The sequence below is a fragment of the Falco biarmicus genome, chromosome 4 (genome assembly GCF_023638135.1).
Source record: "Falco biarmicus isolate bFalBia1 chromosome 4, bFalBia1.pri, whole genome shotgun sequence".
Lineage (NCBI taxonomy): Eukaryota > Metazoa > Chordata > Aves > Falconiformes > Falconidae > Falco > Falco biarmicus.
The window spans coordinates 56,289,197-56,351,699 of record NC_079291.1 but is presented as its reverse complement, the minus strand read 5'-3'; the positions used below and the strand labels follow the sequence as shown (position 1 = coordinate 56,351,699).

Sequence of the window (62,503 nt, the reverse complement as noted above, 5' to 3'; positions counted from 1 at the left end):
GGCCGCTCTGGAGGGCTCCGCGAAGGGCTGAGGCGTTCCCGTAAGGCTGGTGCTGCGCGCCAGCGCTGAGACGCCCCAGCTCGAAGGCTGTGAGGTGCTGGAGGCAGTGCTTCTGAGGGCCTGGGGGCTTTACATACGCCCTTTAGGGTGTCCAAGTTCACCACCGTTATTTTATGAGCCTGTGGTGGGGGACGTGCTGGAAAGCAACCCTGCCTTGACCCGGTCTGAGGACCCACTGAGCAGGTGGCAACGGCTCTGCTGCCTTCCCCAGGGAACGTTGTATTATTCTGTCTAATGAAAAAGGATTCCTGAAAATGATCGTACGATGGCCTAAAATGTAATACTGTTTCCCAGAGATGCTTCCCTCTGCAACTCCGAAATATCTCTTTGGCACTTTTAACAGCGAACGCAAAAAGTGTTTGGCTGCAACAGTGACCGTGTTGTGGCCGAGGACCTGTGTGAAGCGGTGAACAGTGCTGTCATCTTGGCACACCTACACTGGTTACTTCATTAGGGTAGAAGGTGCTAATGGTTAATTAGTGGGGGAAAAATACTGAGAGAGAAAAAAAGAAGTGTAAATGGATAAGAAAAAAAGACATTTATGTATTCACATTGTTGTTCCAATGCTGGCTGCAACCATGAGACATAACGGCAAGTTGGGCTAATTTAAACTTTGCTGATTTTGATCCAGATCATGTTTTCTAGCACTGCTGAATGCACAATGTCCTCATCAGAATTGCAAGTCAAGGGTATGATTCTGAAATGAGATACACCTTCACCAAAGCCCTTCCTTAACTGCTCTATTTCTACTATTTTATCTTGCTACAGCAGTGGGAAGCTATGATTTAAGGCATCTCCTAAGACAAATGTGAAATGTGTTTCTTCTTAAATAAATGTCATTTATTTTTAAAAAGAAAATTAAGGCCTTTTTGTTCATGGTTTAGTTGTGTACTGCCTTCAGGCTAATGGTAATTGTCAAAGTCCTTCAGATACTGTCATGCATAACGTTTATTGGTTCCTGGACTGGAGAAGAATGAGGCAGCATGAAGTTTTCTCCATACGTAAATACTGAGCAAAGTGCCTCACTACATTTCAGTGTGCATTAGTCCAATAAAAAGTTGACAACTTATTTTCATAACACAATAATTTTCATGCATACTTTAAAGTCTTTTCTTGTTTTCTCTTAAATATATTGTAATTACTATATTACTTCAATGTTATTCTTTGATAAAATGACATAATTTCATTCGTAAACCCTAATCATCATTTCATTATCCATAATCACCAATGGATTAATCATTTAGTAAAATTAATATTGTGTCTTCCAGGGAAGTCATCATCTTTTGTACATTACATTTGATATAAAATTTAATTTGTTTATGGACAGAGAACCTTTGATTTGTACATTATTATGCAATTTTAAAATTGCTTTTCCTCTTTTTTTTTCTGTGCATCAAAGCCCTTTTTGTGGATAGTTGCTTTTATTCATATAATACTGGGTCTCTTCAACCTTTCATATCAACAATTCATTACTTTAAGGAGCAAAAAAGCACAGTGATCATTTTGTATCACAGAATCATTGTGGTTGGAAGGGATCTCTGGAGATCGCCTAGTCCAACAAAGACGGTATTTACTGAAGGTTGCTAAAAGTATGGGTATTATAATAGCGATGATTTTCTGGTTTCTGTGTGTATGTATATCAAGCCTAAGCTACAGCCAATATTATTCAAAAAATATTGTAGGTAAGATCTTCTTTGTCACGCATAAACCTTTCAGCCTTTCATCAGGTGTCATTTTAGGGAAATGGTAAGATGATCCAGTTTATAATGTTAGCTGTTTGATTTTGGTTTTGGAAGAGAAGGAACATGATGTCTGTATGAGCCTAGAGGCTATTTTTCAATTGCCATGAAAATCTGATCATCTTTGGCTAAATTGTGAATTTCTGAGAATACTAGCATGAGTGAACAGCTGTTGAGCCAAAAAGGAAGTGGTGGAGAACCGATCAGGTCTCAGGAGTGAAGCCAGGATGTTGAGAGGAGAGAAGTAAGGATGGAAATGCCCAGAATGTAAGCGTTGGGTGAATAATTATTGTAATAAGAGCATAAAGATATTTCCTGTATAATAGTAGGTTCAAGAACACTATAGAATTTCCCAGCTTCCTGTCTGCTCCTCCATTCCATGTTTGTGAGGTTTGATAGTCACACCATTCAAAGAAAATGTTAAAAGGATTTAGAAATACACTCTAAGAATGATTTAGAGTCTGAGAAGTGTGAATTCCAATGTAAATTTCAGATGGATTTTGTCTACAGTAGATGAAAGAAAGCATGATAGCAGTTTTCAAATAACTAAGAAGAAATGTGGAACAAATTCACTTTCATGCCTGTGATGAGTGAAACAAGAAGTAACAGGCTGAGATTGCAGTTCAAGAAATTCAGATGAAACAGAAGAAAAACCTTTTTTTAGCAGTGAGAATAGTGAAGCACTAGGATTCACTGCATATGAAGGTTTTGGATTGAATGTAGTAGCAATATTTTGCATGCTCTTAGCATCTTACCTTTGAGAAATATAAAGTGCTTCAAAAGTACTAATACTGTTTTTCAGAATACTAAGAAGAAACAGATGGAATAACTTGAACTTCAGGCACTGAGCTAATTTTCAGACTTACTCAGTGTACATTAGGTCATTAGGCCGAAAGCTACTTTGTGTAACAATGCGTTTAATGTGTACTTACCATAAAAGCTATTTCCTGTTATTCTGTAAAGCCAATTAGCTATTTACCCAAGACCAAATTTCATGTCCGTGTAATTTCTTATTGTGCAGCATAAAAAAGGCAAATGGCAATCATATGAATTATTATCTTGATAAATACATCATGTACTTGACACTGTTAGATTCTTTTTTAAGGGAGATTGGGGTACACCTTTAGTTAATCTTGGAGATACTTATTAGCCAGAGCTCCTCATTTTTTCTGTGACAGTCTTATGCCTTTAGATGCTTTGTATAATAAAATAGTTTCTCTCTGTGTTGGTTTTGGTTTTATTGTATATGTAATATTTAGTTATTCTGCATTCCGAGTGTAACACACAAGATGTATTTCCCCACTATTTTTCTTTTTGCTGGCTGTCCCATGTTACCGATGTTCTGGGGGTATGATATTTTAGAAGATATTCCTGGAATCTCATCTAGGTCTTGAAATTAAGGAGAATCCTGAAGCTTCTGGCTAGCAGCTAAATTAATTCAACCCATGAAGGATGCATTTGGGTTTGCATCATAATAAACGTGTATGCATTATTTAGAGGTAGCTCTTGATGTGATATGTCAGAGGTTATAGTGTTTCCCAAATTGTGGGGATGCCACTCCTTGTATGCCACTTTAGGTTACAAGTAGGAGGCAGAATCACAAATTCTCTGAAGTTGAAGCTGTAGTAAACAGAAATCTCTGCAAATAATTTTCCTTGCAAGTGTATCTGATGCAAATGCTTGAATTACCAAGGAGTATGAAATTTTATTGCTGAGCAATGAACTGCCTCCATTACATAAACTTGTAAGAAATATCATTTATGAGCTGTAAGCATCAGGGTTAATAATTGGTTTACTTCTCCAATTGCATGTTACCAAGAAATATTGTTCTATGAAAATCTGCTACCAGTTCTCAAACCGTGTATGTATGTATATAGAGCTTGGTGGGAATTAGAAAAGAAAGGTCTGATGTAACCAAACACATGATTTTGAGTATTTGAGAAGGCCACAAGTGTTAACAAATTGTTTCAGTAATTAATTGTCCATCCTGTTAAATTTGTGTGCCACTTTTTATTCCACATTTGATTTGTTTCAGCTTCAGCTTTTGTTTGTTGAAGGGCCATCCACTAATAAAGCTCTCATTCATCTGTAAGTCCTTATGATGTGATCAAGTCAGGTCTCCTTATCTGAATGACTGACTGCGATGGAAACCATTGCTGAATTTGCTGTTTTATCCGGTACCACATTTTTCAAAGATATTTACCTGAAAGACATAAGCAAGACGGTTTTGATTAGCTTGGCTTCCTTTTGAACTCACAAACTTATTTCCCCAAAAGACTCAAGATTTATACACAGAACAGAAAGTATACTTTGGGTTTTGTTGTATTTGGCACCAGTGCCTCAACAAATGCCAGGGCTCATCGAGGGACTGTACTTGTGCACTTATATCTGAGGGTTCCGTGCTGCTGTCCCGTGGCTGTCCCACAGAAGGCTGGCTGAAGGGCCTTTGCACCAAAAGCAGAACAGTTTTCCCAGGCACTGATCAGTGATGAATCTGTTTCAAGCAGAGGCAAAGGTACCATGTGGTTTGTGCTCTGATCATTTGTATGTAGCACTGTTGCTCCAGGGCGATGTGCACATCTGAGGGCTTAAGAGAAAATCAGATTCTTAATGTAGAAGAACTGGGATTTTGTATTGAGAAATTTGGTCTGTCATGCTATCACTTATGCAGGCTTACCAAATTTCAGAAAGTTGCATTAATGAGGAGAAACTGTTTATTTTTAACTCAGAAGTTACTTGGAAAACTTATTTCACGTTATGTGCTAGGGAGGCAAAAATAACAGCTGATTTCTGTTAATACCAGCTTTGTGCCGTGCTTATGATTTGTGTTTATTTTTATTATGCCGAAAAGAGATATCCTCTATTCCTATGGTGTTGCTATCTTTAAGGAAACTAAAAATATATCATACCTGTGCTCCATCTGACATGTTTTCCATTTCCTGCTTTCCAGAGATGGAGATTTTGCCTTCAGGTGACTATTTTGATGTCTCTGTTCATACCTATTTGCTGTTATGTGCACAGTTGAATTTTCTGTGTTTTGTGGGGTTTTCTGTGTGAATTGGTGGTTTACGTTTCCTGGTTCTAATGGAGGATCATCGGCATCACTATTTGTTTCAGAATCCCTTCTAGTCAGTGTCAGCTATTGGGCAGTGAACCACAACCAGAAGATGCAGTAAGCTCCGTAATTAAGTGTCGTAATTTGTCTGTGTGAGAGTTTTAACCTAAGTTCAAACAGTCAAAAGGTACTTTATATCAAATTCAATAGAATTCTTCATCAGTGGATGACATGATCTAGTTATGTATTGTATGATTTTGTTTTGCAGGATCTGTTTCTTGAAAAGATGAAATATTGTTCTCAGGCTTGAGTAATTTCCAATTATGATGGTTGAAGTTACTCGATGTTTTTAGTCTGAAAGTAACGTGATGTTGATATTTCCATTGAGTTTTTGATAAAGGTGTGTTTTCTCTCTAAAACACCTTTAAACTCAAACTTTCTGTGCATAATACATAGAGTGTGTGAATAATACATAGAGAGGCTAGACAAATTTCAGAATTAGATTTACAGATACGTAGTTGCTGATAGTGACTTATTTATTTGAAATTTAAGTTCCATTCCCTCTTGTATCCATGTAGTATCTTATGTCCATCTTGTAATTTTAGCCAATTATAAGCATAGTATCTTAAAGATACAGATTATTTTAAAGGGGGATGTAGTGAGAAGGATTAGGTTTCCAGTGATCTGAATTTCAGACTTCTCACATATAGTAGGGATTCCCTGGTCAGTGAGCTATTGAGGGAAGGTCCCAATCACGTAGCGAAATCATGCTGATTTTGTTAGAAACTTAGATAGTCTCATTCCTATAAATGGGAGAAATAGAAAGAGAAACCTTTTATGAACCCTTCTCCCTCTAAGATGGGAGCACAAATTGTGTCTGTTACCCCACTGGATATAGGAGACAGAGATTTCTAAGATTATACCACAGAATATTTCTCAGTAGATAGAAGCTAGCAGATGAGGCAGCTGGATAGAATTTGAGGATCATGCAATGTGCATGAACTGTCAAATACCTTGGTGTCTCTAATGACCATATTTATCTGATCAGTAATTTAAAGCAGCATCTAGTGTTTAGAGTTACGAAACAGTCACAAGATATGTTCAATTATGCAAAAATCTGGTTTTTCAGCTCCTGACATCTGCACACTCTTAGTCATTAGACTAATGGTGATGTACTTATGCTACCAAGAAAAATATTTTTCCTGTGCTCTGGCAATAAAAAGGAAAAAGAAGAGTGCTGTAGTTTGCAGTTAATGGAAGAGACAGATCCAGGTCAAGAAAATGGTGACTAAATTAACAGAGTTGGTCGTTTCTATAATGAACATTATCTTTTTGTTGTTAAATTTCAGCGCTTTTTTTTTTTTGCCTTTTTTTTTTCTTTTTCTTCATTATACTGAGGAATAACAAATGGAACTGGGAAGAAAAAAGTGTTCTTAGTATGAAGATAGTTTTCTGTCCCCCTACCCCTTGCTTTAAGAAACAGCCTTCCTAATAGAAGAAAGTAAATTTTACGTAGTAACACAAGAAAAGTGACTTATGTAAATGTTTTGCTCTTAATTGCAAGTCCTAAGGTTTTCTTTTAACAGCTATGGATAAAAATGTTTTCCATGCCTTCCTCTTTTCTGATTGTAGATACTACAGTGTGCAAAAAGGGCAGGAGGAGTGCAACTCTTCACTTCTTTGAGTGAACTCTTCACTTCTTTCTCCTCCATTTTTCACAGGGACAGATTGATGAAGAAGATACAGCAGAAAAAATAAGTCCAGGTAAGGATCTTTTTTGTATTTAGTGATACTACCTGGTACAGCATTATAAATGTGGCTACTTTTGACCACAGCAGATATAATGCCATTACAGAATGATGCTTTACTGGTCTTTAAAATTCTGGTCTCTTAATTGAACTTGTCTTGAGAACATACTATTGCTTTCTGGAAAATTAACTTACACTGGAACTTAAAATGGCTTATTGCTGCTTGCATTACAGAACACTTAGCAATTTATTTTTTTAAAACCATCTTTAGTTGTTTCCTTTGTTGATGATACCTATCAAGCAAAGTGTTTGATCACAATTGTTTTTCTGTTTGCATGCATTAGGGCTGCCTGGCTTTTAAGGACAGCATAGTTCTTTCAGTAGAATTCTTCCAGCAAAACCCATAGTAACTCTCTTATCGTCAGGAAAGATGGTAGAAAGGATTTAGAATCTACCCTATAAAGAGTAAAAAAATTTTTAGACAGTAATAGGTTCTGGTAACTGTAAGAGAAATAACTGTACATAGCGATAGGGTTTACCATTAATGTGTATGTGTTACTATCCAATACCTGTTGCTAGCAAGCTTTATACATAATTTTTATTTAAATAAATACAACCGATTTCAGATGTGAGGATAAATGTTGTGGTTTTATTTTTCTCAAACAAGGTTTGTGTGTTTTAATGGAAGTTACAGCATAATGTGATATTGAATGTATTTTGGACTCTGATCTTTTATATAAGATTATATTTGATTTTGAGATTTTCTCTTTATAAGGTGTAATGAACATACATCATAGCCTGGGAATAATAAAAAATAGAAATTAAGGAATGAAAACCAGTAATATATAACTCTAATTTCTAACCAAAAGCTTTTAATGAAGGGAAGATGTTGTGCCAATATTTAATATATGACAGAAAGTTCATCTGTTTAAAATCTCAAAAATGAAATGTGAAACAGTTTTTTTGTGAAAGCTTTTGCTTTCATATGTTTTTACATATATGTTTCTGATTGAAGAAAAGAAACCCTCTTTGCTTTTAATAAATGTAATTATAATTGCAGCAGAAATAAAATAATTGATTAATATTTAGGTGATTATTCTTCAAAAGTATCACCCATGTACTTTTTCCTTTTTTACAGTGTTCCAAATGAGATCAGAAAATTTAATTTCTTGCTGGCAGAAGAGCAACAATGCTCCTCCCTCCAGCCCTCCCCCAGACATCCCAATACAAAAGAAAACTTTCTGCATGGGAGGTAGCTGGGATGTTCTTTTGAGCAGAATGGTGAAAGTGACAAAATGAAGACTTTCTGTCTCTGAAAATACAAACTTAAGAAATCACTGTGAAGGTTTTTTATTTTGAAGGGGATGTTGTAAGTATTTTGGTTTTCCTAAATATTTGTATACAATGAGAAATCTCAATTGCTAATTTTCTTAATTTAAATCTGTCTATGTTTGTTCAAAATATTTAGGGATATATGTATACAAGTGCATGCATGTATATATAGATATAAAAAAACGTGCACACATTTTTAAGTCTTAGATATGGTACTATTTTAGGTACAGGCAGCATGTACATAAGAAAATGTGTATTTAACGTAGAACTACTATATTGCTGTAAACATGTAGTTCTTCCTATAGTTTACATGTGGCAGTATAACATTTTAATAAACGTTAATACAGTTCTCATATAAATTACTGACTACTTTCTGTCTTGTTTTGTTATACTGGCTTATGCACAGTAGTCCTCAAATTGGCTTTAGTACTATCTAATCGGAGTTATACTATGTCTTGACATAAGTGGAACTTCTTTACCTGCACAAATCTAAATGCTTTTCACACAAAAATGCTGGTGAGTGGGTTTTTTCAGGGTGTTTAAGTAAGGCACTGTCTAGCCTGTTACATACATTTCTGATTTTGTAGGTAATCAGTGAATAAATTTCATTATATTATATTGTTATTGTGAATAACTTTGTATATTACATCTGTTAAATAAACCAAAACAAAATAAAACACTGCCATCACACACACTGGTAGGTACTTGTCAAAAAAAGGTTTTGTTGGGGCAGGGGCGTGAGTGGGAAGCAGAGAGTGGGGGACAAAGTGCTAGATTGAAGAAATGTCCATGTACTTTAGAAAGAGCAGTAGTCCAATACAATATCCATGCTTGATTTTACCTAAGTACTAAAATCTGTTAAATCTGTTACTAATTATTGGTAGTTAAAGAGAAGAAAATGGTTATCAGACAGTGGAAGTATTTTCTCTTTATTGAAACTGAGCAGGCGATAGCAGTAGCCTTTTGCAAGGTATTGTACAACATAGGAAAAAGAGAATTCCTAGCCTGTTTCATAAGGTAATTGCTGTGAGCTGCTTTCTCAGTTTTTCTTATTCCAGATGAACAGTAGTTCATCTTGTAGAAAAATACCTGAGCTACATGTAAATAGTGTTTTGATTTCTTTTTTAATTACTTTTTTTTGTGGGATGTAAGTTATTATTTTTAATAATGGGCATTCATTACAGTATACATGTCTAGTGCATCCATGGTGATGATGAGCTTGTAGATGCTTATAATATTTGAAATTTTCAGATCACTGTTTCCTGTTGTATATGGTGAACTGACTGAATGTAAAGTTTGAAATCTGAAATAGCTCATGCAGACTATTGGTTTTCCTGACATCCAGTTCTGCTCTTGTGGGTCATATAGGAAGGTGACTCCAGAGTATTAGAGGTCTCTGTTTAACAGCAAGGAAATGGTAAAGGCAGCGATGGAATGATTCAGTGCAAGACTGATAGCTATATTTAGGTGTCTAAATTCAGTGCTTTGTCTGTGATCTAGGTGTTTAAACTCCCATTACAGTCAGTGGAGGTTTAGTTAATGTTGTTACTGGAGTTTTAGATGATTTTAAAACAGCTGTCTGCTTTTGGTCATTTGAATATCTCTACGGCCTTGATTGACTATACATACCACTAGATATCTGTTGACTGTAATGGGAGTTATGATGTCTTGTTCACATGCAGGACCTCAATGAAGATGTCTTTATCTACAGGCTGTGTCCATCCATAATATGTTTGTGTTTCTGTATGTCTGGCCTATGTGCTAATATATATTTGTATATTTTTAAGGTACTAATAAGGCTACTGATTTTGTTGATAAAGCTGAAAAGGCCATCTTGTTCCATGAACCACAAGTGAATGTGCTAAGTGTAGTTAAGTATTCCATTACGAACTACTTGGAAATATCTGGTTCTGGCTGTTTTGTTATTATCATTGTCTGAACTTTGTATAAGATTTGTTAAAATTTGATTTTGCAAATGCCCACTTAAAATGAGTTTTGGCAAATACATAGATTGGTCAAAACAAGCTATTTGGAAATACTGTGGATCGGTACTGAAAAAGCAACAGGACTCTGACTAGAGCATAGATTTTAACAATTCCAGTCCTGTGGTGGTGAATCTCATGGTATGTATTGCTACGTGTCTTATTCTTTTTATTTATTTATGTATTAATTTTAAGATACTTCTTGACCTATGTTAAGCAGATAGTTATTTGATTTTCAGCTTTCAGACAAAATCCTACCACAGGGACTTGTTTTTATTCTTTATTCCCATGTGAAAGAATCTACTAAACACATACTAAAGCCAAACTAAACAGATAGTTTATCCTTTAATTTTTCAGATCCAGGTGCTCACAGGAAATATTCAGTGGGTAGGTATTGACAAGGGAACAGATAGAAATAATTTGAGACTCAGAACTGGTTATAATACATTCTAGAACTAGATTGATGCACAGATAAGGACATTTTTCTACATACGTTCCTACTAGTTTTCCTATCTTATAGTTGGGAAACTTTTCCTTCAAAAAATGCCTCTTGCTGACTTTGATAGTCTTTTCCTGAGCGTATTAATTTAAATTCCTCTCTTAAGCACCATTGAATATTTTACGGTCAATAGTTTGATTGCTGTTACTTTGCTGCAAATAAAAAGAACTCTACATGCTTTTAGGGAGCTGAAAGGAGTTCTGAAATTCAGATAAATGGAACCAAATTAAAGAGTTGCATATAGGCCTTGAATTTGTATTTGGTTTTCATTCTAAAACTCTAAATCTGTTAGTTATTATCTCTAGTGATTAGTCGTTACCACAGTGAGCATTTTGTAACTTGTGTCAGTGAAACATTGTGTTAATAGACTCATTTTTTGGCAGTACTTTGCTGTTCTAGGAAAATTGTCCTAAAGGACAGCTTCCATCTTAAGAAATTTTTTTAGATAATTGTACTATTAGTAGTGCCCATGTGTCCATTTCATGTAATGACTTGTCATCCTATTCTAATACTTTGCAGATCATTTGTTCAGTGCGTTTCATCAGTATATCTGGAATTCCTTGGGTTTTGACAGAAAAAAATTCTGTGTCATTTTCACAGTACGCCAAGTCAGCCTTAAGCCAGTTAGACTAACCTAAACCCATGGCTAGCTATATATACTGAATGCAGTTCATCGCAAGATGAGAAAAATAAGAAATTTCAACTTTCATTTTTAAAAAAAGATGAATTTGAGGACATATTTTTTATCCCTGATCCTATAGAGAGTGGTCCTTTAGTAACTGAAGGTCCCACCAGTACTTTTGTATGTTACTGATGGACTGTTCTCTACTATAGGACCAGAGATACCAAAACTTGTCATAGGGTTTGCAATGCTTAATTTAATTTAAATGGAAATTTCTTACATATCCTGTGCTGGAAATTAACAGATCTGGACTCTGCCTTTGTATTTACCTTCAGCAGTGTGATTTAGGTAGTATATTGTTCCAATTTTCCCACACTAACTTGTATACACACCCAAGTTTGTTCTCCCAGGTTCTAGAAAAAAGCCCATTCAGTAGTACTTTAGCTTACCTCTGAGATTTGTTCTGTAGCTGCCCTCCCAGAATCATTTTCTAGGGAGACCTTTCTATCCAATCCAAAGACTGAAATTATTTCTAAGGGTAATACTTTACCTCAATGTCTTGACTGAAAAATCCAGCTACTTCAGCAGCATATGATGAGGAGGCTGTTTACTGAGTTTCAGGAATTTGGAGTAGTCACTCTGTTTTCAAAATTTTATAGTCATCTGTATCACAAGGATTTCAGTCTGATTTTTTCACATCTTCTTAGCTTCCTTTTTCTAACTTCAGTCACCATTTGTAAATACATGGCGGTTGATGAAAGGCCAAAAAGTCTGTTGTTCCATGTGAGCACAAGTACATTGTGGTACCGGTCTTCTGAAGAAATCCTCTCATGTTGTCCATGAATGTTTGTCCAATTATGACTTTTAGTCACTGCTGCTGAAGGGAATTTGTAGGGTTTTTTTGCTCTTCATCACTACTTTTGACAGATCAGCCTTCAAAATTCAGCTTCCAAATCCTTGACACTAAAACGTTTGTATTTACTAAAACCATGTTCTTTGCTTCATTTATTAGTCAGTGTAGTTACCTAAAAGCTCAGTCTCTTTGTTGTCCTTAAAAGTGTTTTGAAGATAAAATGAATCTTCTTAGAATTATTAAAATGTGGGGGGGAAAAAGAGCATGTTGATTTTCATTTTATCTTTTGAGCTTTCAATTGGAAATGAGTCTGTGTGCTTTTACAAAGTAACAGTTTTTTGATTATATACTTCCGATTTGTTATCATGGTAAATTTTGATCTCTTGAGTTCTGCTCCTGATCAGATCTGAACTGGCTTGTAAAGTCCCAGAAGAAGAAAAAAAAAACCTAAATCCCCTAAACTGAAACAATATCATTGCCCCCTCATTCTGGCTCCAGGCAGTTGCATGTTCTTTTTAAATAAATATATCTACGCATGTAAAGAAGAGAGCTGTAATTAGATGAGAATATTGATTCTCTAGCATGGTCCACATGTGAGCTCACAAAGCTGAGGTAGCACAGCTGGACCTCAGGCAATCAAAAATGCAGAGTATTTTAAAGATTCGTTGGTGACCAGAAGTGTTTATTAGATGGGAGCAACTGGTTTTGACATGAGTCACAAAGGACAAATCATCCTGTAATGGGTCAAAATTTTCTTCATCTTTTGTGGATGAGAACTGCAGTCATATAAACTACTGTTAACTACAAGTAACGTAGTGAATTCAGGCCAGAAGTCATCAGTAACTGAATACTCATGGGGATTTGCCTTAAGTCTTCAGTGCTTCTTGCCGCCCTTCTTCTTTGTCAGTGATTTCAGCTCGAGGAGAATAGTTGAAAATAAATTCTTGAAGGTAATCTGCTACTACCCAGAACTGCAGTATTTGTGAATATGTGAGAAGGTGATTTTGCTTCATCACATTTACCTTTTTCCAGGATGGTATGGGAGGCAGAATTGATCCATACCTGTCAGCATGAATAAACAAGTCAATGACTTGGATCAAAATCCGAGTAGTTAATAGTAATTAAATGCTTCCTGTGATGTGTGGAAAAGAGTAGTTAGTAAACAACAAGGTCTCCAGAAATCACAAACACTGGTGCAGAGCCACAAAGTGTTAAGGCACCTGCAAAATTCTAGGTGAGACTCATCTTCCTATTGGCATGCAGGTGTGAGGAGGGCAATCCCAGGTTTACTTGATTATTTGGTTTGGATTAGTCCTTTATGGCATCTTTAGATTGTTTAAATTCTGCATAACAGTCAGTGGGTATGGAGCTTTGTGAGGGTTGATGGGTGGTCAAATCGTCTCCTAATAAATTTGTTCTGAGGAAATGCTTTTCTAAGCACATAGAACAGGAGGGTGGCTCGCAAGCAGAATTAATAGCAGAGCTATCCCAGTTCCGTCACTGATGTTACTGTAATTTTTTGAGAACTGTGTAATAAATGGTTCTTAAATAACAAGGTGTGAAAGCATGCAGGACTCATTGCCAGCAAAGTTTGTGAAATAGTATCAAGCAACATGCTACGCTTTGTAGTGTGATGCGTCATATATATGTAGCCTTGTGATAAGTTGTGTCTAAGTTAATTTCAACAGTTGTCTTATAAAAACTTTAGGAAATCTGGAGTTACATTTGAAATTCAGATGCTTCCCAGACACTGCATCTTGGTTTTGGCTTAGGTTTATAAAAGTTCATAATACAGTTTGTTATTTAATGTTAATGCAAATATTCTTTCATCAAACCACATATAGTAAAGCCTTAGTTGTGGCCACATTCTCAGTTTGCTACTCAACAAAATTAGAAAAAAGCTTCATGAGTCCTCAGTTGGACTAGATTATCATTGTTGGTCCCTTTCAACTGAAATAGTCCTGTTCTGTTCTCTTCTGTTCTATTTTCATACAGGGTTTCACAGAAGGAGAAAATCTGTCTAATGGATATTAGGTTTAAGTTGTGTATTATTTCTGTTATTTTCTAATTGTCATTAGCTTTCTCTTTTAAGTTACTTCTAGCACTGGAAACAAACATACAGAAGGAAAAATGGATCCCATGGTTTGGCCATCAGAAACTAACAGCTTTCGACGCTTCACCCCTGAGTCATTGGCAGCAATCGAGGAAAGAATTGCTAAGAAGAAAAAGGAGCAAGCAAAAGATAACCAGGAGAATAAGGACCAAGGAGCTGAAGATAAACTTACTCCTCAGCTTGATCTGAAAACCTACAAAAAACTGCCATCTCTGTATGGGGATCTTCCTGTGGAGCTCATTGGGGAACCCCTGGAAGATTTTGATCCATACTACAGTGATCACAAGGTTAAAACTTTCAAAAGCATTTTTATTTTAATTTTGTCTGCTGACCTCTTAAGAGATAGTAAAACCTCTATTCAGGAGATGCTGGTTGATTGTTCTGTAGATCTTTGAACATGACTAGTATTTTTGGGGGCAGGAGTGCTAAGATATGCTCCATATTATGTAATGAAAAGGTATTTCAAATTCCAGTTACCAATCAGAATTAATTATGAAAACATGGTACACCTCATAGATACACTTTGATAGGAAATATATTCTGGGATAACTGATGCTATGTTTCTCTGATGTCAGTGGGGCAGAACTCACTGTTGTATGGACAGGGCCTGTCAAACTGTACATCAGGCTGGAATTGCTGACTCACTACAGATGCTTTTGCAAAATACAAATATTATACAATTTAGGAGAGACATATGTGAGATATTTCCAGTACTCTGTGTAGCAAAAACATATATTTTCATTATAGTAAATTAATTTTCTGTTATTTTCTGTGTCATCGGCTTTGTTTATTGTACCATATTTATATTGCACATATCAATGCTATTGCAAACTGTTTTGTGTTGTTGCCTATAGGAGTGTGTAAAGTAGATGCTCTAGGAATCCCTTGTAAATTAAATATCTATTGTATGATTGCTCTACTATTGAGGTGGACTTGACCTGAGGAGCAGAAGGTTCCACCCAGTCCTATGTTGCTGTCTTTTATGTATACAAGCAAGTCACTGGTATATAATAATTTAATCAGGGAACATGCAGAAAGCTTTGTTCTTCCAGAATTATTTTTTTTCTCAAAGTAATCAAAGTGATATTCTTTATGAAGAGAAACTTAAGGTTGAATCAGTTGAATAAATTTACATAAAAGTTGGTGAGCTGTGGTTTTGGCATAAGAGATTTCATTTTCACTTCTTGTGGTAAAAGTACTGAGCTGCATGGACCTTAAGGTGCCTTAGAGGGAATTTATAGTTTTACTTGGTAACTTAGAGATATTTCAAAATTAAAATTTTGGTTTTGACAGAACTGGATTCTGGAAGTCATACACAATACGTATTTTGTAAATAATCTTTTGTAGCCTATAAAACTATCCAAGAGTAAGGTTCTTCTGAGTATGATTAACACCATTGTTGCAGTCTTAGAATAATATCCTTTAATTACTTTGTCCAAGTGAATATGATCACCTGCTCTTCAAATTAATTCTCATTGCTACTTCTTCCTCATAGACAATAATGAACTTTTGTATAGCTGCTGTCTTTCTTTGAAAATGTAGGATTATCAAGTCATAGCTCCAGGTATGAATACAGGAAAGCTTTACTCATAATTGCAGTTAGATATAGTTCTAGATGCAGATTTGAAAACCTAAACATTACATTTTGGGGGAAAATTTTGTTCTATTGAAATATTTCATATACCATGAATCTTTCTTTTATAGACTTTTATGGTGATAAATAAAAGGAGGACTATTTTCCGGTTCACTGCGACACCTGCCTTGTGTATAGTTGGTCCTTTTAATCCACTCAGAAAAGCAGCAATTAAAATTATGACCCATTCATATCCTTTTGTTGGTTTCCCTTATTTCAGTTTTAAAATACACTGTACGATTTTCTATTGTTCTGTTCTTCTGTTCATATTAACGTAAATGTAAGCTCACGTGGCTGTGACAGATTTTTAAAAAGTTATATGGAATCTTGGTTTACAACAGTTATTTACATGGTGTTGGTACAAGTAAAAATGTCAAAAAAAGCTTATATTTAAAGTCAGAATTGCAGATACTGTTATGAAATAGCATTTGTAGCTACCGTATGTTATTTTAGCCCTTTTCCAGAAGTTTTTCTAAATCTCTACTGTGATGACAAGCTTAAATTAAAAAAAAAACCAAACACCAAAACCAACCCAACAAAAAACCCCAATCAAAACAGTGAATCCCTAGTTATTAAAATATGAAGGATGTGATTTACAGCAATGCTTTGCTGAAAGAGTCTGGTGTTATCCTAAGAAATATATTTCACAGTCAAGTATAGAAGCTTCTAAGAAGCACTCATTTTTTATATTTTTTCAAAAATACAAACATGGTTTGGAGAATGTAAGAATGTGGAGGATCGCAGGTGCAAAACCATATGCTGAGTAGTTTCTGCTCCTTCTGGCAAACATCTGTTTTCATCTGGAATTATTAATTTTTAGAAATAGGTCCTTTTATGGGAACTTACGGCTGACTTGAATGCATATTCATGCTATTAGAAATTGCTAGATTTGCTGTGGCTCAGTTTCATATAAACCCTATATTTAAGGCCAGTGTTTGTTTTAAGAAAAAGCCACCACTTTTTTTAGGTGATAAGTGAACTTTCATGAAAGGATGTTTTTTCTTATGTATGTTTTCATCACCTGCCACATAAAATGAGAAAGCTTTCTGAAGTTATGGCACAGCATAGGTATCTCTTGTGAACATATATGGACTCCCAGTGTCAAAGAACGCTGGTAATTGATAATTAAACTTTTTCGTCTGGTTTTCCTAGGCTTAAAAACTCTAGGTATTATGGGGTTGTGGCCCATTTCTTTTTATTCTGTGCTCTTGCTAGGAAGAAATTGAGGTTTCTGAAGTTTCAAATAATAGTAGACAGCAGAGTACTCAGATTTTTTTCAGTTACCTTTATGTTCCTCATCTCTTCTGTCAAATATATTATGTCCCACTAATGTCCTGACTTTGAAAATGATCTCCAAATGCAGATAATTCATTGTTATTTTTAAATCATGAAGTTCACTTAACTGAGCAGAAGTTTGATCTGACATCACTTTCTTTGGAAAACACATGAGAAGTTCTGAGCATATTCAAACCCAAAGTAATTATTTGAATATCTTTAGGGGGGTTTGTGTGTAAATCAGCAAATTTCTGGAGTTCTTTGTTTTATAATGCAGCACTTTTTCCTTAACTTATTATTCACATGGTTTTTTTGCTTTATTACATGTACTGTGATACTTAATTGTGTTTCCATAGCTGTAAATAAGCTTCCAGAAAAACTCAGCTGGGCTGAGTAAGTATCTCAGTTGCTATTGTTCACTCTTTGTCTAAGGCTACTAACACGCTGGGCTGAAAAATCTAAATAATGTGTGATCTAATTCTGGGGCTTGAAAATTCCTAGCCAGACCTCTGGTGAAGATTCAGAATTACTGTATTACACATTCTTCTGTGGAGCTTCAGTGCTTTTTCTTAGCAGCTAACACCATCTGCCCTTTTCTCTACGTTGGCTAATTTTGCCAACTGGTGTAACATAGAAGGCTGCCCCATTTTTCCTTTTAAGGATTAAGACTTTTGGAGAGACTGTGCAGCAGGACTCTAATTTAAATATTTATTTCTCATTCTAAGGCAATAACCTGAATGTCTAGTATGGCCAGCTCATGCAAAAGGTCTAAAGGGATAAATACTCCTTCCGTTCTTTGTTACTGTTTTCTGGGGATAGCCCTATTTCAGTTGTTTGCATTAGGAAGCCATCTATTTATGAAGTCTTGTTACCTGTCATAATTGTGCACTGTATCCAGTGTAACTTCAGTTCATGTTCTAGAATTAAATCTGGAAAATGTGCCTGGAGCCTCAAAGGTTTTATGATTTTAATTACTCTTATTTTGGGCTAAGATGGTGATAATGATAGCTGAATTTTATGTAGAATTTCTTTCAGTTATAGGGTATTTGTCGGAATAATTGTGTAAGATGTACAAAATTTACAGGCTAAAATAAGGCTTTGTTGTTATTGTTCTGCCAAAACACTGAGGTTTTGAAATTTTCCAGCCTGCTTTAAAGCATAAACGCAGTCCTAAAATTTTTTCATAGCAAAATGTGAGCTATCCTTCATCCAGAAATAGTATGGTATGCTTATGTGAACATTTGTGATTATAGTATTACATGGAAATCTTACTAAAATTCAGGAAAGCATCTTATACTCATGATGTTTTGAAAGTAATGTAACCTGTCCTATTTTACTTCACATTTTCTACTTTAATCTCCATCCAGTGATTAAATCGTAGAAAAGGTAAAAGCATGCCTGAACGTGTCTCAATCTAATTAATATTTTTATATCTATAACTTTAATACACACTTTCTTTCTCAGACATCTTTTTACTGCCATATATACTGGTGAAATACTGATAAAAATATTAGCAAGAGGATTTGTTTGGAATGAGTTTACCTTTCTTCGAGATCCATGGAACTGCTTGGATCTTGTTGCTATTATCGTCACGTAAGTAAAACTCATTTGTTGTTTTACATTCAGGAGACAAACATGCAGATAAAATGCTATTTGATATTGCTGAAGTTCTTTAGAGTGGCTGGCATCCTACCTGCTTAAGAGTTACCGTAGTTGAGTCACCTTTGCATATGTGCAAAGAGAAAAATAGTCATAGACCTTAAAGCAAGGCCTAAATGCAAAGGTCATCTTAGAACTATGTGATTGTTCTCAATTTAAATTTTGTTAAGAGACAATTGTGTGTACAGCCAAAACTAAATATGCCTTTTTATATTGTCTCAGTTGTACTCTGGATCAGATGAAACTCATTTGAGAAGGATCCAAAGTGGGTCACAAAGTGTTGAATGAGATGGTGATAAATAACAGATGAAATCCCAAGAATGTAAAGTAATGCTTGAGGAAAAACAGACCTGACTTTACATACACAGTTATGGGCTCTGAAATAGATTTCTTTTGTTGGGAAGATGATGCTGGAGTTAAAATAAACAGTCTTGTGAAAACACCACTCCAGTGTGCAATCATGGTCAGAGAAGGAAATAGATAATGAGGACATTACGGGTAAGAAATAAAAAAGTAGAACACATCGTTATTTCACTGTGTGGCCTGTATTTTTCTTCAGGACTACACACAGTTTTACTCCTGACATCTCAAAAGATGACAATTAAAAAAGGTGCAGAAAAGATGTATAACTTGTGTTCCACATAATAAGAAAATAAATGGAGAACTCTCATGAAAAAAATACAGAGCAGGAACATGGTTGAATTCAGTGGCACAGAGCCAAAAAGATAATAAATAATTTATTTTTTTATCCTACAACAAGAGCTGAAGGCACCAAATGAAGTTTTCAGATGGCAATAAAAAAGAAGGGAGTAGTTTTTCACACTATATGTAGGCATATTCCTGTAGGAGACTGTGGATGCAAACAACTTAGTCGCATTCAGAAGGCTTCCGGACAAAAACCTGGATGAAAACACATTTAGGGTTATTTTTAAAACAAAGATACTCTTGTTCAAGAAGTCCCTGAGCTATAAATTTCCTGGAAGAATTAATCCAGCAAAACATCACTGCCTTGATTCTAAACTCTCCTGTAAGCCTCTGTTCTAGGTCGTTCTTGAAGACACAGTATTAGACTGTGTTAGTCCATCTAATTAGTATTAGATGGATCACTGCTGTGGTCAGTTCTAAATTCATATCAAAGCCAAGTAGCTAGGCGGACAAGAAATGAGGAAGAAACCAAGTTAGACTGCGCATCTCAAATACAGAATGTTCATCTTGAAAGCAAAATAGTCTTGCTTGAAGCAGTGAACAGATTCACTTATGCCCATAAGTCTCAGTCTCTTTCAAAACAAATCTGTCATTTAGCATTTCTGAATAGTGTTCAGTTGTCATGTTTTAATTTATTAGAAGTGTAGAGTGATGTAAATTGGAAGAGACCTCTGGAGATCATGTGGTCCACATCCATGCTAAAAGCAGGACTAATTTAGATGAGGTTGCTCAGGACCTCATCCAGGTAAATTCTGAGCTTTTCTAAGCATGGAGATTCAACAGTTTCTCTGAGCAACCCATTCCAACCACGTTGTGGGGTTTTTTCCTCCCAAATTTCTAATTGAAATGTCTCGTGTAGCAGCTTATGTCTACTACCTCTCATCCTTTCATGGTGAGCTTCCAAGAACAGCCTGGCTCCACCTTCTCTAAGCCCCCACACTGGGCAGCTAAAGACAGCAAGCAGTAAGATGCCTGCTCTTCTTCAGACTCAACAAATCCAATCCAGCCTAACAATTTAACCATCTAATTGTCTTACTGCCCACCTTAGAGCCCTGGCTTGGACCTGCTGCAGTATGTAAAATGTCTTTATTGCCTTAGAGACCCCAAAGCTGGACACAATACTCCAGATTCAGTGTCAGAGATCACTTCCTTCAGTGTATGAGCTAGACTCCTCAACACAGGAGCTAGACTCGTGCTAACCTAGCTCAATGTGTGATAGGTGTGCTGTGTCACAAGGGTGCTCAGCTCCTTCATCTTCAATTTGTCTGCCCTGACCCCAGGTCCTTTTCTGCAAAGCTCCTCCTTCCAGTCTGCCCTCAGCTCCTGCTTGTGGTAATGCTGATTCAGGGGCAAGAATTTGCCTTTGATTTTGCTGTATAAGGTTTATACAGCCGCTAACTGTTTATACAGTTTATAAACCTCCTTCATGAGGTTTATACAGCCGCTAACTCCAGTCCGTCAAGCTCACCCTGCAGAGCATCTTTCCCACCCTGCACTGACTGCTCCCCCCTCTGCCTCCCTGGAGTTCTGTAGTTGGGAACTTGCCGAAGGCAAACTCTAGTCCATTCTTCAGGATGTTAACGAAATTGTTAAACAATATTGGCCCCGGGACTGACCCATGAGAGATGCCACTAGTAACCAGGTGCCAGCTGGACTGTATCCCTTCGATCGCAGCACACAGACGCATGGACAGTATCTCACTTCCACAGGTTTAGACACAAGACTCAGGGACCTGGGAGGCCTGAGAGCAAACCCCACTGGTAAAGACCAAATCAAGGCAGTGTTGAGTAATTTCAGGTTTTGCATGTCCTTTGTCACTAGGTTCCCTGCCTCCTTGAACAACAGGCCTACAGGTTCCTCAGCCATCTTTTCACTGCTGATGGACTTAAAGTAGCCCTTCTTGTTGCCCTTCACATCCCTTGCCAGGCTCAGCTTCAGCTGCACTTTGTCTTTCCTTGCTTCATCCCGGCATGCCTGGCAATGTCTTAGTGTCCCTTCCCAGAGCTCTCCCTGCTTCAACCTTCTGCACTCTTCCTTTTTGAATATGAGGTTAGTCAGGAGCTCCCTGTACAGACAAACTGGTTTTCTGCCGCATCTGCTTGACTTTCTACAGAGCGGGGTGCAATGTTCCCGTGCTTTGGAGAAAATCCCCTTGAAGATCAGCCGTCTGTTCTGGGGGCCACTTTTCCCTTTGGGGAAGTTTGAGATCCCTGAACACAGTGAAATCTGCTGTCCTAAAGTCCAGAATTTTTATTCTACTCTTCATCTTGCTTACTTCTCTCAAGGTCTTAAACTCCACCATCTCAGGAGCTCTGCAGCAAAGGCTGCCAGCAACTGCCATACCCCCGGCTGGTTTGTCCTTATTTGTGAATAGTAGGCTATGTATTCGCACGTCATCACACATGTATATACACATATGAACAGAGTATTCGTATTGGTAATCTATAAACCACTGAGGAGCTTATGCATTGCTGATCATCAGAAGCTATCAAGTAGTCCAGCAGCTCTATGAACAATTTCATTTTATGGCCCGACTTTCCTACCCATACTCCTAATTAATTTGTGTTCAAGCAGATAGAAGCACTTTGCAATAGAGTATTTCCTAGTTTTTTGGGTCCTATCTTGCAACAAATAAAAGTATTTGGGATTTAACTCAATATGTAACTCAAGTGCAATTATTATTTAAGGTACTTGAGAATTATTTAATCTTACAGTCTAGACAAAGTCACAGTGTTCTGATTTATTGTCCATGAAAGTAATGCTTTGAGTGGGAGGTTGCCTAGATCACCTCCAGAGGTCCTTTCAAACCAATGTTTCTCAGGCTCTGATTTTTTATTTCGGGGAATTGTGTTACCAGTTATGAACTTGTCATAAGATGAGTCACAATTGATGTCCTTTCTGACTTGAAAGAAATCTCACAAAGTACAGAGTAACGTTTTAAAGTGCTGCGTAGAACTTGTAAATGCAACTTGTAAAATAGTAATTTTCTGAAAATTTTAGATTATTGAAATGATTAAATTGAAACTAGTTTCAATACTCAAGTTCTTAGCTGACTGTTAAAGTTAGAAAGGCAGCCATGTGGTACAGAATTAATGTATTGTAAACTTAGTTTTGCTCAACTCCCTTCCAAAGTATATATTGCGTAGTTTTGAGATAGCTGCAACATATACTTCCGTGTGGTGTTTAAGTCAGATTAGCCTCATTATAGGAGGGTGTGAGTATGACACTGAAGAGTTTATATTTATTTGACATTTTGATGGATAAACACTTCAAAAGTTAAGCATCCAAATCCACGCTAAGTAAAAATTTGCTATGTTTCTTTTCAGAGGCACTGTTCAAAAGTCTCGATATTTTATATCAATACCTAGAAATGGGCTTAGGTTCCTAACTTTAGACATCTACCTTGGGACATATTTATTTTCTGTAACTTATTCATTACTGTGTGCTTAATGTGCATATGCTCTGAAAAGCTAGATCTTTGTCAATCATTTTATTTTTTTATAGGTATAGTTTTGTGGGTTTTTTTATAGGTATGCTACTATGTTTACTCCAAGTAAAGTTTCAAGTCTTCGATCTTTCAGAGTACTCAGGACTTTGAAAGCTATTTCAGTAATACCAGGTAAGGAGCAACATGTCTTACTAACTTCCTCTCTGCTCCAGCTGTGTGCTATTTCTAGTTCCTCTCCTGTGCTTGTCTTCAGTTTTCTGGTCACTTTTTGTGACTGTTAACTGGACCCCAAGATGTGACTGTTTTGCAGCCTGTAGCAACTCTCAGCAGCATCCTAAGAAATTATTTTTATAATCTTTGCCCAAAATGATTTTGACACAGGCCATTTTTTTTTTTATTTTCTGCTTTTTCTCTCACATCACTAATGTGTTTTTTAGTTTTACTTAGCTCAGTGCCTTTATCTTTTTACTTTTGTATTTCCTGAGCGGTGCCCTATTCAATATGTTGTCTTAACATAATGTGGCTATACCACATTTCTGGTTCATGTTCTAATTCATTAGCTTAAACTTCCATGGTTTATTTCCCAGTATGCTAACTTCACAATATTTCAATTTCCTTTGGTTTTGAACTGATCACAGCCACTATCTAGATAGAGCATAATACTTTCAATAGTGTTTTGCATATGCTGTCTGATATTTTTGTAAGTTGTGCCACTAATTAGGATACCAAAGTATGGATTTTAGAGCCTAACAGCAAAAACCCATTTTCAAAAGTATAAATGACTATACATCCCATTGTCATAATATACATATTAACTTTATAATTTCTGTGTAATTACAAACATATTTTTGATTTTGCTATGGAATTATAATGAGAATTAAACATAGGAAGTGTTTATTTTTTAAATGTCAAAGCCACCCATCAAGAGTTTTCATATTCATCATGGAGAACAGAGATTAAATGTAATTTTACATTTTTCTTATGTAAGACTTCTAGAAAAATCCTGGATATCACTCTCTGCCTGTGTCATATTTCAAATTCAATTGTTCTGCCAAAATACTGGTCTTCAGTTTATTTATAACCCATTTTCATGGACTCATAGAATGGCTGAGATTAGAAGGGACCTTTGGAGATCATCTGGTCCAGCCCCTGAGCTCAGGCAGGGCCACTGAGAGCTGGTTGCCCAGGACCATGTCCAGACACCTTTGGAATATCTTCAAGAACTGAGATTCCACAACCTCCTGGACAACCTGCACCAGTGCTCAGTTAATTACCCTCGCAGTAGAAAAGTGTTTCCTGATGTTCAGAGGGAATGACCGGGGTTTCAGTTTGTGTCCATGGCCTCTGGTCCTGTCATTGGGCATCACTGAGATCAGCCTGACTCCATCTGCTTTGCACCCTCCCTTCAGAGACTTGTATCACTGATGAGATACCCCTGGGCCTTCTCTTCTCCAGGCTGAACAGTTCCAGTTCTCTCAGCCTTTCCTCATGGGAGAGGTGCTCCAGTCCCTTCCTCATCCTTATGGCCCTTTGCTGGACTTTCTCCAGTATGTGCATGTCTTGTACTGGGGAGCCCAGAACTAGACCCAGTACTCCAGTGTTGATTTCTCCAGTACTGAGTAGAGGGGAATGGTCACGTCCCTCGATGCTTTGCTTGATGCACCCCAGGCCACCATTCTTTGTGGCAAGGGCACACTGCTGGCTCATGTTCAACTTGGTGCCCATCAGGACCCCTAGGTCCTTTTCTGCCGGGCTGCCTTCCAGCTGGGCGGTCCCCAACATGTATTTGTTCCCTTCCCAGTGTCAGACGTTCTTTTGCTTTTAAACTGGTGACATATTAAGGCATTATCTTCTAAGAACAAATTCCCTGAGGTCAGTAGAAGCTATCCTTTACTGTAATGTGTATTTGGCACAATGTGAAGTACTTGTTTAATGTTAATCAAGCACAGAAATCAGTCCATATTCATTAAAGTTTGTAAGTTGCTTAGATGCCGTCTTAATTTAGAATTTAAAAGTCAGAAAAATTAGTGTTAGGAGGAAGTAACAGCCAAATAAGTTATGATTAGGAAATTTAAGTAAAAATACTTTACTCATTCCTATGCTTTTTTTTACCTCATTTATTACTTTAAAGTTACAAAAAGTTACAAAACGTTACAAACCCCTTTACACTGATTGTTTTTAACATACTTGAAACTGTTGTATATTGCTATATGGGAACGCTACTGTATTCCTCTTCTTATTTTGTGTATTATTGAATCTTATTTTTCTAGGTCTGAAAGTCATCGTAAATTCACTTATTGAATCTGTTAAGAAACTTACTGATGTGTTGATCTTGACTGTTTTTTGCTTGAGTGTATTTGCTCTAATAGGCCTCCAGCTCTTTATGGGCAACTTACAATTCAAATGTGTCCTCACTAATGCTACATACAATGACACATTATGTAAGGATGCCAAGATATATGTACCAAATGATGAAGGTAAATTTTATTCTTTTCTCCCTTTATATAATCTGTGTATCTTCCAATGTGTGTCTTGTTTTTTCACAGAAATGTTAAAATATAGTTTTATGTATTTCTCATAAGACAGTATATCCTTCCATTCACACAAGTAGTAATATGAAATCTCTGGGACAACTGAATGTGAGATTAGTAAATCTTAGATTTGGAGGAAGATTAGCAGTCTGTGGGATAGAAAAGATGGAGTTTTTTATAAGCATTTTCTTCTTTACCTATGTACATTGCACGGGGATCCTAATTTTAGGGGTACTAAACAGAGAATTATTTTTTTTTTCATCACTAAATCTGTATCATTCAGGGACTTTGCCTGCTTCTCACAGAGATTCTTATTTTTACCGGAGATCAAATACAATCTTACATTGTGAGTTGTGCAGTTAATGATTATTTATTTTTTTTTAATTGCCATAGGGACAGATCTGCTGAGAAACAGCCCTATATGCCCTTTGTTGTGAAAGGAGTCTTTCACAGAGATTTGGTCCATTCAGAGTGTTTTTTAAAGTGCAGTAATGTATGGTTTACTGTCAGAGTACTGTAGGAACTGACAGCTTCTGATTTTATGATTCCTTAATTATTTTTTTTATTAGATATCTGCTACAGAATGAATAAATCTTCTGAAATACTGCTCTGTGGGTTCAGTTCACATCCTAAGTAAGTGAACAAAACAGCTTTGGTACTTCCTTATTTTTACCTCCAGATGTACTGTGTCTTTATTTTTGGCCTAAAGGAATGGTGATGATTTTTCAGGAGAGTGGAACGGAGGTTATTAAATATAAACCCAGATATTTCACATTAGACAAAGAACAAAGTACTAGGATGCAAGCAATTATACATGTGCTTTGTTACTAACTGCTGGTAATATAATGGTAATGTAGAATGATATAAAGGAGGAGGGGAACAAATAAAATTTCAAATAAGAACAGTAAAGAGTTCTGAGATATTAATAAACTCTCCTCACCTTGATGAATTATTTAAAAGGAAATATATTTTTTGGTTTTCCCCTCTCTCTGTAATTTTTTTGCACCTATCATACATCAGTGGAGAGTTTCTGTCTGTTCAGAAACTGGACAGGACTAGAGTTTCTGTCTAGTTTATTTGGCTAGATAAATGTCTGTTCTAAGTCAGCCCTTCTGGCAGAATTATATTGGGGAATAATAAAATGGACTCTCAGATAAACTGAACAAATTTGTGTATTTGATGTTGTGTACCAGATGCTTTAAGGTACAATCTAATACTGCAAGTAAATACTGTTTAACATTTCTTTTGTGGTTAGAAATGAGTGCCCAGAAAACTATAGCTGCCAGAATGTTGGGAAGAATCCTGACTTTGGTTATACAAGTTTTGATCATTTTGGCTGGGCCTTCCTTTCTGTATTCCGTCTGATGACACAGGATTACTGGGAGCGTCTCTACAGACAAGTAGGTGCTTTTATTACCTGCTAGAATGACTTTATGTCCACTAGAAAAACTTGCATCTGTTTTAACATCACTGACACCAAATTTATTTTAAAAGCAACATAAGTATTAAGGAAGTGGCTTCAAGTGACTAAGTTGTAAGAACTTCAGCAAGTGACATTGGATGGGAGCAATCCTGCTGTGAATGCTCATAGTCTTGTTGGAGAACACACTTGGGTCAGTGACTAATAGTTAAATGTTAATACATAACTACCAAAGGATCGGGGTGTATAGTAGATAGTGAGCTCCCTGCTGCAGGACTTGTTACATACTCTGTTTCTCTTCCTTTTATGTCCTGAATCCTCACCAAACTTTTTGGCTCAACATACACACTTTTATTTCAGATAATTTTTGAACAACTGGTACTAAAATATTTGGACCCTTTATGTTTTGATTCAGAGAGCTGAATGTAATTTCTAAATTCCCCTTTTTGACAAAAATGATAGAAAAATTGCATGTAGAGAATTCTCTGAATCCCTTACATCTATGCAGTGCCTTTGCTAGAAGAGAATTATTCTCTGCCTTGTTCTATAACTTTCATATGGTCCACTTTAAATTTTTTTTCCAGCAGCCTTTATTAACTGAGTTTTGTTTTTTTTTTTTAAATGGATATATCTTTTGCCATTTGGAGGTCAAGTGGGTTTTAGTTTTTAATGTCTGACAGCTTAATTTTGAGCCATCTCCTCTGCTGCCATTAAAAAAAAAAAAAAAAAAAGGCAATCAGTCTCAGTATTGCCTCTGATTCTCTAATTAGAGCATCTTTTGTGATGGTTTAGGAGAACCTAGCTTTCATCCTTATTACTTGAGTTTTATTAATTTCTTCTGTAGTCACCAGTATATTTCTTTACAGCTGAAGTTTCTTCTCCCAACTTAAACTCTGATGAGCATTTGCCTGATTTGCTGAAAGATAATTTTAAGAATGGATTTTGTTAATTGTTCTCTGCAGTACATGATATCATTATGAATATTTAATGGTCTGTTACATAAAAATAAAACATTGTATGATCACAGAGAAGTTTTTAAGAGCTGAAATTTCTTTACTGGAAGTCTGGGGGAACACCTGCCTAGTTGTATTTCTAGACCTTCTGTGTAACTTAGACCAGAGGTAGACCCTACTGTTCTTTAATGAAAACAGTGCAGTATGTTGACCTTTTGTATTGTATAGGAAACTAAATTGTTTAAAGTTAGTTTGAGATTCTATTGTAAATGTTAGTTTGTTAAGAATTTATTACAACCTTTTCCTCACAGACTATCCGTACATCTGGAAAGAACTACATGTTATTTTTTCTGGGGGTCATCTTTTTATGCTCTTTTTATCTCTTCAACCTGATCTTGGCTGTAGTAACTATGGCATATGAAGAGCAAAACAGAGCTACTCTTGCTGAAACAGAGGCAAAGGCAAAATTGCTTCAGGATGCCAAACAAATTCTAGAGAAAGAACAGGTTTGTAAATTTTTCTATATAGTATGTAATATGTGGCTCCTTTTGTTTTCTTCTGTTTGTGAATATAGGGAAATGAGGTTTTTAATTAAACATGTGCTTCATACAATACTTCCCCACACTTAATTTCCCTTTCTCTCTTGTCTCTTTATAAATGCACATGTGTATGTATGTATATATATTTAAACATACAAACATTTCAGTGATACAAACAGCAGGAGTCCAAGTTACATCATTACGTTTTAGGATTGGCAGACCTGAAATTGTATAGGAATAGCTTGCTGGCAAGTATACATTTTTTATGGTATTACGTGGGTGCCTGTGCTCTGTGGTTTGTCCCATTCTTGCAATACCACCATTGCTGTGTACAAAATCTCCTTTTTCTGGATATTCCTTCTTGCTATTACTGTGTAATCTGATGAAAGAAGTATGAGTGGATCGATCTGCATCCATAAGAAAAGTTATCCTTTCTACAGTTCCCTGAGACTGGAAGTTGTGATGCTGATAGATTTCAGGATTGATTAAAAATGCAAGCTTTCTGAGAGCCACGGTGCTCAGCTGTTGAAGGGCTGTCATGCCTCTTTTTGAGTGACTGCCTGCAGAAGTTCCACCAGTTGCCAAGAGCAGAAATAGTCTTTGGCCAGGCTAATTCCATCACTTCCATACTAATGTGGAAAGGCATCCAGAGACTCTGTTAGTTTCTTTGCTGTTGGTTTGGAGAGCTAATAGACACACATCAGATTTCTACAGCGTTTCCTCTTTGCATATTACTGCCCAGATTCATTCCTTGGCTCGTATGGGACCAGGGATCACCTGGTGTTTATTTTATTTCTGAGAAGTGGAGCTCTGAGCTGAAGCAGCAAGATAAATTGAAAACTATTGGCAAAACATGTTATCTTCTAACTTTTTATAAAAAATACCTCTGATTTACTGCTATCAATCAGAAAAGTCAGACTTGTAAGAGAACATAAAAATATTCTCCAGCAACTATCCAGTTTTATCATTAAGGTGAAAGACATCACCAGTTTATCAGTTTCCTCCTCTACAGCTGTCAACAGGCCTGTAACGTTTCTCTGTCTGAAATTTCAGCTTGCCAAGCCTTCCTAGGCTTTTCTTCCTTCTATTTTTCTTTAAACAGGATTAGTAGTTAAGAAAGGTTTAACATTGTAGGATTTATTTTGAGCCTTTAGTCTTCTGTTGTCTTTGAGCTCAAAGTCCTTTCCAAAGCAAGAAAATGAGTGTAAAAGGATACACCATAATATTCTGTAATTCAGATACAAAATAAAGTATCTAAAGTGGCAAGGACAGACTTTAATTGCAGTAGCTGATAAGTAACCCTGCTTTATCTTTCAGTATTGTGAATAGCATTTTGTACTCCTGTCTTTATATAGTAGTTTAATGTTTGAAAGATAGGAATTGTTAGTACAAAGGATTCAGATAACATAATAATTAAAATGCATGTGATCCTAGTCCATGCACTTGCATTTGCCTTGTATTAACAGACAGACCTTTTGCTGTTTGTTTTACAGATGTTGGCTGCAGGACAAAGTAATAAGGCCTTACATGTCAGATCTGAAATGTCAGTTGATGACTTGAAAAATTCAGAAGAAAAAGGGCTGAAGAAAGAAAAACCTGTTTCAAGCCAAAGCTTAATTTTAGGTGATCATGACAAAGAGGAGCATATATTTCATTCACAGCCTGGTCATTGCCACAAGAAACTTGTAAGTATTGAAAATAGATATATTCATTAGACTTGTATGTGATATGACAATTTGATGAGCAGAAAAGCTTTCTTTATTTGCAATTTTTTATTATTTTTTTTCCTTCCCCTTTTTTCTCCTTCTTGCATGCATTAGATTAACTTGTTTTGTAAAGCAATCTGAAAGTTAGATTTTGGAACCAGAGGGAGACAGCGGTGTATGGATTTAAAAGGGAGGTTCGAAGTGGCTGTCAGTAGCATACTTATGACACATTGTAGACCTCTGCATTTACAGCTGTGGTAAGATCTGCTGCTGTCTCTATTGTGCTGCATAAACAAACATACAAAATCCTGTAAGCTTTAGAATTTCCCTAATGACCTAACCTTTCTCTTTTTTTTTTGTACACACAGTTAATTCTCTGGCCTAAATATTTAGGGTTGGATTTATTTCAGTATGAAGACTTCTGATGCTAAGGGTGTGATTCACTTGTCTAACATATCATCTAGTGCCATTTTAGATGTTTTTCAACAGGTTGAATATCCTGGTTATCTTTGACGTCTGTGGCACATCTTCCAGCATAGTGTGGATATCTCAAATACATTATGGTATCTCAAATGTTACTAATTTCCTAGATTTAGGCACGTGAATTGCGCTCCAGGTTTATGTTTGCAGGTGTCTACATGTGATTTAGGTTCTAAATTCCCTGAATAGAATGGAGATTTAATGTTTTGGGTCACAAATTCATACCTAGAAACATTAGAGTTTTTCTGGAGTGTCTTACTTGGTCCCCACCTCTCTACAGAGGGGTACAGACGTGTCATGTCTTTTTAGTCAGAGACTGTGGATGTCTCAGATACCAAATGTCTCAACAGAGCATCTCAAATGGCTTCCGACACTTATGTTTAAGTGAATCAAACTTAATCAAAAAAATATGCATCAATTTTAATGGTATTATACAATTGTATATATAACGTGCACATAGACAAATTAAATATGGCTGTCTGAATATTAGGCTGAATCCCACATGTGCTATTTCACACCTTGATTACAACAGTGACTTCTGGCTTTTCTGCTCATCACTTTTCTAAATCCATTAAGAAACTGCTATTAAGATTTTTAATTCTTACTTTCCTTAATCTTGTGGTTTTTTTCATTGTACCTTTGACACTGGCAAAATACTGTGTATCTCATGGACAGTCCTTACTATCATGTTACCAATGGTACATCATCCATGTAGAGTACAGATTTTTTATCTTTTCAATGCTTAGTCCATGTGTGTATCTTCACTTGACCTGACCAGTGTGTGTGTGACTGCACATGGGGTATTGTGTTATGTTTTGAGCTTTCCAGTAAAACATTATTTTGAAATATCATGTAAAGCCAGTGGAGGCTGCCAAGATGATTACGGGGCTGTAGCACGTGATTTGTGAGGAGGAGTGGAGAGGCTGGTTTTGTTCAGCCTGAAGGAGAAAAGGGAAAGGGAAGAAATTGATTATTGCTGTCTACTAGTATCTAATGGAGTGTATAAAGAGGAAGGAGCCAAGATCTTCTTACAGGTGCACAACGGAAAATCAAAGGGAACAAGCTGCAAAAGATAAATTTGGATTATTTGTTAAGGAAGGGGAGGAAGTCACTGTGACAGAGGGTAAACATTAGAACAGGTCATCCAGACAAATTTTTGGGTCTTCATTTTTGGAGAGATTCAGAATGTAGCTGGAAAAGGCCCTACAGCTGAAGTTTGTCCTGCTTTGAGCAATGAAGTGGGAGGACTTGCAGAGGACCTTCCCAACTTCAGTCTTTCTCTGGCTCTGTGTAGACATCCACATTTAAATGCCTATTTTTAGGTATTTTCATTTTGAGCTGAATCTTCCAAAATAATTCTCAGGCAATTACCCATATTACTGAGTTATTTTTGACAATATCTAAAAAGAAAGCTTTTGATGCCGTGGTTCAGAACAGCCATTCTCCAGTAAAGGCTTGTGACTTAGACCAAACAAGGTCCACTGGAAGAACAGATGGTGCAAAAATAGTTGTTTGTGTCCAAATAACACTTTGACTGAAACCCTGGTTCCCAGCCACACCTTTGATAATGCAGTCTGGAATTTCAAACCAGTCTTCCTTCACCCTCTCAGATTTGTTTTCTCCTTCCATTTCTTTGGTGATCATTTACTGTGACTGAGCAGGCTCTCTAGATGTGGAGAGCAGGAACTCATCACCAAAACATACACTGTTCATTTTGATATTAACCCTCACCCCTCTGTCTCCCAACATATTTTCTGTGACCCCCATCATGATAATCTATTCCATCTCATGACAGATTCTCTCTTGCTTTTGGGAAAACATCAGAATTGTTCCCACCCACCTCAGAGGAAACGGAGACCTTCCAGTAACAGAGCTAAAGGAGTAATGGTCCAACTTACTTCCTTTTGAAAAGTGTCCTTGTAGGGGTGTTTTTATCAGACATGTCATCCTAGCTAAAATGGATTAGGTTTTCCTTCTGGCAGTCAGCGTGGTCAGAATTTCTTCTAAATTCCATGATCCTAGCTATATTAAATTATGTGTCTGAGATGAAGGAGTCAAAATCATCCACTTGGCAGCAACTGCCATCTGTCATCATCTTTAGTGTAGTATTTGCTTCTTATAAAGTGTCATTAATGTTTCCCCTGCTGTGTTAAGAATATTATACCATTTTTTGACCTAATTTGGTTCTCCTGTGCTTAAAGGGAGCACTCTGTCACAGTCCATGGTAGTGTATTATTATATCTATTGAGGGGGAAAAAAAGTCTTTCCATAGCAGGTGTTATATCATCTGTAAGTATAAAAATCACCTCTTATGGCTGATTATTTAATTTTTTTCTTCTAAGTCTGTGACTGTGTTGCAAGAGATGACTGAGCCAGGAGATAAATTTGGTAGGCCTTACTTCTCCAAGGGTGCAAAATCTGCACAGATGGGGTGCCAAATGCAATCTGTATTGAGACATTTCAGGAATAACATTTTCAGACCCTTCCCAAGGTCCCTTCTCCTCTGTATGTGCAGAGAATGGCAAAGTTATGAATATCTCTAGTATAGGAACTTTTGGAAATGGCTAATAGTTTGCATTAGAAGCTGGTACAAGAAATGTTTAGTGGAACCTGCTTTTCAGGAGTGTGTTCTGCAGAGTTTGTATTGCTGTGCTTGCTAACAGATGCCTCTATACTATCTGCATTAAAAACTCCAAGACCTGGCTCCAGGTAACTGTGGCTGTGTGAGATTCTGGTTGTAACATTACTCTGTCTTACACATGCTTACAGATGATCATTTGACAGCAGAAGCAGCTATTTATCAAATAAAGGTTCTTTAAGGTGCATAGTGCACCTGTACGCTCACTTCCTCTTGCTCGCCTACATCACAGGTCTCACTTTGTCCTACAAATGTTGATATTTCATATTAAAAAAAAAAAACAACCCACAAAAAAAACCAAAAGAAAAAAAGGAAGGCCTAGAGCATGGTGCAAGCAGTGTGAGCTGCTCCAGTGTGGAGTTCTGCCATTAGTCAAATAAGTGTAGTCTGCAACAAAAATGGCAGTATGTTTAACGTTATGGTAACTGCTAGTAGTACTAGCTCTGCTGCAACTGAGGACTCTTCAAGCAATGTACACTCTAATCACAAAAGGAGGCTAAATATGCTAAGTCAAAGAGAAAAAGGCGTATTGGGTAGAAGCATTTCGGTAGGACATAATTAGTTTTATAAAAACTGGAATGGATGATTTCTCTAGCACATATCCCTATTTTAAATCCCAATTTGTCAGAGGATTCTCATCACCAGTTATTTACTTCACCTAAAGATAGATGAGCAGCAGTAACTGCTTCAGTGTTGGTGAATGCTCTTAGTCTTTCTAAAAATACTAACTCTGAATGCTTCTGAACAGACATGAATTTCAACAAGACTGAGGACTTTAGTCAGGCTCATACACAAATTCTTCCAGGTTTCTCTCCTCTGAGATACCAAACATGGAAAGGAATGAAAGGACAAGTCACACCGATAACTAGGATGTGATTAGAATAGTCTAACTGAGTCTTTTAGATTCTGAAAAAATAGAGGTAGAAAATGAATAGATATTTAGGTATAAGAAAGAAATTCTTCACTCTGAGGGTGGTGAGGCGCTGGCCCAGGCTGCCCAGAGCAGCTGTGGGTGCCCCATCCCTGGCAGTGCCCAAGGCCAGGCTGGACGGGGCTGGGAGCAGCCTGGGCTGGTGGCAGGTGTCCCTGCCCGTGGCAGGGGGGTGGGAACTAGATGGTCTGTAAGGTCCTTTCCAACCCAAACCGTTATATGGTTCTACGAACATTTTAGCACTGTATTATGAATTCATTTTATATGTCTATTCTGTGACAGTTCTATCAGCTAAATTTTACTTAGCTTTTCAAGTCATTAAAATACCAGAGACACAAAAAAGCAACAGTTATTGTTAAACCCCTAAGGCCAAGGATATCCGTTTAATTCCCTGAATAACAGTTTTATAGAACGTGTTCATAAAACTCATATTATCATAAAAGTTTGAAGTAATGATCTGACATATCTTTACTTATATACCCTCCCCACAAAAAGGAAATTAAACAAATCAAGCTGTGCTGAAAGGGAATACCAAGATGCTATCAGGATGTGGTCAGTCAGTAGCTCCCTGTCACGGGTCGTGCTAATTCTGTCCCCCCCGACACTGGAACCTTCAGTCTTTTTTTTCTGCCTCAATGTCTCACTTATTCTTTGCAGCCGGTGTTTTACTTAGTCTTTAAACAATGTGTGGGAGGGTATTAATATGTCATGAACTGAATCTTTGGTAAGAATTTAGTGTGTCCCAGAAGATACAGGTGTTGGTTTGTCTGTTATTCAGTGCACATCAGCAACACTGAGTTTAGCGTTCTGCAACCTCTAATGAAACCCAGAGTAGTCCCATCCCTAGTTTTAGGCAGTTCAGTATTAGCATAGATCTTGATAGGCTTAATAGGGCTGGGCAAACCAATAATTTTTATTCACTAAAGAACTATCATTAGTAAATAATTATTATTTATTAATCATCAATAATTCATATTTAATAGTCAGTAATTTATTCAAAGTGATTGTCAGTGTTCTTTTTGTATGCTCTTTTTATCAGTCACGGGAAAGATGGAATTATTTTTTTTCCTTTGCTCCCCAGTTAATGATTTTATACTTTTTATATAATGGAATTATTATTGTTAAATATTTTCAGAAGGAAACAACTCTTGAAACACATTACTGGTTTTGGTGAAATGCCCTTTACCTTCAAAGGAAAATATATGATATTGTTGCATTGTTTTCTTTTATATACCTTCAGCAAGGTGAGGCTTCATTAACATTTGTATTTAAAAAGGCATATTTTTGTTATGCTGGATGTAATTTTTATATTGCCATTTCTTCATATTCCTTGTTATATTATCTTCTGTTGTCTCTCTAACCAAAGAGGCAGATACTGCTGTCCTATGAATTGTCGGTGGACTCTATTAATGATCCTTTTCGAAGACAGAGGTTAATGAGTGCAGCCACTGTTATTACAGATAATTTGCGTAAGTAATTCTTCAGTGGTTTTGCTACGGTGGTTGTGTAACTTGACCTCAGAGATCAAAATGTCATGAACAGTTAGCATTATTTTTAAAGTCACTAGGAGAAATTATGCTACAATCAAACGTAAATTTCAGTAAAATAAATATTCTCATATCTCACGTAACTGTAACTTACCATTACCGAGGGTAAATCATGCCTGACTAACTGGATTGCCCTGTACAATAAAATGGCTGGGGTTTGTGGGTGAGGGGAGAGCAATGTTTTCACTTACACTGACTTTAGCAAGGCTTTCAACCCTGTCTCCCACAGTATTTTTTCATCCCAGGTTAAGGTGCTAGGATGTTAGGGTCTGCACGGGTGGCCAACCAGCTGGACAAAAAAACGGTTGTGTGTTTGGGTTTCAAGTGTCTGGTGGAGAGGTTATATTCCACCTGGAGGCAGGTAACAAGTGGAGTACCACAGGGGTGTATCCTGGGACACGTCTTGTCCTAAGTGACCTGGAGGAGGTAGCAGAGGGCTTGCTCTTGATTTTAGGATGGGACGGAACTGGGGGGGGAAGGTACTTGATACATTGGAGGTAGGAGCTGCCATCTAGAGGGACTTAGGCTGGAGGAATGGGCCAACAGGAACCTTGTGAAAATTCGGCCAGTACAAATGTAAATTTATGCCTATCTGCAAGAACCTCTTGCAACGATCCAGGCTGGAGCTGGCTGGCTGGGAAGCAGCTCTGCAGGAAGGGCCCGGTGGGTCCATGTGGGCAGTGAGCTGAGCAGTGGCCAGCAACACGCCCTTGCAGCAGCAATGGCCAACAGTATTCTCAACTATATTAAAAGGAGCGTAGCCAGGAGAAAAGTGATTATCAGCCTTTATTAAGCAGTTGCTAGACCACATACTATGCTCGGTTTGCCCCCCAGCTCCAAGAAATATATTGAGTTCAGTAGAGGGCCACCACGTCAGGGGACTGGGCGTTTGCCCAGTGCTGGGCTGGTTCAGCCTGGAGAGAAGGTTTTGAGGGACAGTTGATGTCAGCCTTGCAGTGTGTAGGAAGACGTTATCAAGAATGCACTCTTCACAGTGGTGCACAGTGGAAAGATGAGACAACAGACAACAACAGAAAGAAGAAAGTTTCAGGTTGTGTATAAGGAGAAGCTTTCACTGTGAGGACAGTCAGAGGAACAGGTTATGCAGTCTCTGACCTAATAGCTGACCCTGATTTGAGAACAGGGTTGCACTAGGGATCTCCTGAGGTCACTTCCAACTTGACTTCTCTTATAACCCTATCCTCAGCTATGGACACCAAGATACGGGGGATGCACTTCTTCATTTTATCCTGCTGGTTTTTGGGTTTTTTTTCAACTCATGCTGCATCTGTGACTGTGCAGACGCAACTTACAGAAAACAAGTTGTCAGTTTCCCAGAGACAGTTAAGTTACTTCTCCTTAATGCAGAGCCTTTATCATCCTTCAATAGTGTAATAAACATATGAAGAGGTGGGTAATATCACCAGTTTCTGTAATTAGGAGATTTACTGATAGTGACCTTTGAATAGCCTATGATTAGTTTGTGTAGAATGAGTGAAACATTTTTTTTCTATTATGTTGTTCTGCTCACATGAGATTGATTTTTCTTTTCAGTCTTTTCTGTGACGGTCTTTTTCTTCATACTATGATATTCCACATAATTTCACTTTCCCTCTTTGTCATTTAGAACTGCAGGAGTCAAAACTGAAATGCCCTCCATTATGGAAACGTTTTGCTCGCAAGTATCTAATTTGGGATTGTTGTCCATTCTGGAGAGTAGTCAAAGAAAACGTGAAATTGGTAATTTTGGACCCATTTGTTGATCTCTTAATCATGGTTTGCATTATTGTGAATACCTTCTTCATGGCTCTGGAGCACCCTGACATGCCATATAATTACCAAGAAATGATTTTCATAAGTGACAAGGTAAGTTAGGTCTGTGTTAGAGTGAATATGGAGTTATAACGCCATATTTATACTGGGACAGTCCTATAAGGACATGCTTTTTCAGTGACTTTTTGCTGAATTTCTTTTTCCTCCTCCCAGGTCTTCACCCTGATTTTTACAGCAGAAATGATCTTGAAAATCATTGCTCTAGATCCTTACAACTATTTTCAGCAAAAATGGAATATTTTTGATAGTATAGTTGTTATGATTGGCCTAATAAGCTTTAAAGAAAATCTGTCATCTTTCAGACTGGTAATTATTTCTTTATTCTTTTCTAAAAGTACACATGTTTTATATAGATTTGTTAAAGATTCCAGTGAAATACCCTCAAATTATTTTACTGATGAATCTGTTAAATCAGTTCTCTTTTTGGGTAAATAGTAATCCAACATTAATATTAAAGAATTCATTCAATGTTCATTATACGCTTTATATTGGATATGACAAATACTCTGACACAGTGCACCCTCTGGGAGGTCTGACCTGGCAGGGAGTTCACTGGTTCTCTGTTACGTCTGTACAGTGGTGCTGCTCAATTACATCTCAGACCTTCCATTAGGAAAAAATGTTATCTGAGTGTTTCCATGAGCTTAAAGATAGCAAGTATTCCTTCACAGCTTTTCCTTTTGAGCTGAGATCTGTAAAATAACATAGCTTTCCTCAAGGTTTAGGGGCTCTCCTCAAGACTTTCTTCAGCCTTAGGGAAAAGGAGGAATAATTCTGAGATGTCCATGTAAAATGTTACTTTGCTGTTTATGTCCTTCATGTGTATTTAGAATGCTAAATTTACTAAGTACTAACATTCTTTGTAGCTTTTGAGTCATCACACCTAGAAATATAGTTGGATTCTGTTTTGTCTTGTGTATGACTGAGGGATTTTAGCAGCCCCGAATGCTAATTTGACGAAAAGTGTCCTTCTTACTCATGAGGGTGCGTAGAATAGATCCATCCGGCTTTTCAGATCCTGTTTTAAGTGTGGGGAGAGGTAGAAAAAAAATCTTTTTTCAATTTTTGTCTGATTACATTTGATTTAGACCAGAATGCAGTCATTTCATTAGCCTCGTCCAAATACCTATGAGGCACTTTATTATTATTATTACTATTATTGTTATTGCTGTTAATACTAATAGACTTACACATGCTCATATCTAACTTAGCAGAAACAATTTGAGAGCTTCCTTTGGCAGTTCTCTGTTCTCAGTAACAGTAACCATTTGAGCTTAAGCACAGTGCTTTTGGATCAGAACAATTAAAAACCTTTCTTTAGGGGGAAAATTATGATGGTGTTACTGAAGTAAAGACAGCATGATAACTGCAGGGTCTGGTTTTTGTGTGTGCTGTGCTATCCGTGCAGTGTTCACCACTCACATTGTTCTCTTGTGTTTTACTTACAGCTCAGGATCTTCAAATTGGCAAAGTCCTGGCCAGCCTTAAATACTCTTATGAAAATAATTGTAAACTCCGTTGGTGCTCTGGGTAACCTCACTCTGGTTTTGATTATCACTGTATTTATTTTTGCTGTAGTAGGAAGGCAGGTTTTAGGCATTCATTATAAGGAAAAATTCTACAAAATAAACACCAGTGAGGATTTACGCTGGCATATGAAGGATTTCTGTCATTCATTCCTGATCATATTCCGAATACTATGTGGAGAATGGATTGAAACCATGTGGGAATGTATGGAAGTAGCTGGAAAAGAGCTATGTCTTCCCATTTTCTTGTTAGTCCTCGTGATAGGAAACCTGGTGGTGAGTATCAAGCTATTTTTCAGTCCCTACTAAATACATCCAGTTACATTGGCATCTTTTTTTTTTTCCAAAGGAAACCTAATCATCCAAAGAGTATTCACACTATTTGCTTATTTGGGTACTACTTAATATATGTTTTCCTTCTGTTTGTTTTTTTTTTTTTTTTCCCCGTCTTCCTCTTTCTCACACAAGAGGCAGCTGCTAAGCAAAATAAAATTATTCCTTCTACCCAGAGTATAGCAGTGCCATTTTGATAATTTGGTGCCTGATTTCTTCATCTTTTGTGTGCTAGGTTCAGATAACCAAAGTGTTCAGTGCTTTTAATGCTTACCAACTTTTTATTTTCAAAAGTTTGCAGTACACAGATTTTCCAGTTTGCGTGACATATACTAGACCTAATGTATATATACTGGAAGATGAAATCTTTTTCATCTGCTTCATTTGTTGGTCTATACCAGATCCTTTTTGATGTTTGTGGTGGTGGTAAAATTTATCTTTGCCTGCTGTTTTTCAAAATGTCTACCTCCACATACCTTATGGACATCAGAGCATGTGAAAATATATTTGACATACCCAAACCCTTGTTTCATTCCTTTTTCTCCTGCCATTCCTTCCAGAAGGAGCCATATCATACTATATTAGTATTTCAGTAGAATACTAAATAATTTCATTACAGTGGTTGATGAAAGCAATATTGAGATTTTCTCATCTAGGGAAGGTTTTCTGAAATGTCTTTTCTGTTAGCAGTAGTGTCTCCAATTTACTTTAACTTAATTTTAAGGTGCTCAACCTATTTATTGCCTTGCTGCTGAGTTCATTCAATACTGACTCCTCAGTGGAACAAGAGGAACCTGGACAAATGACTAAATGTCAGATTGCTATTGCGAAGATCCACAAGGGCCTGTGGTCTGTTAAAGACAGAATTTTGGATCGTTGTGGCAAAACAAAGAAACAAAACCTTAAAACAGCCAAAAAGAAGACTTTAGTGAAAATTTCTGCCAAAGACATAGAGGAAAATAATTATGCCATGACAGATGTCAGAAGGGATATAGGCAACAATTGCTTTGACATGGGGTATTACAATACTGAAGAGACTTCCTCAATAACAAGGAAATATGAAGAATTTTTAACCAGTCATAGTACCTGTGTTCCCATTGCAGTAGCAGAGACTTACACCGATGAATGTGATGATGATTACAGTGCATGCACAGAAATAGAATACAGAAAACAGGTAAGGAATATTAATATTTGAAAAAATATTGTAACTTGCGTCTGTAAATATAATCTCAAAGACTGAACAGTAAATGCTATCCCTTCTGTCATTTCTGCAATTGTACTTTATTTGTTCTTCTAGTAGCTTCAAAATGCAAGAGCTACCAAATAATCTTAATTATTCGATAAGAGATGTTGAATATCCACTTTTTCATCATTCTCCTAATTGGCAGCCATAATTCTGCTTTTGTCTGTTTTGTTTCCATTTAGTGCTGTCAATTGCTAAATGATGTTTGATCAGAACAGACATTCTTTTTGTTTCCTTTGCCTTACAGATGGCACCTGGAATTTTTGGAAGTCAGGCCTCTTGTGTTGCTTGTATGTTGCTTCTCAGTTGCATGGAATCTAGAGGGAATTTAGTTAAAACCTTCACCTTAAAAATATTATTTCTTAGTGATTTTTTAATCCCCTATTCACCTCTGTGATACTTTGGACTCCCCTCTTGATTGTGTTGTGTTGGGCAAGATTAAACTCAAGTCTTGCTGCATGTGAGTGAGGCACTTACACTTGCCATGATAGTCAATAATGGTGCAATTAATATGCCTGCACATAGGCATTTAGGGGTATTTGAGATACTTCAGGTGCCCGTCACATCCACGAGGGACTGACAAACAAGGCACAGAAGCTATAGGAGCTCTTTGGCATCTGGAGACCAGGCATACGTAGAAACACCTCAGATGATACTATGCTTACTAGATTACTCCATTTAGATATCTGAATCTCAAGATTACACACACTACTTACCACAGAGATGTCAAGTACCATTTGAGGTTCTGGCTTACCTTGTACAGCTTCTATATGCACTTCCTAAAATGCATCTGTCAGTTCCTGTAGATCCTGTGCCAGTTTTAACCATGCCGTGTGTATGTCTTAGGTACCCCTAGGTATCTTAAACATACACATGTATGTACCTAAGACATACACATGTGGGGTGTGTGTCTTAGGTACCCCTAGGCATCTTAAAAGACACTAAACAGTCTAGGGCAAGCAACTGAATTAAACCCTTTGTGCCCTCACAGCATGCAACCGTGTCCCTTGCTTCACGTCTATATTGCTTGTATGTGCCCACTTTTGCACTTCATGTTTTCTCCCATTTTGCTTTCCTGGTTGTTTTTGGTTTTTTTGGTTTTCCTTATTTTTTGCTTTCTTCCCTCTAGTGTTGTGCTATACTTCTAATAAAATGGAATTTTACCTGATTACTTTCCTTTGAGGAGGGTGATGTGTCTTAGCGAAATTCTGTTTGTGACAGCAGTTACTTCTAATATATGGGATATGATGTGGTTACTTAGAAAGGATATGAATGCTGGTTTGAGTATGATGATATATCTGCATGAATGCATCTTAGTTCAGAACTATTGGATCATCCTCTGAGATTCTTATTCCGTATAAATATTTTTGCCTATAGAAGGTAAGGGTGATACCCTTTAGCCTATCGACAGTACTTCAGCTGTGTATGAAACATCCATTAGTAGTTTGAGCTCAGCTCAGCGCACAAGGGCCTCAAGTTAATTTCTTTTAGAAGCCTGCTTTGTTCACAGACAGTTGTAATAAGAAGCAGCAGACTTCAATATACCTTCCCTGCAATCTTTTGTCGGAAGGTGAACAAAAAAAATACTAACTCTTCTCAGACCCATACTAAAAGAAGTTCCGATAGAAGCTGGCTTACACAGCAGAATGAGCTGTTTTGCAGTTTCTTCACATAAAGCAAGATAGAAAGCCTCTTACAGAAAGTAGCTTATGATTTTAATTTATGTCTTTTTATTAATTTGTGCTTATTTCTCCAGCTGCCACAGACATTGCAACTGTGCTTTCCCTCTTCATAGGTTAAAGTGATGGTGTAAGCATGTGGCAATATAGGGTTTAGCTCATCTGAAAAAACACATCCAAATGTGTGAGGAGCAAGCTCAGATGGAACACCAGGCTTTGCCAACTATACTGTACCTAGACTAGCTTGTTAAGGATTGTATTTTATGAGTGTTAGTTATGTTATGATTGTGATATCACCATATTTTATATCTATCAGAACAGGTATTTGGGCTCAAAGTACAGTTACCTAGTATTACGCTATGGCAGAAATCTCAAAAGCAGGTGCTGTTTTCGGATGGATTATGATATGGTCAGTGTCTAGGTAGGATCCATTTTCTATGTTTTTGGTTATAAGAGGAGGCATTGTCAGTGGAATAGCTTTGGACAAATTCTCAAAGAAGCAGAAATTGCTAATAAACGTAGAATTATCTGTGGCAATTTGAAATATGTTGTCCATAAGCATCTGATGAAAGAAATTCTTTCCCTGCTGTAGTGGAATCTGGTATTGCTTGGAATTTGTTGTGGCAAAAGGACTGAGGACTGGTTTGGATCATTTAGCTCTTCTGCCTGTAACTAGAAACATTAGACTGTTGGGGTCCAGCTGCAAAGGCGGCTGCTGAATCCATCAGTGGGCTAAATGTAGATCTTGAGGAATGATACCTTTCCACAGTATAACCACAGGACCATGGTATTTGAAAGCAAAGAAGAAACCAATCTTTTACATGCCTTTTAGGGATATCATTTAGTTATCTGTAAAAAGATAAACATGGTAAACTTTGTGGATGCTTTAGATTCTGTTAAAGAATTTTGACTTTTAAGAATGACTGTCAGGAAGAAAAATGTGGAAAGTAAACCAGCTTGCATTATTTCATGCAGGGAGACAGATTAAGACATAGAGAGCAGTGCCGGAGTTCAAGTGGTTTCAGTCAGATTTCTGGGACTTCTGAAACTATAAGTTATTTCTCCGAAACACACCAAAAGATAGAGGAAAAAGAGGTAATTATAACTTTTATCATCTTGTGTCATATGCTAGAGATTAAAATTGTCACAGCGGTTCTCTCATTCAGCAATGACAGGACAAGGTGGGGTTTTCTGAAGAGCAGAAAGTATAATCCCTGTGAAGACGGTACATCTTTCTAGAGGTAACAATAGTTTAAAGCATGGAGGTTTGTCTCGCATAAGCAGCCATGGCTAACAGTGTAATTTAATATATTATTTTGTACAAAATAAGAGAAATTAATGGAGAAACACACTCACTTTAAACATATCTGATACCGTTCATTTTTATAGATAACTCTGCTGTTATCCTTGGATGCAAAGATTTGTTCTCTAGAAACAGTTCCCAAAACAACCATACTTTTTCTGGTCTAGAAACTTATTCTAATGCATAATAGATCTAATAAGCTCTAGAAGCATATTCTGATATGGTACAGTCCACATCAAAATAGGTGAAGAATCATGGTTTGCCTCCAGTGACCCAGGAAATTAAATGGAAGTTCATCAGCTTTTTGGATTACTACCTCCAAAAGTCAAACCACTTTAACATTTTCAGATTTTAGATAAAGTTGACAGTAGTTTTGTTTGTTAGGCATTATTTAATTATACTTACATAAAAATAAAAATATCAAAATGCCCTTGGATTTAAATAATTTCATTTTTGTCTATGCTGAAGATTCACTAGGACCTGAAGTTAATGTAAAGCAGCATGGCTGTCAACAGAGCTAATTCCCTCCTTCTGGCTTCTTATTCTTATCCCTATCCTCATGTCTTCCCTTTCCATGTCATACAGGGCACTTACACCTTATGGCTGGTAGATTGTTTTATTCCTTTTTCTTTATACTTGTTTTCCTTATTGTCCTTAGTTTTCTAGGTGTGTAGGTTACCTACTAATAACTACAATCCTTTGAGATGTGTAGACTATACATACATTTCTTTCCTGCTAGGCCTTTCCACTATCAAGCCTTTTGAGACATGCTTTGTATCTCTGAAAATGAAAAGGGTATTGGATTGGCATGAAGAAGTCAGAGTTTTCTCTAAATTAAAGTTGTAGAATAATCTCTTCTAAATGTTTTCCTTCCTGCAAGTCCAGTGTAAACAGCTAAATAAACCAATAAACTTAGGAAATTAAAACCATGGAAACAAACAGTAGGGATTAGTCTTTTCTGCCCTATTATTTGTAATTTTGGTTTGGTAGTTCAACAATATTAAGGTAATTTATATGCTGCAGATATTATTTTTTGTGTGTGTGTGTTTGTGTTAAGTTTCATTTCTTTTAAATCTGGTAACCGTATTAATTAAAAGCAAGTAAATTTTCCTCTTTGCCCTTCTCCTGTGCAGAAATGTGATGCTGGTAGCTATTCTGAAGCCAGCACTGTGGATCCAGTTACTCTTCTGGAGATGTTTTGCCAGCCTAAAAAGTCACGTCTACCTAAGGAATGCTTTGCAGAAAGTAAGAATCTTTTCTTTTTTTGCGGTGACCCCAAATGAAGCAGAATTCAAAGATATCTGTTTGGAACATTTCCAAATTGGCAAAAACTCTTTGCCTGAGACACTTGTTAATAAACATAAATCCTCAAAGAAATATACCTGAAGCCAGCACAGATCTGGAGTAGTGTTGAGAAGCCTGAACACAGGTATTTAGTACCATATGAGATGCCTGAAAGTTTGCAAGACAACGGCATTGGAGCTGGCAGAACTGTCACAGAAGCTGCAGAATATCTGAAGTGGCCTAAAATGGTTCTAAACTCCTGTGTTTAGGTAGCAAAATGCCACCTCTGGAGTGTGAGTTGATCTTATATTGAGGCATCAGGCTGTAAGTATCTGTATATGAGCAAAGGTACTCAAAGCACTCCTGAAGGGGCAGCTGGAGATCAATTACAATAAGTACATTGGTAGATGGTGTCTTAATACGGCACGTCAACCGAATTTGTCTGAGCTCGCAGTACAGTGGATGAATATTCAGTCAGTGCAGCTAATGGGATTCAGAGGGACGGTGTAGCTCATCCCAACGTGGACGCCTACCTTTGATTGCCTGAATAGCTCCTTAGATCCCATTGACTCATAGTTGAGTCCTACCACCTTTACATCTTACTGGTGAAATGTGTTTCTGGTGCGAAACAGTGAACAGAGAATCTAGTTGTAACATCTCCGCAGTACAATCAAGTGCAATAATCAGTGAAAATAATAATTTACTAAACCACTAGTAAGATAATATCTCTTTTCAAAACAAAAAGAATAAATGCAGAAAATAAAATAATCAAGGTTTTTTTGATGGAAGTAATGGCTTTTTTGTGCTTTTTCCATGTATAAGTTGCTCCATTAAAAGAGGTCATTTTGGACTACAAATCATATCTTCTCTTTAGCTTTAGATCATTTCAGCCACGGCATCACCCCATAAGTAAATCAGCACTTTCTTTATATAGTATATAGAAGGTCATTTTAAGATGTCTTACAGTTTTTAGATTCTATGTCTCCACATGTTCAATGGAATTTAATATGCTGTTCTTTCTCTTTTCAGGTTGTATTGAATGTTTTCCGTGTTGTATAGTGGATATAACTAAGTTTCCAGGCAGAACTTGGTGGAATTTTAGAAAAACCTGCTACAGAATTGTTAAACATAGCTGGTTTGAAAATTTTATAATTTTTATGATAATATTGAGCAGCGCAGCACTGGTAAATTTAATTCAATTTGTCAAATTTTGAATTGATGGTTGTTAGTAAAGGAAAAGAATCATATTATTATTTATTTCTTCTACTCTCACATTCCTTTTCCCAGGGAGAGACAAGAGCATAATAAATGTATCCCTTAGGAGTTACAAGGCTTTTGTCCACTTGGATAAGATATTTAACTATCTGGAACCATATTCATCTGCGTAGTCCCATTCTTCATGGAACATAGTTCTTCACACACTTGTGTACTTAATTAGGAGGCTAAACCAGGGTCTGAAATTACTTAGGAAATCTTAAAAAAATAAAGCTTCTCCTAAATTTGTAAAGCAGACTAACTTCTCAGTAAAAACCTAGATTTAAAATCATCCAAACATTAAAATGATCAGAATCTAAAACTGAAGATGTCTGTAAACTGGTAGGTGATTTAATGTTTCATCACTACTCTGATTATGTCCCTTTCTACTGAAGCACAAAGGAAGTTTTATTTGATTTGAAACCATATTCACTATGTCTACTGAAAGTAATTTGTTAAATAAAACATTATTTAGCGCAGAAGGAGCATAACCAACTAGTGTGAAAGTGACCTATATGGTGGATGTCAGAATTTTCCAGATAAAATCTCTGTGCATTAATTTAGGTTGTCCACTGAACCATAGGTCTGAACTGTCTGCTTAAAAATGTCTGTGGCAAAATCTCCAAGGGAATTCCCTGGGAATCCCGAGGATTTCTCTGTACTCAGATGGAACCAAACTGAAGCAAGGAAGGAAACTGAGTTATTATTTAATGTACTGTAGGATCTGGCTGAGTTGAACACAAAACTGGTTGGTATCCAGATGCAAGATAACAGAACAATAATGATTTCTTTTCATCGAAGATGTATTGCAGTGGTCAGAACTTTCATTGAAAACTTTCAGATTTCAAAGATACTATTGTCCTCTTGCAAAAAGGGGCTTGCCCATTTTCTGTTTGTTTATAAAGTTATTTGCTGATACAGAATTTTCTGAATCAGCTGGAATGAAGGGTTACAATACCATCAGGCATGTCCATGGCTTTGAAGTATATTAAATGAGATGGTTATCATATAATACACGGAAAAATATGTGGTAAGTGCTCAGTGCTCAGAGAAAAGGAAGAATTAATGGTTAGAAATTTGGAAGAGCATCACTGCTAATGAATGGGTGATTTGAATAGTAGATGGAAATCAAGGAAGCCAAGGTTAAACTGTGAAAAAGACGATGCTAATTATTAAACTTGCTCAGAAAAAAGGTAGGAAATGGTAAATAGGTTTATGTACATGAATGACCGGAGTTCTCAGTTACCCATAGTCAAATTACTTGTCCTGTGGACAGTGACAGCCCTGCACTGTAGACATTTCTCCTAATTGTAGCACAACTGAATGACTGCCGCTTCAAAGACCACTTAGCTCCAGGAATAGTATTACTGCTTTCTTATGCTGCAGAGCAGGAATGCGTAACTCTTACCAGATTGTTGGTAACTATACATAGATGCATCTCTGCCTTGTGTTTTTTTCAGTGAGAATATAAAGCAGAAACACAGCAATGATTTTACAGGAGTTTATTGTTTCAGGTCTCATTTGAGCTAAGCACTTGGTTGTGCTCCAGCTCCCCCTTTATCTATGGCCTTTTAGGCTGGTTTATTATTATCAGCATGTCGTAAATACAGGGGAGCAAATCAGGTCTGCTGTAATGACGAAATAACCAGTGTCTCCCAGAGCACTGGAGATACATAGCAGAGTCACCCAGGTGTTTCTGCAAGAGATACATAATGATTTAATGTGACTGGTGATAACTTACAACTATTAAGGCCCACTGTATTTGAACTAATCCTTGCAAAACCATTGAGTAGTCTTTGCTACCATGCTCCCTTGAACCAGAGGTCTGTGGACCACCTGTGTCAGTCTCCCCTGTAACACAGCCTGCTATTTCTTTAGGGAGTGTTGACTGTTAATGAATTTATTAAACAAAAATAGAAGGATAAGAGATTCCACAGTCAGGTAAGGAGCTGTTAAGTGAAGAGCTGATGGAGATTGGAACTGGATATGGATTAAAGTTTTGACAGACTCTGTTTGGTTCCTGACCTTTGTCACAGACTACAGCCATGTTCCTTTGGGAAAATGAATTGATCTCTCTACCCTTCATTTTCTCTATAAAACAAAGATATTTGTGTTCCATCATCTCAAGGATGTGAGGTAGTGTATTCCTTTTGAGAGGGCAGACCCTTCAACTTCTCATTTCAACTTTTTTACTCATGGCAAGATAGACAGAAAGTTAGCAGCTGCAGAGGCAATGTCAGAGAAGGGGACATGAATTTGAATGAGGGTAGGAGAAAGAGAAGTTGTTAAATGCCCTGACGTGCGCTAGAGGCACACTGAGCTCTTGGGACAGCGTGAAAGAGAAGGAGACAAGAGGAGACTGAGTAATTTACATTAGGAATCATAAGGTCTGGGCGAAGCTATGGTACAGGGTGAGTTCTGATATAACTACATAAATAAAAGATTTTAAGTAATAAGCCCGGATTTGTTGGGGGAAACAGTGGTAGTGAAAATGGATGGATAGATCATTAGAAATGTTGGCACAAAAGAGAAAAGAAGTTGAGATGGAGCTATAAGGTAGAGGAGGAATGGATGAAAGCAAGAATCAAGACATTGCCAGAGGCTTGATGAGGAAATGATGTAAGATGTTAAAAGGAATTGGGAACAGGTAGGCAATATCAAAAACTTAAAATAGGTTAGCGAAGCGGCAGCTATATTAAACAGTAGTGAACAATGGCATGAAATACAGCAATCAATAAAACGTGTTCCTAAACCCTTACTGACATCAAAGTAGTGTCGAGATTTAGGTGAAAAAAATGTGAAATTCCAGGAATTAACAGTTCCAGATAAGGTATTAGTCATATTTTTTTCATATCTGTATTACAAAAGCCTGCAGGCTGACTAAAGATGAATCATTTGGAAGGTCTAAGTCTGAAAGACAGTGGTTAATGTGTTTAATTCAAGCTTTATTATGAAGGATTTTAGACGAACAACTTCAAAATTATCCACTAACTTGGGAAGACAGGATGTTTAATAGCCAGAATTGACCCTCATCAGATATTTTTTTGAAGAAGTGTTGAGCATAAAGAACTGGAAGTATGTGATTTTTCAACCAACCTGAAAATGAGATTGTACTTATTTTACAGTTTAATTTTTTACGCCCAAGTATAAAATTAAGTGGTGGTTGCCCATGATTTAATATGAAATGGCTATAATAAGCCAAACTGTGTACTATTGTGCAATTAAAAAAAAAAATCTGTAAAAACTACTGAACTGTTTTAAAACCAAATTTTGAAATTCCAGGCATTTGAAGATATTCACCTGCAGGAGAGAAAAACAGTGAAAAAGCTCCTAGAGTATGCTGATAAAATATTTACCTATGTTTTTTTTATGGAGATGCTTCTGAAATGGATAGCTTATGGTTGGCACAGTTATTTCACAAATGCCTGGTGTTGGCTTGACTTCATCATTGTATGTGTAAGTATTGTATTCAGCTTGTCTTACATTTTGAATTTTGATATGCTCTGTATAGAGAGCTACATGTAAAATCTGATGGTGAATAAACACAAGTTTCAACAAGGTAGCACTGTCACTGAGGAGAATGTTGGTTATAAAAACCTTTTCAAGTGCAGAAAGAGAGTGCAATTAGTGATCAGAAATAAAAATAAAATAAATTAATTAAGCCAGTAGAAAACTGTGAAGCTGCTGGCAGCTCTGACATTTAGAAACAGAAAAAAGTAGAGTTGCTTCCTTAAAGGAGAAGAAATTTAGACGGTAAAGTAATTGAAAGGTATTGTTGAAAAAATGGTTTACTATAGAGTTAAAGACGTAGGAAAATATGTTTGGCCTTACAACCAAGAAATCCTAGCAATGCTTTATATATCTATAAAGAGAAATGATGAAATCAACCATAGTGAGATGGAGGAAGTGCAGTGTTCAGTTCAGACTAAGTTAAATAATATAATCTTGCCATATAAAAATGGAATATTTTTGATTGTAATCAATACACTGGTAAGATACTGAAATTATTTTGTCCTTTTTTTTTTTGAAATTATTTTGAAATAAGGACATCTAAACAGCTGACTTCCAGTAATGTCAAAGTAGCTGTTTGATAGCCTCTGAATAGTTTAACACTGAAGGTGGAGGAGTACTAGGAAATGTCAACAGAAAAATCTAATATCATCACTATTTACAATGAATGTATAGCATGACTTCAGCATTTACAGTTGTGTAATATTAATAGTGATGCCATCCAAAACTGAGGAAAACCATGAAAATATCCAACAGCTAGACAATGAGGCAACAAACTCAAATAGGAAGGAAGAGGCAATAGGAAGAAAAATGGAAATCATGAATTGTTAGAAAGCACCCTAATTATTGAAACAATTTTGTGATGTTTTCAATTCATTTTCTCTCATGAAAATTTAAAGTGAAGACTGGATATCTTTTAAAAATATATTTTGTTTCCACATCACCATCTTAAGGTATGATATGAAATTAATGGAACTACTGTATACACTTCTGAGAATAACTGTGCAGAAAATGGGAATATTTTATTTGAATAACCCTTTCTGGCCTGTAGTGCACAAAATTACTATACTTACCAATTTGGTTGTTATACTAGCATTAAAAAAAATTATGTGAACTGTTTTTTAGAAAAAATAAAAAAAAGTTTCAAATTAGAATGAAATAATTCCATTGTTTTTAAAATATTAGAAGGCAATGAAGTAAAATTATATTACAATAACTTTGAATGCATATTTTCCTCATTTGACTTAATGGTCAATGATGCTGTAACATTCAGCCTATGATTATCTACTGACACAAATAAAATACATTTTTGTATACCCTGTAATGATCTTGGTTTCAATTCAATGAACACAGCTGTCATTTGTTTCCTGGGGACTAACTAGTGTTTCCCAAGACACATCACCTTGTTCCTCTGGGAGTGCCCTGAAATCTCTCAGGACTCTTAGAGCATTAAGGCCACTACGAGCTTTGTCAAGATTTGAAGGGATAAAGGTAAGGATGTTGGGGGTGGGTGTGTGTGTTTTGTAATAACTGCGTTTGAAGCTCTTGCAACAATTTCAACTTGAATCTCTATTTTGGGACATGATGGCATTAAGATGGTTCCGATTGCCAACTTACATATTATGGTTGTTATTTTGAAAGAATACCTAACACTTTCACAGAAATTTATAAATACAAGTGAAATAAGGAAATGGAATTATAATGTGCTACCACAATTAATTATTACATATATTAATGTGAACGCCAGAATATTTCTCCATGTTTCCATTTTCAGTGCAATTTGCAGAATAAACTAAGCAAGAATTTTTTTAGACTTATATTTTTCTGAAACCCATTCTTTCGTTTATCTTAGACATGGAAAAATTTCATCCAGCAATATTTGGCAAATTCTTCTGAACAAAAATTAATTTTCTTGGGAAAAAAGGAACAATTTTTAATTACTTGTCAATAGAAAAGAAGATATATATATATATAGTTATGTGTGCTGTGTGCAGTCAGTTGCCAGTGGTTATTGGGTGATGTTCATTTTGTTGTGGAGAGCAAACTCTTGTTCTCTTACAAAACACCTCCAAGATAAAAAGAGAGTTATTTATGATATTGTAGTAAATGCAGATGATATAACCCATTCCCCTATACCTGATTTTTAGATCTCATAGCTACTACAGACTAATAATCTTATGTATTTCTTTTACCCAAGGATAATTCTGGTTACAATCTCTTTTACTTCCTTCCTCAAAAAGGCAAGATAGATCCCACAGAATTACATGTTAAGACAAGTTTGATGTTGAGCTGAAGGCTGGCTTTACATTTGTCATCTGCTAGTTTTTATATGGATGAGAATCTGCAATACCTACAGAAGAAGAAAAAAATAAGTGGTTTTCTGGGAAGGTGTCCTATTGAACGTGAATAATTCTTTCTTTTCCTTCATTTTATTTAAGGTTGTTGTGAATGCACTCTTGGGAGCTATCCCCTCAATCTTGAACGTTTTACTCGTCTGTGTTGTCTTCTGGCTCCTATTTAACATTGCAGGAGTAAAATTTCTTGGAAAAAAATTTTCAAAATGCATACTCAAGAAAGGAAATATCAGTCTAATTGAAAACAGAGATAATTGTACTTTCTATAATGGAACATGGACAAATAGTGATATAAACTTTGATAATGTTGGGATGGGATACTTGGCTCTTCTCCAAGTGGTAAGTTCTTTAAAAACGTACTCAGTTTTCTTCAAAGAAATGTGTTGAGCAGCCCAATCATGGGATACTACTATGCTTCTGTGTATTTCACTGAAATTAGGGATTTTTTAGCTTCCATAAATATTTTTCTTATCTATAAGGTGCTCAGTTCTTCCTAAAGGACATTTTACCATATGCAACCTTGTATTAAAATTAGGCACTGTGTTTCATGGCTCTTCAATTTTGTTTCAATTTTGATTAACATATGGAGCCTGAAACACTCAGCATGTTACCACATTTAAAGTTATTCTCATTTTCTTTAGTAAAAGTGAAGAGTGGATGAGAAAGAAAAAGTATAATGCAGTTTATTTATATTGCTATATTTTCTTCTATTGTTTAAGTCATAAAATAGTGGGATGCTAATTTATTGATCTCCCTAAAGAGATGCCTAAAGGCATTTTTTAAAGTGGCTGTTATCCTTGTATCTTTTGTAGATAAAGTTCTTTGCCCGTATCCACCAAAGTGTCCTATGATTCTGCAGAGTTGCTAAATGTTGCAGGAAGGAATCATCTGCTGTTTTCTTAGAAATTGTTTTTATCCTTTTAGGATATATATACTATTTAAGCTGAAACATTTACTGCTTTTTCAAAAAGCAGAGAATTTACACAAATTTAAAGTTAACAAGAATTAACATTAAAAGACATTTCACAGGATTCATGGCAAGTTTTTCTTTTCAGGAAATACTTTTTTTTCCCTTTACTAAACTCCAGTGAATCATACTTCCAAGCAGATATTTAGAAGTGATGCACATTTTTTCATAGCACACTGCTCACTTTTCCACAACTCTTATCTCATTTATATTACTCTACCTAATTTGTAAAAATTTTATTTTAGTGAGAATAACCTTAATAATGCATTTCTTTCAGGCAACTTTTAAAGGTTGGATGGACATTATGTATGCAGCAGTGGATTCACGTAAGGTGTGTTGCTAAAGTGAGATTTTAGTTCTTTTCCCTTTGCTTCTTTCCTTTTCTATCCACACAATGCATTTTTCAGCTTTGTCTGCAATATCAAGTCAGAAATATAACTGGATGAGTGCATCATACGACGCAGTAAAACAATAATCCTTGGAGTGCCATATATCTGGTACTTAGACAAAAGAAAACTGGTCAAAATAGAGTGACACCAGACAAAAACCTATTTCAAGAATGCAGAGGGCAAGGTGTTGCAAGTTTTGGACAAGTCTGTTTTGGCGACAGAGTTCAGAAGGTCTTGGAGGGACTATGCCTCTGAAGTGTGTATAGTAGCATTAAAATGGCATGCATCTCTATCAGTTATTTCTGGAGGTTTTCTTCCCTGAATTTGACATCCTTACTATTTCTTCCCCATTTCCATGTGCTATTTCGTATTCTCTCAGTAGTAGAGTGTGTTTTAACTTTTCTATGTTTAATTTAATTTGTGTTTTCCTTATTCATTCAAGTGCTGTGCTTTTGAATGTAGTGAAATAACTGCTAATTAAAATTGTTCCTTGTAGGGCTGATTGTACTGAGCTGGATTTTTAAAACTGCTTCTTGGCTGGAATTTGAAGGGATGGCAGTTCACCATTATGTTTAGTCTCAGCTGTTTTTCTAATCTAGGCGTTCACAGCATCACTTCTGATTGATCTGTTTATCTATGACTGAAGAATTTACTAGAGCTGGATTTAGCTAAATATCGTTGTAATTATCTTTACAAACAATAACAAAACAGAACAAGACAATTGTTCTACTTGTACATCTAAATAAAGGTTTAAATAGGTAGGAATAATTTATCCCTCCTGGCAATAAAAGGATTTGTTCCTGTAAACTGGAAATGATAAAGCTGTGATTATCTGATTTTTCTGTTTTGATTTTTTTTAACAGATAGACGAACAGCCAAAGTTTGAAGCATTCTTAGCCATGTATATGTATTTTGTTATTTTCATTATTTTTGGATCTTTCTTCATGCTGAACCTTTTCATTGGAGTGGTTATCAGCAATTTTAATCAACAAAGGAAAAAGATAAGTATTACATGAGCTAATTCAGAGTCTCTCATAATCCAGATTTGATTAAGTGAATGTTAGTTTGACGTCTGCATGTCTAATATTTTCAGGGAACTATTTGACTGGAGAAATTTAAAATAATACATACCAAGTTTTGAAAACAGGAGTCCCCTTCTCCTCAAAGCTTTTAGTAATTTATCTGTACATTCTATTTTCGTACCAAATTCTGATTTTTTCTAAGTAGGAGGACAAGGAGGAAAGAGTGGGTAGTTTTAGAAAAGAGAAGCCAAAAAAAGTTACATTGACTTTTCTACAGGAGAGTGAAATTCTTTGCTTCTCCTTTGAAGATTTTCTCTGGAGAATAGAATAACCCTTTTTGCTCAGAGTAAACTACAGGAGGATTACAACTTCAGGGTTCATATTTGGAAGACAGAATCTCTACAGGAGCCATTTATTATTTCTGTAAGCTGATTTATACACCAAGTGTCAAAGAATTACTGCCCTTGGTGGTGATAGATGGCAATAAGGCCCACGAGAAATTCTTCTGCCCTCTACATTTGAACAGAGAAAGGATATGTAAGAGCTGAGGAACAATGGTCCAACTTCACTATAATAATTTCCTTTTATAACAAAGTCCCAGTTATAATAATCCCAACAGACAGAAGAAACACTGGCTAAGTAGCTTATGAGCCTGAACATTTGCTAGAAGTTTATGTGGACGTAACACTTTTTTCTTAGTCCATGCTGTCAGTGGGCATTTTTTTTCATTTTCATTTCTTTGCTGCTTTTTGGGGATTTTCACGGAGATTCCATATAGTAAAATTAAACTGATTTTTCAAAGGTTTTTTTTTACCAGAGTGATTCAAAGTGCAGATGCTGTACTGAGTATTGTTTTACATGTTTCTTGTACAAAATGCTAATCATTCAATGCTTTTATGATGAGTGGCTTCTCCTGAATTCTCAGATTCAAAGTGATTGCTAAGTAGTACAGGTGGTGTAGATGGTAATCAGATGAGCACCAGAAATTCAGTATCAGGAACCCCCCACAGAATTTGGTCCCAAAATGCTTGTTCATAACCCTCTCTTTACTTGCTAGCCCAGCAATATACTTCTGTTTCTACCTTTCCCAAAAATATAAATGGGAAGTATTTTACTTGTTGATGAGTCTTATGCCATTTTAAAAATATGAAAGAAATTTATAAAATTTCAGGAAGGCCCTCCCATCTGAGGAAAGTGACTTGGGAGCACTGTCGAGACTAGACTTTCATGATCAAATCCTAATCAACTTTTTGCAGTACTTCTTGTCAAAGAACAAGGGGAAAAGGAGAAATGGTGAAGACATTTGGTCTCTGTGCTCTCTGAGATGCCTCTTGTGACAGTTGTTACTGTTTTTTTGCATAAATTTGCTGCTGTTTATATAGTTGAGTGCATAAACTTCAGCTGATCAACAGTATTCTTTCCGTTTACTTAGGTGGAAGAGATCTGTTTTTGACTGAGGAACAGAAAAAGTATTATAATGCCCTAAAAAAACTTGGATCCAAGAAACCTCAGAAACCCATCCCAAGACCATTGGTAGGACCATCTGAAGTAGAATATGATAGAAGATATAAAGGTGGTGACTGTATTTAAACTTAGTAGCCAGGCATCTGGAATAAACTTCACTTTAGAGCCCATCATCTTCCTCATTCAATATAGTATTTACATTTTCCTCTCCATTTCTTAATTTAATCTGATGCAGTCTTTCTTTGTAGGTATTAATTAAGGAAATTTACAGCCTATTTATCACCTATTCAAATGTACAATCTATTTATAAAGGTTCATATTAAGTATTTGATATTCATACCATGACCTTGGTTGCTTTAGTTGCATGCTACTGCTCCTGCAACTAGATTGGATTTTTGCAGGTGAGAAGGAATAGTGAGTAGTGTATGCCCCATAGCCGTTACTTTTAAATAATCTTATGCTTTATTTCTTATAGTTTCTTAAATTTAATTCCAGGCCTGGCTTCACATAGTAACTATTCAGAATTTTCCTTGCTTATGACATTTTAATTAGAATAAGTATTTCTATTAAAAGAGAAATCACAATGTATTCTGAACGTTTTCCTGCTGTATTTTCTCTAAGGAAATGTGGTTGCATGATACCTGAAAATACTTAGCAAAATACTGTTTTCTTTGAAGGTCTAAACAAAACACCTAAAAGTGCTTCTAGAAGCTTATTGTTAAAGTTATATTCCCTTAAATTCTCTTTCTAAGCACAAATTACTGATTAATATTTGAATGTAGCCTGGATCTTCACAGTAGCATTTGATGCCAAAAAACCTTGGAATGAGGAAAACTGCTAAGAGACTTTGAGTACTTTTAGCAGCAAGCTATTTATTATCTGCGCAGGGGAGGAGGTGGTTTGCACCACAGAAACTCGCTCTGAAGCACAGGTGCGAAACAGGCTAATTTATACATTTGACATATGTGATTGCAACATCTCTTCATACATTATGCATGTAATTACAACATCACATTGCATATTAATGATAGGCGGAGTCTAAGCAGAATCCTCTCTTGGCATCAGTTTTGAGGGGGTCATTCCGGCCTTCGGCCCCGCTCAGGTAGCCTTCCTCAGAGTTGAACCTTTCAACTTTCTTTTATAAGTGACCCTGCCAGGATCTTTTATATAAATCTTGGCTTGTTACCATTTTCTTCTATTGGTGTGTCTAACTTTACCTGATTTATGATTTCTAGTACCTGGTACAGCAGTTTCCAACAATGGCTTAGGCCTGCGTACAGTGAGCAAGAACAGGCGATTCAGCACTACACGCTGTGTTTCCTCCCAAGCTGAGCAATTTTGCAAGGCAGAACGGGGCTTTTACAGACCTGAGACTCTTCTCAGGTGGATCTTAAGGTTTTTAGGCCTTATTCCTTTTCACATTAAGCAGTTCTTCTCTTTCTCTCCACAGAACATGTTCCAAGGATTACTGTTTGATATAATATCGCACAAAGCATTTGACATTACCATTGTGACTCTCATCTGTCTAAATATGGTCGTTATGATGGCAGAAAATAATGAGAATAACATCAAGGATGTTCTTAAAAAAATCAACTTCTTTTTTGTGGTGGTGTTTACTGGGGAATGTGTCATAAAAATACTAGCCTTAAGACATTACTTCTTCACCAGCGCCTGGAACATATTTGATTTAGCTGTTGTGGTCCTTTCACTAGTTAGTAAGTATCAGTTGTTATTAGATAGGTAATGTGTTTTACCAATACAAAACCAAATTGCAGTATGAAGTAACCACTTACATATAGCTGATAAATAAATTCCAGATCCATTGCACTTATTCAAACCATATGCTAAGTGATTCCTTAGATGTATTTTTGTTTTCCCTTATGTCTTTGCAGAGTACTAAAATGGATAGTTTTCAATTGTTTTTTAAAGTATGAGTTTTTATTGAGTAATTAACAGAATAGGAATTTAATGCAGTAACATCTTTTCTAAGTTATTGTACTTAAACTCTTTTGTTAATGTTTTTATGCTTTCAATTTACATGTAATCACATTAAGTGTTGTTTTCACAGTAAAAGTCAATTCAGTTTAAAAAAACATTTATATGAAAAATGAGAAAGATTTATTTCATTTTCCAGGAATTTCTTTTAAGAAGGCAGATCCCGAGGGCTGATTTAGAAAGCTAAGGAAAAATTTGATTGCTCAGCACCGTTCTAATTCTGGGTCACCATTTGTGACGGTGAAAAGTCTTATTAAAACTGGCTTGGTTTTGTTTTGCTTTTCAAATGAGACTAGTTGCTTATAGTTTCCTCTGCAAAGGGTCACATATAGCTTGAATTTCTTGTACAGCTTATTAAGTCTGTGCTTCCTACTCAGGCTCAGTTTATATCATAGAATAAAGAAAAACTGATCTGAGTTCTCTGCTTCATCCCTAAGCACAGCACCCCTTTGCTATCCCATGCAACCCAGGAAAATGCTGACTTCTTAAGCCTTCTGTTTGTAATAATTTACATTACTCTGATAGTAAGATCATAGAAGGAGGTGCAATGGAGGATGAGTACTGAAAGACAGTTTTCCTTTATTTTCTTCTTGCTCTTCTCTGATCTCATTCAAGTACCAAGCATTAATGAAAAGCTCACACTTAGCAGGTGGCTTAGGCCTGCAGGAGAACCAGTGTTCAGACAGCAGCTAGGAGGCAAGCCCCATAGCTTCCAGCACAGGAGCTGAATGGATTTAAAAGGATTTTTTAACTACTTAGCAATGCGTAATTTCACCCCCTGAATTTGAGAAATCTGGGAGAATGCAATTTCCAAACCACACATATTTGTGATACCTCTTTATAAAGTTATTACAATTTATCTTTCTTTGCGTAAGCTCTTTTGTAAGTAATTAATGGTAATGTTTTTGTTGAAAATGATGTAATATGATCAATGTTACTTTCAACACCTAAAGCATAGAATGTAACAAAAGGGACACAAATAGGGAATTTCACTTGACAACATTTTGTTTTCTTTTTCATTTCAAAGGTATTGGACTTTCTGAAGGCTTTCAAGCCATGTTCTCTCCTACACTTTTGAGAATTTTTCGTTTGGTGCGAATTGGCCGAATCCTGAGATTAATTCGAAAAGCTAGAGGAATTCGAACTCTTCTTTTTGCATTACTGATGTCTCTTCCTGCACTGTTCAACATTGGTCTTTTGCTTTTTCTGGTTATGTTCATTTATGCCATCGTGGGCATGACAAACTTTGCCTGTGTTGGCTGGGAAGGTGGGATTGATAACCTTTTCAACTTTCAAACCTTCGATAGTAGCATTCTCTGTCTCTTCCAAATTACAACGTCAGCTGGCTGGGATGGTCTCCTGCTCCCTATGTTAAAAGGATCTAATTCATGTGCTCCCAACTTAAATTTAACAGCTGAACAGAAAGAAAATTGCACAAATAAGGGGGTTGGTATTATATTTTTTGTAAGCTATGTCATTATATCATTTCTCATTGTTGTAAATATGTACATAGCTGTCATTTTAGAGAACTTCAGTGTTGCCACTGAAGAAAGCACAGATCCTCTTTGTGAGGATGACTTTGATATGTTTTATGAGACCTGGGGAAAATTTGATCCTGAGGCAACACAGTTTATTGAATATTCTGCTCTTTCAGACTTTGCAGATGCTCTGGCAGAACCCTTACGCATTCCAAAGCCTAATAAAATTCAGCTTATATCTCTGGACATCCCTATAGTTACTGGAGATAAGATCCACTGCTTGGATATCTTGCTTGCTTTCACTAAAAGGGTCTTGGGAGAATCTGGAAATTTGGATGGTCTTGAATTACACATGGAAGAAAAATTTATAGCTGCCAATTCATCTAACATTTCTTACAAGCCAATTACTACTACCCTTAAAAGAAAACAGGAGGAGGTATCGGCTCTTGTTATTCAAAGGGCTTTCAGGAGGTATTTAATGCAGCGTTCTTTTAAAAATAAATCTTTCTTACACCGTCATAAACATTATAACAGTGCTGTCTTTGAAGAAGAAACACGTGAGAAGGAAAGTCTTATTGCATCAATGCTTAATGATAATAATGGTAGGAAGCTGGATAAATCACGAACTACCTCTTCCATATCTCTCCCTTTATTTTATGATGGCATTGCTGAAAGAGGTAGCAATAAAGCGGATACATAATGTTGCCCCAATCTGCAGCATTTTTGATTAAATCAATATCGGTTGTTTTCAGATGGACAAAATATTTTGATCCCAGAGCATAATGCTCTAAATTAGAATAATGATGGGAGCCTTTCAGTATTCTGGTCGTTCAGTTTTGCAAATACTCCTTAGAACAATTAAGATTTGAACAACTATGTCATAAATCTTAAAGGAAAATCAAACCGTGGATTTTATTTTCCTCAGCTACTGGAGTAGGGGAGTTAATTTTTACATCTGTCATTTTTTGTATCACTTAGTATTTCTGTGTTTACAGAAGAAATCTGTACAAGGTTGTTGTAACTGTAATATGATTTACAAGCACACAAAGCTGTAGAACAATGTATATCTCTTTAGAGATAAAGCCTAGTTTGAAAAATTGGTTATTGTAGCAAAATTAAATAATTACTGCATTTTCTGTAAAAGAGCTCACTCAAAATTTGTGAGTATAATCAGCCACTAATTTCTATGTTGTTTGGGACCACCTTCCTCTTAGTGCCTTTGGATGGGTTTGTTTATGCTTATGGATTTTTGAGATGTCTTTACACTTGCACCTACATGGTTTTAACATATCATCAGGTGTCTGTGCTGGAAAGTTGGGTATAAATTGCTCTTTGTATCATTCAGTGTATGAAAATTGTGATACTAATAGTTACTGATATGAAGGGATGTTACACAAGAGGTATTCTTTCCAGAAAATGTTAAGAATTATTGTACATAGAATTTCATCACTATACTTCATCTAAATGTCAGATAAATTATTACTTAGTAATATGAAAAGGAGTTCATGGTATATCTTACAAGGCTATCTTTATTAAAGTTAGAGTAAGTATTTATTTCATAGGTTGTGAAAAAAACCCCTTGTATGAACAATGTGTATTAATATTGCTTTTGCTGGGTTTTTTTGCAGCTTAGATTGGTCAGATGTTGTAGCCTCAGAACTACTAATGAACTAGGACTATTTTAGACTTTTCAATAAAGAGTTCATCTGCTTAACACATTTTTGTCTGTTTTGTAAGAGGTATCTTCAGTCTCAGATTCTTCAATAAAGCGTTCATCTGCTTAACACATTTTTGTCTGTTTTGTAAGAGGTATCTTCAGTCTCAGATTCTTCAGTAGAGTTCATCTGCTTAACACATTTTTGTCTGTTTTGTAAGAGGTATCTTCAGGGGTAGAACCACAGTAATGTAATTTTCCAAAAATAGCTACCTATTAGCACAAGAAAACCAAAAATATTTTACTTCTTACAGGGAATCATTTTCAGGCCAGGAGTAGTAGGGACAATAAGGTAATTCATTTTTACTGTCATTCCCTGTGTTAAATACTATTAAAATATGACAGATACAGTCAAATCTAAGCTACTTTTAGCAGAAATCAAGGTACATGGAAGCCACGAGTTAATGAGTTTGGATACAGTATGGTTTGAACTAGCTTCATTGCTTCCAGAACCAGCTTCTGTTCAGAAAAAAGTTGACGAGGATAACTCAGAAACCTGCCCCTGGTGCCAGCAGCACTGGGAAGCGGGGTGCAGAGGTACTTGGTGGATCAGCTTGAGATCTGCTTCTGTCCCGCCTGGCTTGCTTGTGCCCTGCCCTGCAGAGTGATGCTTTTGAGGTGAAACTATTTCTTTTGTTCAGTGTAAGCTGGAATGAGCCGAGGGCTTTTGTTCAATAATCAGACACCATTAGATGGCAGCATTTACTGCATTTTAGAATATGGCCAGTCAAGTGAAACACGTCAAACTTGTACACTTCAGCATGGAGGTATTACATTAATTGTAAATAACGTAGAAAATAACATCATAACTGGCTTCTTTTTCTGTCCTGGCCTCTCCAGCTGGCCGCAGTCCTCAGCAGGCGTGTGTTCGCTGGCTGTTCTGATTTTTACATGTGACAGATTGATGGAATTAATAAATGTGGAAAACCCACCTATGTTCTCCTGTGTGCTTGGATCTTCCAGAGGGGTAGTTTCAAGCATTTCTCTATAGCACTGTAGCAGGAAATGTTTGCAAGGAAAGAGGTAAAAGTGCTTTGTTCTTGCATGTTGGAAAATGAGGAAACACTGCAAAAGCCATATTTGGGAAATGAGAGAATCTTAATGATGAAAGAATGAATTTTAAACACTAATAATAGCTAACAAAATGCCATTTTTTTTTTTTAATTAATCTGATGTTTAAGATTTAAAATTATGTTGTTTGAGTGCAACAGAAGGTGCTGCGCCCTGGTCCATAATTAGAATTACTTCAAAGGTGAACAGAAAGGTGTTAGGTTGATGGTTGGACTCTATGATCTTAAGGGTTTTTTCCAACTTAGATGGTTCTATGATTCTATTACTTTATTCCCATGTAGGGGCAGCAGTTTTGGACAAAATCATACCTGGCATGAACACATCCTTAGTGATTATTTTACCTCAGAAACATACAAAAGCCTGAATTCACCACAGTACAAATTTAAAAGCCTGGATGGATTTTTAATATTGCTTCAGCATTAATAAACGAGACTTAGCACGCTGTCGCAGGGTTGAAAGGAGAATGGTTATACCCAGCTTGTTGGTGCTAGGATTGCCCCAAAGCCAATTCAGCTGCTGAAGCAACATAGAGTTTCTTGAAGAAGACTGTATGTGGTGATGAGTTAATTGCAGTGAACAGGTGGGAGTTTTTGACATTCTTATATCTGGAACTGTG

At 36.4% G+C, this 62,503-nt stretch overlaps 1 protein-coding gene across 1 annotated transcript; it reads left to right on the top strand.

Annotated features, from left to right (window-relative positions):
- The first annotated feature begins 7,804 nt into the window (after positions 1–7,804).
- On the top strand, positions 7,805–61,747 carry LOC130148978 (sodium channel protein type 5 subunit alpha-like). Its single transcript, XM_056338182.1, has 28 exons — positions 7,805–7,971; positions 13,983–14,290; positions 15,708–15,826; positions 17,215–17,304; positions 18,376–18,504; positions 22,806–22,894; positions 24,994–25,200; positions 25,824–25,887; positions 26,510–26,654; positions 27,939–28,133; positions 29,660–29,851; positions 35,288–35,390; positions 37,096–37,334; positions 37,455–37,607; positions 38,750–39,103; positions 39,885–40,334; positions 43,058–43,177; positions 44,519–44,630; positions 45,699–45,853; positions 49,206–49,379; positions 50,787–50,924; positions 51,872–52,126; positions 53,032–53,085; positions 54,007–54,148; positions 55,598–55,698; positions 57,080–57,344; positions 58,652–60,841; positions 60,980–61,747. The coding sequence occupies exons 2-27, from the start codon at positions 14,021–14,023 to the stop codon at positions 59,800–59,802; spliced, it is 5,466 nt and encodes a 1,821-aa protein (XP_056194157.1). The 5' UTR covers positions 7,805–7,971; positions 13,983–14,020; the 3' UTR covers positions 59,803–60,841; positions 60,980–61,747.
- The last annotated feature ends 756 nt before the right edge of the window (positions 61,748–62,503 follow it).

What these genes read in the sequence shown, in the direction of transcription:
- LOC130148978 (XM_056338182.1), top strand. Translation starts at nt 14,021, where the DNA reads ATGGATCCCATGGTTTGGCCATCAGAAACTAACAGCTTTCGACGCTTC. An exon ending in TGTTATTACAGATAATTTGC is followed by an intron (nt 35,391 to 37,095) that starts GTAAGTAATTCT and finishes TTTGTCATTTAG; the next exon opens with AACTGCAGGAGTCAAAACTG. An exon ending in TTGACTTCATCATTGTATGT is followed by an intron (nt 49,380 to 50,786) that starts GTAAGTATTGTA and finishes CAATGAACACAG; the next exon opens with CTGTCATTTGTTTCCTGGGG.